General features: G+C 43.3%; 3 protein-coding genes across 5 annotated transcripts; all 3 read left to right on the top strand.

Annotated features, from left to right (window-relative positions):
- The first annotated feature begins 910 nt into the window (after positions 1-910).
- Positions 911-16,379, top strand: lemd3 (LEM domain containing 3). Its single transcript, XM_026146372.1, has 13 exons — positions 911-2,346; positions 2,847-2,881; positions 6,920-6,977; positions 7,363-7,436; positions 7,683-7,762; positions 7,846-7,991; positions 8,754-8,855; positions 8,934-9,036; positions 10,764-10,933; positions 11,098-11,179; positions 12,928-13,033; positions 13,111-13,189; positions 14,838-16,379. The coding sequence occupies exons 1-13, from the start codon at positions 1,017-1,019 to the stop codon at positions 15,005-15,007; spliced, it is 2,535 nt and encodes an 844-aa protein (XP_026002157.1). The 5' UTR covers positions 911-1,016; the 3' UTR covers positions 15,008-16,379.
- A 474-nt stretch (positions 16,380-16,853) lies between these two features.
- msrb3 (methionine sulfoxide reductase B3) lies at positions 16,854-25,894 on the top strand. Of its 3 annotated transcripts, none has more exons than XM_026146375.1 (7): positions 16,978-17,041; positions 21,369-21,518; positions 22,217-22,325; positions 22,712-22,789; positions 23,216-23,244; positions 23,904-24,001; positions 24,585-25,894. In XM_026146375.1, the coding sequence occupies exons 2-7, from the start codon at positions 21,443-21,445 to the stop codon at positions 24,762-24,764; spliced, it is 570 nt and encodes a 189-aa protein (XP_026002160.1). In that variant the 5' UTR covers positions 16,978-17,041; positions 21,369-21,442; the 3' UTR covers positions 24,765-25,894. The 3 variants fall into 3 exon arrangements, with proteins under 3 accessions (XP_026002158.1, XP_026002160.1, XP_026002159.1); XM_026146374.1 differs by lacking the exon at positions 21,369-21,518 and adding an exon at positions 17,992-18,104 and having other exon boundaries at positions 16,990-17,041; XM_026146373.1 differs by lacking the exon at positions 21,369-21,518 and having other exon boundaries at positions 16,854-17,041.
- A 6,246-nt stretch (positions 25,895-32,140) lies between these two features.
- On the top strand, positions 32,141-43,788 carry dera (deoxyribose-phosphate aldolase (putative)). The gene is made up of 9 exons (XM_026147426.1): positions 32,141-32,421; positions 38,268-38,365; positions 38,577-38,724; positions 39,014-39,109; positions 39,202-39,336; positions 39,651-39,779; positions 42,219-42,331; positions 43,287-43,436; positions 43,518-43,788. Exons 1-9 carry the CDS (start codon positions 32,391-32,393, stop codon positions 43,572-43,574), a joined length of 957 nt encoding a protein of 318 aa, XP_026003211.1. The 5' UTR covers positions 32,141-32,390; the 3' UTR covers positions 43,575-43,788.
- Positions 43,789-53,549: the final 9,761 nt, after the last annotated feature.

Below are 53,549 nucleotides of genomic sequence, written 5' to 3'. Positions count from 1 at the left end.
TCAGTCTCCATATGTGGCCACCACATGAGCTTCTGCCCAGGCCCTTCATGCGTCTTTTCCTGGTTGTGACTGATGTAGCTGTTCTAACATGGGCGTCCACCTCGTTCTGCCCCCCACAGCACACACCCACCCTGCACACTCATCTCCTGGTGTCTCTGTCTGTAGGGCTTAAAATCAGAATGCTGTGTAGTTCAACAACCCCAAATAAGCTTTGAGCTCTGTCACTGATTTTGGGGGTAGCGCCCCCTGCACTGCTTTCACTTTAGCCAGCACTGGATGTAAGCTTGTCTTATCCACCCGGTGTCCTAAAAATGTCACTTCTTTCTCTGTGAACTGACATTTAAACTCAGGGCCGCCTCCTCTAATCGCTGCAGGACTTCATCCAGTCTCTGAAGATGTTCTCGTTCATTTTTTGGACCATTTACTCCATTCACTGAGTAGTAAAGTGGAATTTGTAAAAAAAAAAATAACAGCAACAATTGTTTAAAAAACAGAAAACAAACAAACGAGAAAAAAAGTAAATTTATTTGGAAAATATTTTATTCACTGATGCAGATTTTTCAAAGCAAAGCCTGACTGGAATTACTGGAAGAATGACGTAAAGCGGTTCAGTGAGTCTGTGACGTGAAATTACTTTTATTACCTAACAATTTTGATTTAATGTGATTGTTTTCTCTGACTCTTTTTCCTTTTTGTGTGATTTGTATTTATTTATATTTTTCATATTGAAATTGTATGTTTTTCGTTGTTACCGTGCCTTCAGTTGTTAGATGGTTACTTTTGTTTGTTTACACGTTCAATAAAGCTATTTGTTTTGAAAAAACAGTAATTAGATTTTTAATATGCCCACAGAAAAAGTGAAACAAACTATTATTTGAAAACATCCGCGACGTAATAAAGGGGGTGTCTGCGACATATTTTCGCAGCTTGTTGGTGATTTTGAACACAGCCCAGTTGGTTGCCACTTCACCTCTACGTCATTTCCGTCACAGAACCGTCTTCGAGGTCTTTTCAAGATGGCGTCAACACAGTTAACGGATGAGGAGCTTTTTTTGGAATTAAAACGCTTTGGTTTCACTCCAGGGCCCGTTACTGAAAACACTCGTCCGGTGTACCTGAAGAAACTCAAGAAGCTTCGCGAGGAGCAACAGCAGCGAGGACTAAGACCTGGTAAAACCCGTACTATCGGTGCCATTAACAGTACCACTGGCGGCGGTAGCACAGTGGCATCTAGGCCAGTCAGCCATGACGTCACGCACCTGAATACAAGCAGGAGACCGGGCCGGAAGTCCTCCCTCCTCGGCTTCAGCTCCGACGAGTCTGATGCTGAAACCCCACTAAAGAGGAAAGGCCTCGGTCCCAGTGGCAGAGCGAACAGAAGCTCCAGTTCTCAACAGCAGCCTAAGATTAGGCCTGCCTCACCGCCGAGTGTGGCTATCAAGAGTCGGTACGACCACAGTGCGACACCAAGCAGCAATTTTTCCCTGGGTCAGAACGGAGAGAGACGTGTCTCACTGGGCTGGGGAGTCGGTGACAGACCCAGTCCCGATGCGGGACTACGGCGTTACGACGACTCAGGGGACGAGGACAATTATGAGGAGGATATGGAAAAGAAATCTCGCTCTTTAAATGGTCGCGGGGCGTCTCGCCTGAATGCTAGCAAATTAGCTGGAGATTACTCAGACTCGGACGAGGAGGAAGTTAGTGGGCTTGGCGTCGGCGACCCAGAATGCGACAGATTGGAGCCTCGACGAAACCACCCCAGTGTGGCGTTATCTTCCGACGTTACTGATCGAGGGTCTGCGACCGATGGGCAGAACACAGAAGCTACGCCTCGTCGTTTTCTAAGCATGGGGGGGAGTCGAGGTGAGGATGAAGAGGAAGATGATTTAAGGAGAAGGGACTATAGCCGCTTGGGAGACTCGCGGAGTCACACACTTCCAAGGAAACCCATCTACAGGTCACTTACCGAAAACCACAAAGGCAACACCGGTAAAAACAGTCCGGCCACCGGGGAGGACGGAGCATCCAGAAGCAACAGCACCGAGCTGAGACCGCACTTCTCCACCTACAGCGGTCTGTCGCAGACGTACAGGCGCAACCACTCTACTCACACCCCTGCTCCCAACCATTCCTACGGCCACGCAGCGCTCAAGAGAAACGTGTCTGCTCCCGAAGATGAGCTTCTCCAGCAGTTCAAAAGGGAAGAGCTAGCTTCCTCAGGTAGTTTTAGCGCTCACTACCTGTCCATGTTCCTGCTCACAGCGGCGTGTCTCTTCTTTGTGCTGCTGGGCCTCATGTACCTCAGGATGAGGGGTTCAGGAGCCATGGAGGTGGATAACGTCAGTGAGTATCTGGGCGAACTGCCTATTTGGAGTGTTAACGTTTAGGGACTGTAATGCATGCAGTTGTTTTATTGCCTGGTAATGTATTCAAGTGTTTATTCTTTGTGTATTTTGAGTGGATGTTCCTGCTGAACAAACACCAAAGTTGGAGAGATTCCCAAATACAAACAGATCCAAAGATGAGCATTTTTAGACTGGCAGGAATCTGTACAGTCAGTCTGCCCAAATACAGAACAGCAGTCGGACGGGGACGGCGCTCCAAATTCACTTCCACTGATTTCTGAGTTGTTTTTTGTGCCCCTACAGATAAAAGGATTATGTGACTATCAAAAGAATCACGTTACACTTAAAATGATGCACAATGTGCAAAAGCTACGAATGCACACACTAACAGTTTTATATTTAACAGAAAAAGTAATTTATGGATGTTTTTCTCAATCCGTGTACTTTGGAAACTTTTATGAGAATTGTCCTGACTGTCTGTCTCTTCTTCATTTTCAGTTAATAGCCCTCCCCCAGAGTTTGACACACCTAATGTAAGTAAATACTTTCTTCAGGCTCCCCCTACTCTTTAAGTTAAGAGGTTTTCAAATGTACAGCACAGAAAATATGATTAGATTAACAGTGTGTACCATTTCAGTAACTTGCAATGCTGATTTATTTATTTTTTTGGTGTATTTGTCACACGTTTCAGATCATCAACTGAATTGTGACATTAGATATCAGATAATCCAAGTTGGTACAAGATGATAAATGAGGATTTGATCTGAACACAGGTATACAGATCTAATGGGCCATATGTTGAAAAGTAATTGCCTTCTTGTTTAATCATTAATTAACTACAACTTAAAGAAACGTATGAACAGGTAAGAAACAAAGACTCTGAACTCCATCAGTCTGAAGAGGGTTACAAAGCCAGGCTTTGGGAGCAAACTGTGGTGAAGGCTATTATCCACAACTGAAGAAAACTTGAACCAGTGATGAAACTCCCCAGGAGTGGACGGCCTACCGAGAGAAACGGAGAGTTATCAGATAGTCTCACTTGCCTCAGTACAGGACAGTGTTTATGATTCAACAATAATTCAGTTTTATTCGTATGGCACCAGTCACAAGAGCAGTTACTGAAGGTGCTCTGTATTGTAAGGTAGAGACTCTACCGTATACAGAGACAACCCCAACAACCCCCCGTGACCAAGCACACAGTGGAAAGTAAAAACAACATTTAACAGGAAGAACCTCTGGCACAACCAGGGGAGGGTGACAGACTGTGGAAAAGAGCAAACGATGATAGATAAATAATGATTACATACAGAGAGGTGTGTAAGCACAGTGAGCGAACAAGAAACACTCAATGCATCATGGGAAGCCCACAGTAACCTAGGCCTATTGCACTGTAACTAAGGGAGGGTTCAGGGTGACCGGATCCATCCCTGACCAGATGCTTTATCCAAGGGGAAAGTTTGAAGCCTAATCTTAACGGTAGCGAGGATGTCTGTGCCAAACTGGAGGTGGCCCTGAAAGCTGAAGGCGCTGCCTCCCATTCTACTTTTAAATATGAACCATAAGTAAGCCTGCAGTCCGAGAGTGAAGTGCTCTGTTGAGATGATATTGTTATGAGGTCTTAAACCCTGTATGTGAGGAGAAAGATTTTCAGTTAGGTTCTGGAATGAACTTGGAGCCATGAAGCCAGTGTGAGAGATGATCATCAATGCCCTCGTCCCTGACAGCACTCTGGCTGCAGCGTTTTGGATCAACCGAAGGCTTTCAGGGGAGTTTTTAGGGCAGCTGAACAATAATGTATCACAGTAATCCAGTGTGGAGGTAATAAGCGCACGAGCCAGTTTTTAGCATTATTCGGAGATGGGATGTTTCTAATTTTAGAAATATTGCACAAATGCAAGAAAGGAGTCCTGCATATTTGTTTACTTTGCACATTGAATCCTCATCAACAACAACTCCAAGGTTTTACTAGAGTCGGTGTAAAGTATGTGGTTGGACATCATGTTTGTAAGCTTTTCAGGGCCGAGTACAATAACGCCAGTTTTGAATGAATTTAGAAGCAAGAAATTAGAGGCCACCCAGGTCTTTGTCTTTAAGACAACCTGTCGTCGTATTTCATGGATTGATAAAGCTGGGTGTCATCTGAATATGAAAACATAGCTATATGTTTTCATAATATTAATAATACAACCTAGCCAAGGTTGGCGTCCCATTCTGATGGACATGTATGCAGAGGGGATTGTTACTGCTGTTTGAAATATGGGCACTCGGGGAAAGTCTTTGCTTTCAGTTGTGACTTCTTCCCTTCCTATAGCAACACTTATGTCATGATATTGCCTGAGTGCTGCCACCTATTGTTCACAAGAATACTGCAGCGGCTTCTTGCGCCCTAACAGCAGGAAAATCAGCGGCGGTGAGCAATGCGAACGCTACAGTGGGTTTACTGGTGCCCTGAGGGAAGCATCGATAAGACAGAGATGGGGTGAAAATGCCGTCCACGAGAGCTCGAAGCTAAAACCACTGCTTACCAAAAAGATCGAGGCCGTAAAAACAATGAACAGATTTGGTGGCTACATGAAAAACAAGTCTGCAGAAGTCCTGTAGAGTGATAGCAACGACTCATTGGCAGTTATCACACATGCTCGATTGCACTTCTTGCTGCAAATCATGGCGTCACCAATTATTAGGCTTAGTGGGCAGTTTTACATATTACATAGAACCACACTGACAGCCAATCAGAAGACACACCTTCTCATTTAATGTTGTCTTTATTTTTGCTGCTTTCTTCATTGTAGATACAAACTGAAGACATCAAATATATGAAACAAGATGGAATTATGTAGCAAAGAGAAAGTTGATAAATAACTCTAAATGTGTTTTATATTTTAGACTCCTCAAAGTTGCACGCCGTCCACAGTTTGTTAGCGTTGCAGACAACCTCATAAAGCTCATCGGAGAATACCAGCATGTGCAAAGGAAGAATCTCAAGCATGTTTTGAGTTGTTTTACACTTCTTTGTTAGCTACATACATACACATGAAGATAAAGAAAAAGCATTAAATGAGAAGGCGTGTCCAAGCGTGTGACAGTGTAGGTTGGATAGCTTTTTAAAAACATGATGTCATCATCTGAAAATGACATTTTCAGTTTCCTCAGTTTATCTTTGTTCATATAAGATCTGAAACATTTAAGCACAACAAACATGCAAAAATAAACACATCAGTTTGGTGGCCAACATGTTTTCACAGCACTGCGCCAGCAGTGTTCCTAAAGTTCTGACAGATGTTGACTCGCTGTCATTAGCAAAGTGGGGTATCTGCACTTCCCAGCTTAAACAAAACAACACCGTGGAAAAGTGCTACTTCAATGCTTTCTATTTTAGAATATCTCAACCTACGTAGTGTTTTGCCTAAAGCTGACCAAGCTGCAACAAACAGCAGATGAAAAAGCTCATGAAGAGCGATTTCTGTCAGAGGCCTGTGTCCAACTATTAAACTGCAGGTCAGATAACCTGCCTGACACCTGATGACATGGCACCATGACCATGAATCTACTGTTTATTCAGATAATGCTTCAAATAAGAACTACCCACAGTGGATTAAAGATGGCTGCTGAGTGGAGGTAGAAAAACGCATGTAAATTTGGTGCTAATACTTTCTGGCACCAACAAGTACGCTCGTGGCTCAAAACAAGCACCATTTCTGAAGATACACATAGTAAAATAATCCTATTTGTCCTCAGACACATCTAGACGCTGCTTGGGGTCAGTCGGCTCTCTGAAACGATTCCTCTGCCTCCTCAGCTGGGCCTCGTCACGGAGTTTTGACTCAGAAGTATTATGATTCTGATCATTTCTTCTTACTTCTCCATGTTTATATCTGTGTATAAAAACAAAGCTGACACTGTGAGACTTGATCAGAGGTGTGAGCATCACAGCAGAGGCCTTTGTGTCAGAGTAACTGAGGATCAAACAGATTTTGATGGTAAACTGGTCTGTGGGTACACTGAGACGTGCCGTCGGGTGAACGATCCACGCTCTGTGTTTACGTCTTTGTGTCCTGCTCTCGTTTGGTGATTGTTGAAATATTTTTATGAACTTTGACCTGAGATTCTGGCAAATTTTATACTTGAAAATCATTCAGGATTCAATGAATCAATAATGCTTTATTCAAACTAAAATCCATTTGAATTGGGAAACTGATTTAAAAAACAAACCCACGTCTAGTCTCAGCTCCCACTGCCACACTGCCCACCGGAAACATGAACGTGGCCTCCATGAAATTCTTCCTGCTGCCCAGAGTCGTTCTTCCTTTTTATTGTCCAGAAACGTCTCTGCTCATTGGGATGATGTCGACTCTTTTCACAACGTGTTTTTTAAGAACTTAAATCCCCAACATGTTTGTTGTGTTTGTGTTTGACCGAAAGATTCAGAGTGGCGTGCTGCTTTTTGGCCACGCCCTCTGCGTGTAATGGCCTTTTTCTCTGCAGAGATTTTGTCAGTAAAATGAATAAATATGCAGATCAGTGCAGTTTTGTTGGTACTTTCTAATATAATCGGGCGTTTCTTTTTACAGAAGGATGTGATCCAAAAGCTGCTGCTCAGTCTTCATGACCACTTGGCCTTTGTTGCTGGTAATGATTTTAATTTTTATTAACTGTATATGGAAACGGTTATTTCACAGTATCAGATTTATGACAGCACAGTTACCACATCAGCTAATGTGAACACAAGATTTTAACATATTTGCTCCATTTTTACATCGTTTAACTTCCTTTGAAATTTGATTTAATAGTAAATTTTCAGACACACACAGAGTACAGAGAATGATCATTATGGGACATTATGTGGTGATTCTAACAGGCTGTATTATTGTCCTTACAGAAACATATAGCACAAACAGATGTCTGTGACATTTGTGTGGTCTGTCCGCTCATATCAGCTCGTTGTTGTGTGTGTGCTGATCTGGGGAAGTTGGATTAAAGCGAGATTATCATCAGTTTAATCTTGTGATTACAGGCCAGCATGACTGTGGAGACCCAAATCATCCAAACCGGAGTGTGTCCATAGATGAGGCCTCGCTGTATTTACTGGTACATCCACACAACAACACATTCAATAGGAAACGTCAGCAGTTCCATCTTTTATCACACAGTTAAATCAAAGTGTGGCAGCAGTCTGATTGCTGTCCATGTGGAGTAACCAGGTTAATGCAGCTTACTCGTATGTGCTTGCACATGTGAGTCTTCATGTATAAACATCATAGCACCTGGCTCTTTAAGTGAATCAGCAGAAATTGCTTAAAATAAATGAGAATCATGTCTCTTCTTTCTGTGCAGGCTCAAAATAAATCGTTTAAAGGCTTAATTAATGACTCTCTGGACTGGATCATCCAAAAAGGCCAGGAATTTGGCATTAGGTAATGTTCAGCCTCTTTGAAGAGTTCCTCGCTGCCTCCGTGAGAGCGACACGTGCACTCACTTTCTGTGCCGGTGTTTGCAGGCTGGTGGGAGCGGTGCCGGATGAGCCGGTGACTAAGGTGTCTGAGATCGCTCGGCTGGAGTCCACTCATCCCAAGATGTCCTTCACGTGCCGTTTCCGCCGAGCCTTCTTCACCATCATAAACAGAGTCCTCCTCATTGCAGTCGGTGAATAAACCACGTTACACAAACTGTAAACATGGAGTTTATAATGAGGACTGTGCAGGTGGGTGCTGTCCCTCACGAGATGATTCAGAAAGCCTTCCCCTCATGGTAGCGGGGGCAGTTTCTGCATCTGGTTTGTGAATGAGGGGCGAGCACCTGACGTGAGTCATTTTTAGAAGGAATTATCAAACATGTCTTTGCAGTGTGTCGTGATTTAGACACAGCTTCTTTTTTTAATGGGATCTATTTTTTAGTCATTTGTAAAGGAACACACATTTTGTCTTTCGACTGATGTTTGGAAATCAGTCAAACCCCATCCAGGTGTGAGATCCATGTGGTGTTAATGCCATCATTTGATGGTCTGCTGCAGTAGCTGCTGTTGGCAACTAAAGTGTGGTGTGCTACAAAGACACTAAAATGGGGCCAAATTGTTATTAAAGCAAAACCCACCAAGTTTCTGGTCACACAGGTGATGATTGTTTCATGCATTTTTCTCAATAAATGATATAAAAACTTTGACACTAAACAGAAAGATCAAATAGTTTGTAGGTGAGCAGGAGCGACATTCTGTTGTCAGCTGATTGATAAGAAATGGTTCCTTAAAACAAGGATAAACGAATATAATGACTAAATATACCCTGAATACGTTCTTGTCAGCAGCACCAGCTTCAGTGATTCATCCATCAGAGTTTAGATTGATACAGATGTGGAGGCAGTGTTTAGCTGGTCTGTTTGAACCTGTGAATGCTGTGTTTGTCTGCACAGCGGCAGCTTGTGTGTGGAGCGTGGTGTGCTACGTGAAGTATCGCTGGAGGAGAGACGAGGCGGAGACGAGACAAATGTACGACATGGTGGAGAGGATCATCGGTAAGGACCGCACCGTATTCACTTGGATGTCAGATAGGAAGTGTTTGCTTATGAGTTTGGTACCTTCTTCCTATCCAGATGTGATGAAGACTCATGGTGAGGCTTGCCAAGAGAACCAGGACCTACAGCCCTACCTGCCCATCCCGCATGTCAGAGACTCGCTGGTTCAGCCGCAGGACCGGTAAGTCCCATCTTTAGTGTTAGACCTCAAAGCAGTTTCCTCGGGTAATCAGATTACTGATTTATTTATTTAGTTATTTTTTAATTTCTTTGGTTGAGGTGGGTCTGAACTTTTTGTACGTTATAAGATTTAACTTTACATCGTTGGTCTTTGAGGAAATTTCACATTTCTGTCCAGACGTCAGAGCTGGATTGAAACTCAACTCTCCGTTTGTGAAAGGTATCAATAAGTAGAATTACTGTGTAACTAGTATGTAACTCATTTTGCGATATAATTTGAAGCACGTGCGGTAACGATATATAACGATATGTATCGCGATATATTCTTCTGTATAACGTATTTTCCACACTTAAAATCCTTTAATGTTCTCAAAAATCGAGAGTGGGCCTTATGTATGAATTCTGGTTGTGCTTACTGACCTCGGACCGATTTTGGCAGAAATCTGTTAAAAATGTTTTAGTACAGCTTTGATAAGCCGCACAGCTTGATGGATCGTCAGAGCATTACGGCTGCCGTAGGGAGGAGCTTCATGGAGTAATCTGGGTCCAAAACTCCGTCAGCTTCAGGTCCCAAAGTCAATCGAACACTGCAGCATCACTGAGAGTTTAAAAACTGTCTAAATTCTTTCATCTTTAATAAAACGATCAGCGTTGCTGCTTTACCAGGTGTAACAATTAAGTTTAACATCCAGGCATCCATGAAAACAGAAGTTATTAAATTTAACGGAGTTAGAAGTTAACAGGAAGCTAGCTCGCTAGTTTCCACCTAAACATTTCATACCATGTTCTGACTGAGAGATTTCTGAAACTAATTAAATCGTACAGCTCTGCTGCCACTTCCAACATAAATAACCAGTGTGTGAATGTGAGAGTGAATGCATAGTGGCATTGTAAAGCGCTTTGGGTGCCATTATAAATGAAGACAGAAACTAAACAGCAGTGACGTTTGCAGGTTACTGAAGTTGGACTAGCTGGTATATAATGATGTGCTACGTGATTGCTAGCGACACAGCTATGTTAGCATAACAAACACAGTGAAGCTGGAGGATGAACTTTTTTCCACTCGATAAAAGTTAACGTGAGTGATTCTGGTGGTCAGGGACAAATGCAGTCGCATAGCAGGATGCTGTACACGGGCCAAACTCCAGTCAGGAGAACAACTGAGATCATTCATCCACAATACGAGGTTAGTGTTTAATATACTGCAACAACATGGGAACAGAGCAGCTGCAGAGGATTCAGCATTAATGAATCAATGTTACGGAAGAGGAGGAAGTGCAGTTTTTGGCTTTCCCCATATTCCAAAAGTGCTTCATCTCTTTGCTGTGACTGTCGCCCGCCATCATTTGCAGATGATAATGGTTGTAGCTGCTGCGATTCTTTCGACCAAAACAGGCGCAGCTTGATGACATCATCAACATGCGCTATCGCGATAGAGCGGTGTAGTCAAAATCTGTCGCTGGCCAAATGTATATCGTTTATATCGCCCACCCCTATGTGTAACCTTTGGAAGGTATTTTTCTGACGTGCATTATTGTTATTTCTTCATTTAATCTGGGGTGGAATAGGGGGTTATTTGTTGGATTTAATTATAGATTTTAATTGTTTCTAGGTATTTGATACATTTCCATGAGTCTGTATCCCACATCATGGACGGGATATTGTATAAGAGAAATTCTGGGTTGTGCCCAGTTGGGGTACTGATGATTTGGGGATTTTGTTTTGCAGGAGGAAAATGAAAAAGATTTGGGAGCGAGCCGTGAGTTTTCTTTCAGCGAATGAATCAAGGATTCGAACAGAGACTCAGAGGATTGGTGGAGCAGACTTCCTGGTTTGGAGGTGGATCCAGCCTTCTCTTAATTGTGACAAGGGCTCCTCCAAAGTCTGGCAAGGAAAAGGTAACGCACTAAAGAGCGTCTAGTTGATCAGATGGCGTTTCAGGCCACTTGTTTGTCTAAATGCTGATGGACCTAATGGCACGTTAACCAGTCTGTAAACTTTATGGAGATGTTCTTACTGCGATCACCTGCCCGTTAACAGTTTGATCATGTTGCTGTTTCAGCGTTTCCGTTGGACCGGAGGAATTCACCTCCCAACAGCCTGACCCCATGTCTGAAAATCAGGAACATGTTTGATCCAGTCATGTAAGTTCTTTCTTCTGCATGTTTGATGATCTGTTAGGATCACATACATCACTAAAGATGTCCCAGGGTAGAGGACTAGAACGTTTTCAAGACTAAGTACGTTATAAATGGAAAAGATGAACATGTGTTGTTTCTGAAAGTACGGACCGACCCTGTAATCAGCAGCTCAGGCTGGTGGTAGTGACACGGTGTGGGGCTGATGTTATCGCCACATGTTGGGCCTCTTGGTACCAGCTGAGCATCGTTTCAAAGCCATCAGCTGCTTCAGTCTTGTTGCTGACATGGATACGACTCCGTGTCACAGAGCTCATTGTACTCTAATGTTCTGTCACTAGATCAGTCTTATGGAGCACCGTTGGGATGTGATGGAGACTTTTTGGAAAACAATTGTTGATGGATTGTAATATTAGGATATTAATGTTACCATAACCATTTAATGGATGGAGAACGGTGCTCATTCACTGCATTGTCCAGTTTGGTGGAGGTGGGCTGTTTTTAAGCAGTCGGCCTTGCCCCCTTACTTCCAGTCAAAGGAACTCTTTGTGCTTCAGCACACCAAGACATTTTGGACAGGTTCGTGCTCCCAGTTTGGGGATGGGCCCTTCTTGTTCCAACATGACGGCACCCAAGGACACAAAACAAGTCATTAAAAACATGGACGAGTGAGTTTGTTGTGGAAGAACTGGAGTCCTGACCCCAACCCAAGAGAACAGCTTTGGGATGAAGCAGAGGGGGAACTGCACACCATGCTGTAACGCCCCCAGTCCCCAAAGCCGGCACCACAGACACGCAACTCTGCTGTTGGTGTTTGTTTAATTTACCGTTTCTTGACGGAGCAGCTTTTCAGTCGCTCGTCGTTTTCTCCGTGCCCGTCGCTACTCTCTCTCCCAGGCCCCGCCGTCCTACTGGGATTAGATGACTGCTGTCAGCTGGGACAGCCAACCTTCCCCCGGCACCCCACCCTCAACCCTCTGCTTCACAGGCATTCTCATCCAACACCAGTGTCTGACTGCACACATGTTCTTCTGGATGGTCAAATATTCCCATGAGCACACACCTAAACCTTGTGGAAAGCTTTGCCAGAAGAGTTGAAGCAGTTAAAGCTGCAAACAGTGAGTCTGCATATCCAGGCGTCCATATCTACAAACAGGCTGTTGTGAGACTCGACCAGTTCACCAGGCTGTCAGTCTCCCTCCTACAGATGGACTCGTCTGCACCTGAGATGAGCCCGATGATGGGCTGGTGACTAAAGGTGCAGCTGTTGGTGAACAGGGAGGAGAAAGTGTAAATAGTCCTGGGGGAACTGGTGTCGATGCACTGAGAGTGAGGCATGCCTGCCTAGTCTGTCCGACAGGAAGTGATCCAGCTGCAGGTGGAAGCTGGGACGATTTTATAAAAAGCAGAACTAAAGTTCCCAAAAGTTCCCAGACAACTTTCTGCAGAGTCCAGATGTGGGAGGGGAAATGCAGTCCCGTGTTAAGAGCATCGTCTGCTGACCTGTTGGCTCCGTGTTATTTGTTCTTGCTAAAGGTTGAAGCAACAATTTCCTTGCACATTTAGCAAAGTCCTGTCCAGCAGCTCTGCTTTGGGTGGAAAGTTGTTGGAAGCTGGTGTTTTATATCATTTTAAGAACTACACGTTTGTTATCGCCCTTCTGTCCTGATGGAACAGAGGTGACAAACGATTGATGCTTCTGTCCTCAGTGTTTACAGACGTGACTTTCTGCTCTTGTTACCTGATGTTTTCAGGGAGGTGGGGGAGAACTGGGACCTAGCCATTCGTGAGGCCATCTTGGAGAAATGCAGCGATAATGATGGCATTGTCCATATAGCTGTGGACAAGACCTCACGAGAGGTACGTTGTGCCTGCCCACAGTTTGGCTTTAATGCTGTTAGCTGCACGTGTCACTCCCGCCTCCTTTATCTTCACAGGGCTGCGTCTATGTCAAGTGTCTCTCTGCAGAGTACTCAGGGAAAGCCTTCAAGGCGCTTCATGGCTCCTGGTTTGATGGTAAATCACACATGATATGTTATTCACAATAAAACATGAAATATAGCGAATGTCTGAGAAAATATACAGTTTTAAGAAAAAATGATCATATTGAATTTGATGGAAGCAAATAGATACCGTAGGTAAATCTCCCAAAACTCTCCTAATGAAAGTGGACTGTAAGTGCAGCTGGAGCTGCTGCCAGAGTCCACGCCAGTATTGATGCTGCTGAACAGGAGCCAGGATTACAGCTGCTTTTCAAAGTTTTGATCATCTCCATGATGCTACTCCCGTGCTGCAGTTAAAGGAACCACTGAGATGTTTGGATCAAGTTCAGTGACGTGCTGTGAAATACAATCATGTTCAGCTCACATTTGCTCCTCATTGAGTTCACACAGAGTCTAAAGCAGCGTCCAAATAACCTGATTGATTTCCTCTGATAGATGCGAGATTATCTCCCCCTTAGAACAGTTCTGCTCACAGCTCAGGTGCTGCTGTCGAACATGTTCAGTTTAACCAAAAACATGGAAGAATTTTATACGAATGACTGGAAAAAATAGTTTTCTATGTCAAACCCTCACGTAAGGTTTTATAATGCACAGCCATCATTACTCATGTGATACATGAAGAGCACAGAAAGGGAACATGTTTGTCAACCCTGTGATTAACATCAGTTTCTACTGTAAATGAGAGCAAACAGGACATGTTGTGCTTCAACACTGAGGAGCCTCTGATATTCACTCTGGGCTTTAGCAGGATTTCCCTACAAAATGATATAAGCCATGTAAGTAAGGATGGTCTGTAACAAGGGGAACAGCGATCCAAGGATGGAACTCATTCAAGACTTTGAACATTAAACTAAAATATGTGTTGAATATTAAAGGTAGGGCTATGAAACGGAAAAGAGAGAATTTAGTTTGGGGGATTTTTAACATCGATATCAGTAACTGAACTTCAACAAAGACTGGCTACATGTTAGGCTAAAAACAGAAGTTATTAGTGTGAGATGGTTTTGTCACGGAGGCCCAAACACACCAGCATACTATCAATAAAATCGGTCTGGTGTCACGCATAAGAAAGTTAAAGTGTGACTCCAGAGTCGGCCTGTAAGTAAGAATTGAATAAAATAAAATGGCAGCTGCTTGGATGCCTGTCAGAGGGAACTGCGTCTGATCCAAGTCAAGAAGTGTTTTTGTGCCTAAAACCAAAATTTAAAACTGATTCGAGCGCCAGACTGAAAAACCACTGCTGGAGGATCCGTCAGAGGCTCCAAAACATCAAGTCTAATAAATAATCACATTTAAAGCAATAATCTGTACTCTTTGAAACACTGTCTACAAATCACTGTGGTTTATGTCAGCAGTACCAATTTAACAAAAATATCAACAGACATGATTTAGATGCTCGAAGGACAAAAACCCGTCCTTCAGGCGTTTCACGTGATAGTTTCCAGCTTTCTGAGTGACGATGCACGTGGCCGACAGTGAAGTAAATGCAACCTGTAGGTGAACCCTCGTATGCTACGCATCTGCTAGAGGTCCAGTTTGCCACAAACATTGAAAGAATCAGCTTTATGGGAATACATGTCGCTCATATTCATGATTTATGACCCTGTGATGGGTTGGCTCATGTATGGAGGAGCACTGCAGTGATTGCTTCTGTTTCACAGGTAAGCTGGTGACGGTGAAGTATCTACGCTTGGACCGCTATCACCAGCGCTTTCCACAGGCACAGGGCTGCAGCACGCCGCTCAAGGCCTCTGGCCTCGCCACAAGTGTCACGAACACTACAGCCCACCTGCAGCATCACCGCTCAGCCAGCTCCCCGGGCTTCTCGTGAGGGCGGCTCGTGTTTGAACCTCCTACCGTGTGCTCCTCCCACGTCACAGCACCAGTCTGATGTTGCTGCTTTATAACAGGAAAGCCTTCAGTGTGTCACAGCAGAGCGTTTTCATTTGTTTCAGTTTACTTTTCTGAAAACAGGAAATTTGCAAGAGAAGATGTTCAGCAGTGTTTGTTTTTTTCTTAATACTCTTTATATTAGAAACGTCACAGATTTTAGAAGTAAGCAAAGCTCTTGTGGATGTTTAAGGTTTTTGCAGAGACTCCAGTCTTCTATTATTCGTAGTATAAAGTCCTGCTATAATGGAATACGTTTGGCCATGTACGGCTGCATGTGGCAGAGCGTGCCTCGACATAAACTTTCAGTACAACAGTGTATTTAACCTGTTTAGTACCATTTAGTAAAGACAGGCTTCTAGGTTGTGCTGTAAATATGTGAAGCACGAGCTTTACGACATCTTTGTACTCAAAGTAAACCTTCGGCGCACATTTTTCACGCCGCGCTCGGCAGTACAAGGATGCACGAGGTTTAGCTGGAAGAGCGGAGCGTCGGTCGCGTCGTGGTCGCGTCGTGGTCGCTGCGTTTGGTTTTTCAGCCACTCTTTGGGCTCGATTTGGGGGACAGCAGCCCGCGGGGCGCCCCAGTACTCTGCTGTTATAGCAAAGTGTTTAACATTCACCTGGAGCTCTCGTCTCTTGTTATAGTCCTTTATATACCCGAATCTTTTTGTTTCTCTTGTTTGTTTCCCCTCTTACGTGTTGGGTCGTTAATGCGCCAGCGTGTGGTCTTTACATGCGTGGCCTACAGAACTGATCGTGTTTCCTCACCTGTCAGCCTCTTGTACTGATACAACCACTGGTTTGTCTCTAAAGCACTATCACGTTTTTTACAGGTTAGAATACTAATTTCCAAATATTCCAGAGACTGTAAGGAGGCCAAGGATTCCAGGTGGTCTGAACAATGAGCGTTTTCCTTTTTGCAGTGTGAAGTTGAACAGATGGCGCAAACTTAAAATGCTCAACGGCTGCTGCAGCAGTTTGCAGTAGACGACCCAACGGTGCCTTAAACCTTTCCCCTTTCTTTTCATTGTTTTGAACTGGTGATGCATTACTGGATAATGTAACGGGCTTAACAAATGGAGAAACTGTTTAAAGTGTGAGTAACGCCAGTTCTGCGTGACATCTTGAGATTTGGTGTTTTGTAGCAGTTTCTTTTGATATGAAACCAAAAGCTTGTATTTATTTAATTTTTGACAACCGAGCTGATATATTCTTATGTCGCTGGACCGGTTAAATATCTTTTCCTCCATCAGGGATGACCTTATATTGTCAGGACGTGTACAACATAAATAAAGACTTTTCAGAAATCAGCCAGTTGTTAGTGCATCAGTGTAATCTATTTTTGTACGTGTCCGCCACAGTGATTACAGGGGCTGCATGTCAGTGTTTCATGTGATGGCTCCTCTGCTTAAACGCATACACCTGATGTTTTATGTAAACCCTGTGTATTGATATAACTCAAATATGCCATTATATGCAGTTTGATTTCTCTTGTATGGGTGTGGTTCGACTTTGGGATTTGCAAATAATTTCAGACATTTTAATGCGATTTGTAAATTGTACAAACTGCTCATATTAAAGGTTTATTAGTTTTTATATTTGTACACGTGTGTGTGTTTTCTGCCGTTTGTACGCGAGACGGAAAGAGTTTATACATTTTATTTATTTTAATTCAAAGCTGCCGCTTTAACAACTCCGGAAAAACCGGGAATACCGTCCGTGGTTGGAATTATGGAACGGTAGCTCGCGGGACCGTGAAGGGGGAGGGGCTTGGAGTCGCCGAGTGAAGTCGTGGCCATAATTGGACATGTGCAGGTCGTTTTACCCGGACGCATGTTTGGTTGCGCCGATAACCTTCCGCTGTTTGCCTATGACGTCAGCTGGCTTATGCTCCGAAGAGTCGCCGGCACGGGGAGCTCCTTCCGCCGCCAGTCGCTCGTCAGCGTCGCGGTCCTGCTGCTGCTCCTCGCTGGTACGTTACCGCGTTGTTAGTAAACCGGGAATGTCTTCGTCCATCGGGGACTGTACGAATGTAAAACACTCAGATTTTAAAAACGGGGCGAACATTGAAACGATTTAGTTTCCAAATGAAGACCGAATATTAAGATGGGGATATGCTCGGCGGGCAGAGACGGGTGGGAGTGTGGAATGACTTTAACACGCGTGTCCTCGTTTCCTACTGAGTGCATACTTGCTGCAAATATCGGTAAATGTGGTGCGTGTTACATAATCCCACTCGTGACGTAATCCACGGTGCTACACCTAACTGACATCTAGTGGCCGAAGGTGTCGCCATCATGACGTATCTGGTGAAAATCTCACGAATTGTCACAGTTGGAGGGTTTCGTGTAGCTGCGTTCCCGACATGAAGCACCAGCCCCGTGGCTGCTCTCGCACTGCTGGGTGTGCAGTTCCTGGGAGCACCCAGAGCTCTAAGCTGAAACCTGTATTTACAGTTTGAATGGACGTATGTAATGCTGTCCCTTATCCACTCTGAAGCAAAACTCTGTGCTTTCCACACGTGTGTATATAATGTAACCATTTTACATTACAGGCCACTTTCACACAGTACTATAAAAAGTATTTCATTACCTATAACACACATATGTCACACAAACGCACAATTTACAAGATGAATTTCAAAATGTATTAGAAGAGAGAGAGTGTGTGTGTGTGTGTGTGTGTGTGATAGAGAGACATGGATCAGCTCCTGCAGCCACGAAACAGCTGTTTCAACAAGAATTCATAGTAAATAGTTAAATGCAGCCATGCTGGTGTTCAGCAGTATTTACCCACAGAACTTACCTCAAAACAGTTTAACTTATGAATCACAGCCAGTAGATCCCATTCATGCATGTTTTCTGGGGTTAATAAAATAATCCAAATATGATAGTCCTCTTTTCTCTCTCTCTCTGTCTTCAGTGTGACTGTTATGGCTGTCCTCGTCAGACGTGGCCTTTTTGTGGCCCTGCATCATGCCCTCAGGCAGGGTAGCAGCTCAGTCTGCCACCCTGCATTGCCTGCTGCTCTTCTAGGTACCTGCTGCTTGTCTAGAGTAACCTGTTAGTTTAGGTGTAAAATCATCCATATAACCAACGTTGGCTGTGGTTCTTATTTAGTCAAAGAAGGTGTGTGTTTCAATCAATCTAATGTAATCCAGTGCTTAAAAGCATACCGTATACGTACTGTACATTATGACCAAAAATATCAACACACCTTAGTGCTACATAAACCATGCATACAGCTGTGTCAGCTGCAAACACAAGCATTTATAAAGAGATGATAAGTAGGCTACTGAAGTGCTGTGGTTTTAATGTGTCAGGACCCACTGATGGAAACATCGTCACCAGAACTGGGCTTGAAGTATTAAAGTACCGATCGTACAGTAGAGCCGCGACTAGTGTGCTGGATGGGTTTGAGCTAAATAATGACCTGTTCAAGAGCCAGTGGTGCTGGTTTCAGTCTTTATGCAAATGTGCTGTTTTTAAGTAGGGCTGCCACGATTAGTCGACTATTAAAATCGTCGACGACTGATTTAATAGTCGACGCATCGTTTGAAGCTTTGTAAGATCCCAAAAGACGCAGGAATAAGTAGCAGGATTTAAGAGTGTAATAACGGACTGAAACAGAAGATGGCAGCACTGCATGTACAAGGATGCCAGCTGCCGTTAAACCCCGAAGAAGAAGAAGCTGTGTCCCAGAATTCATAGCGCAGCCCAGCTCAGTTTCCAACAATGGCGGCAGCTACTTAGTTGTAATATTACTCTTTCTGGGTCACAAAATACACTTTTAAGATATTTTGAGGCGTGAATGTAGTTGTGTAAACGTCAGATACCTGCTCGGTTTACAAGACATCACATATTTGCAAAAGAGCTCCGACGTTTTTGGAGATCTGACACCCACTAGCTCGAAGCTAACGGGAGGTCGAGACCTACTACAGCCGGGAGGAACACCGCTTTCCCGGCACATCGTGCCTCGACCTCCCGCTCGGCTTCGAGCTGGCGGCCTCCGAAGAATGTGGCTAAAAGTATTGCGAGCGCTCGCAAAAGTCCGTCTTAATTTTTTTTTCCTCCCTAATTTTTTTTTTTCCTCCTTAATTTTTTTTTTTTTCCTCCCTAATTTTTTTTTCTCCCATGTCCCCTGGGGGGCTCCGTACAGGTTAAACATGATACATAAGTCACTTAGATAACTTAAATGTTATTGTTTGGCTTTTTTCAGTATTTTATTTGTTCCTGAGTAAATCGGTTTGGCTGAGATTAAAGTTATAGTTTTTACACAGCTGAATAAACGTCAAGCAGACAGCTGATTATCAGAAGTGTGAGATGCTGGAGAATTTACTCTGGTGTCCTGTTATAGTTTAGATAGCAAGGAGTTTATTAAACTTCACCGAAACAATCTGCAAATTTCATTAAAATTTAATAAACTATCATCTTGTCTTTATTTTTAGTTAGCACAGACCTTAAACACTTAAAGCTGTAAGCTAATGATAGTTATATAAGAGCAGATGCTGCTGGTGCAATAAGCTGTACGTTTTACGTCCAATGGATGATGATCTGATTAGTGACTAATTGCAAAAATAATCGGTGACTAGTCGACTATCAAAATAATCGTTTGTGGCAGCCCTATTTATAAGGTTGGAAACCTGCAGCCAGGTGAGACTGAAGCAGTCACCTGATGATGATGATGCTGAAACGTTTCTCCATTGAAAACATCCAGATGAACAGAATCAACCTTCTGGGATTGACTTGGATGATTGAGTGTGCATCAAGACATGTAAAAGACGGCTTGAACACACCAGGATGTCTTGTAATGTTTTGTAATACAATGATGAGACAATCTACAGAGGTGAGGTGTAGGCACTAAACAGCTGGTGCCAGGACAACAACCGTTTCTCTCAACGTCAGCAAAACAAAGAAGTTGATGTTGGACCAAAGAGAAGAACACCTGCCCACCCACATCAGCGGTGCTTAGGTTCCTCGACGGGAACATTATCAAGGACATCTCCAGGACTCATGGACAGTGTAGTCAGGGAGGTGTGTCAGCGCTTATACTTTCTAAAGGAGGCTTAGGAGGTTTGGCTTGAACGCCAACATCTCCTCAACCTTCCGCAGAAGCACAATCGAGGGCCTACTAACAGGCTGCGCGACAGTTGTCAACAGCTGAATATCACTACAAGGAACGACACGCGCCTCCCTGACATTAAAAACATCTGTGAGCAGTTTTCTACACTTTCAGAAAACTTGTATCTGTTTTCACAGCACTGAGTTCATCTGTAAAAAAAGATCTAATCCAATATTGTGTCTACAGATGACGGACAGCCTGGTAAAGAACCAGTTTTAAGGCATTGATGCACTTTGTATTAGCAGCGTGTCAGAAACGCTGAGGTAAACCATATTACACAAGATCTCTGCTGAAAATCAGCGACAAGCTCTCATTGAGTAACGGTTCATGAAGTCGGCGTCATGGACGAGGAATCTGAATGTGAAATATTTGGTTCAATTGTCATTAGTAATGAGGTATAACAGCCATCTGCAGAACACCGTGGGGGAGGCTGTGTCATTGTTTGGGGCGGTTTGTCCACTTGTGGTGTTTGGCCGTCTTGTCAAAGCTAACAGAATAATGAAGGCAGGAAAGTACTGTCAGATTATAATCCCCATCAAGTATCTTTTGAAAAGCCTCTGACTGGATTCAGTCTGCAGCACGACTGTGATCTCAAACACGATGGAACATTATTGGTCACAAAGGAGTCTGGGACCACGTAATCAAAGGGAGTCAACATCCAGAAAGCCTCGTAATGTCCTTTGATAAGTGTAGAGACGGGTTCCTGAAGACTGCTTCAAGACATTAACTGCCTAAGAGCGTTCAGGATGTGCGGAGAATAAAGGGGGTCGCACTCTGTACACGTCACTTGTGCCGTATATGATGTATTTCATTTATGTTTGCATGTTTCAATAAGTCGTTGCACCGAGTTTTGCACAGTTCTTTACTTAAGTTAACATTTCTGTAATGATAGTGTTTATGAAAGTCTGAATTATAACGTGATAGCCTCGTTGATGTTATCCCGTACTTGAACGAGGCAGACCTGCTCATGTTGTGATAACCTCTCTCAGAGAATTCATATGTACATGAATGTTTAAGGCTGTAAACGACTGTTAAATTGTAGAAGCTGCTGCCTGTAGTCTCGTACTGTAGCAGTCTGACATTCTCTGCTGGGTCATCAGGTCATCTCATCTGAGACTCTGTTCGTTTGTAACTGCTCGTGATGTTGTTTCACCCTCTGTCTGCTACTCTTCATACAGCCCAGTCCTTGGTTGCAACCCTGCTAAGGGGTGTTTGGTTCTAGTGCTGGGTGGAATACGTTTCTCCAACATCCATGTCGGGCTTCAATCTGCTGCATCTAATAACCAAGAGTCAGCCTGTAGCTCTGAGGTCCTGCAGTCTTCCCTCAGGTCCACTGATTGGGTGCTGTGTGCCTGCTCTGCTTTGCCTCACTAAAACTTTAACACTCCTGGTGTGTCAGCCTGACTTTACATTTTTCCAAGATTTTGCACTGATAGATGTTTGACAAACACAGACTTGGTGCCAGTTTGTGTTTTCCAGTAAACTTCATCCTGTAAGAGCTGCTTCATGTGTTGCCAGGTCCTAGATTTGGCTGAAAAATGAGTGCAACCACTGTAACTCGTCTTTAGTCTCTGACCTGCTAGTCTAACAGATAAACGATTCACCGCTTGGCTTTCTTGCAGCTTGCATGCACTGAGTGATTTTGTTTGTGACGTTGCACCACATCCTGCTCGTAGATTCTTGCAGTCTGAAATGGTGCCAGTGTGTTTTTTGTTTTCCTGGACAGCCAGTTTTACCAACATGCACATATGTTCTCTGTCAACCCAGAGGAGCATCTCCGTAAAAGCCTTGCACCTTTCCTTCAGTTCGTACATAAATACAGAGCTTCTCAGGTGGATATGATCCATTTGTAGAAATCCATTTGGAACATTTTGATTGTTGAGGTGTAAACAATCCAGCTTATTCATCTCAACTGTAGCACAATCTGTTTTTTATTGATCCACCTGCTCTTAGATGTATTCATGTTGTTTATATGACGGTGTGCAGTGTAGTTAATACTTGTTGCTCTCTGTGCCTGACCTCTCAGGAGCATGTAGGACTAAAAGGACATGGCCTCTGAGGTTCACACAGGAGGAGCTGAGACAGCGCCTCACACCAATGCAGTACCATGTGACCCAGGAAAGAGGAACTGAGAGGTACAAGTTAGTTTTTCAAAATAAACCACTGAGGTTCATTATGTAAAAACGGTGACCTGGTCGATGTAATCACAGAAGTTACTCTGGAAGCCGTACTTCAACCCGTTCAGTATTTGAAACTAAATCATGAAACTGTCAGCTTATAGTTGCTGCCAGCTGACAGATTATTGCTTACATCATTTATGGTGATGTTTTACTACTTGATCTAAGTTATTACCAGATAAAATCAATCCGCTTGTTGTTCAGTTACATGAACAGGACTGGGATCAGTTTTATTTACACAGTTCCAACAACAGTCGCCTCAGTGCGCTGAAAGGTCCGAACTGAAGTGCATCACAGCTAAATGAAGTCAGTGTCGTGAAGTTTCACTTCGTTCTTTTCCACAGCGCCTTCAGTGGAGAGTTCACGTATCAAACAGATGAAGGGACCTACGCCTGTGTCGTCTGTGGGTCGGCCCTGTTCAGGTAAGACTGCCCTGCTGTTGTTGTGTGACTGTTAGCGCAGTGCTTCAGTGCTGCCGTGTGCATACGTACTCGCCTGCTGCCCCTCAGCCTCTGTACACGGGCACCTGTGGGATAAAGGTGAAATCATAGCATAGTTCTGGTCAAGCTCATCTGAGAGTTTCAGTAGATGTAACTTTGGTATTAATGTGAAAATCCCAGGTGACTTCCTCCTTCAGTTGTCACATTCACAAGAATTTCTGAAAACTTGACCTTGTACTTGAGGTCGCCAGTACGCCATCAGCTTTTGATGGCTGTGGGGTAAAAACGTAAAGGTCAGTAGAACAGCTGACAGTAGGAGACGTAGCACGCCACTACAGTTTAAAATAATATGGCGAATAAGACACAAACCAGTATTTTTCTTCATGGCATTTTTATTTTCTCTCGTAGTTCCAACTCTAAATTTGACTCCGGATCAGGTAAGTTAAACTTCACATTTTAAAAATGTAAAAGATTATTTGAATGTACTGTATGTAAAGCTACGTGTGTGCTAAGAACGAGCTCTTACTGCCTTAAACTGATACTGTACAGCACGCAGGAAACAAGCTGAATGTGGGACACGGTCAACAACAGGCAGACGTGTAGCCGCAGGAGTTTCTGACTTGTTTATCAGTCTTTTGTAAATGTTGGAACAACTTTTATAAACACATCAATAACAATACGGTGTGGTCCAACACTTCTATTATTATAGTTTATTTCCACTAGACAAACAAGATGAATATTTTACAGCTGCTGAACAGAAAGAATGAAACTGTGGATCAACACAATCATACGTGGTTGTAGTGCGTCGTAGTTCATGTCGAAGTGATGGTCATTACACTTGGCTGGATGTCTCTTTTGTTATGCATTGTTGTAAAGTTTTCAGGTCCATGAATATGAAAATAAATATCGTTAAATCTGCTTCTGACTAAAAGCTCTGAGCTGGTTTGATAGAAAACAAAGTTTCACTTCATGTAAACAAACAACCGACTCTGTAAAAGAGATTCACAGTAACTCCGACAGACAAACGTAGCTACAATGTTACAGATGATGATGCAGCGTGTTGTTACTAGACGACGTGATGCTGTCATGGTTACAGGTTGGCCATCCTTCAGCGACCTCATGAAGGAGGAATCCATTACTAAGGCTGATGACTTCTCCTATGGGATGCACAGAGTAGAGGCTACTTGCAGTCAGGTAAACTCGTCATCAACAGCTGTTGTTTACTCTTCTACTACGAGGTCGTCAGTCTGTCACAGGGCTGACACAGACAGACAACCATCCACTGTCACACCTGTGGGCCAGGTGACCTAACCCCACTGCATGTGTTTGGACTGTGGGAGGAAGCCACACAAACACAGGGACACAAGCTGTTAGCCCGAGGTGCTACCCACTGGGCACTAAAGTGGATGAAACTTAGATGTATTCATGCACTGAATCATTTTAGGCTGTGTTACATTTTCAATTAGACAGAAACACATCGTTTCTCTCAGATCAACGTTTGCCAAGATTCAGTATGACTCACAAAAACGTGACTCACAGCACTCATGTTTCTATGTTTCACCAGTCGTTACGTTCACTGTGACCCAGGCTCAACAAAATGTAGCTGAAGGGTTTTTAGAAAGCATAACATTTGCCACCGGATCAGAATCAGACTGCTTTCAAACAGTCTCTGTTCTTGGCGACTGAATTTTCACCAAAATGATGCAAATAAAGTCATGTGGAGAATATCGTTGCCATTTATCAGGATCAGGAGTAAATCTCTTCCTTTCTGCTTCAGTGTGGAGCTCATCTGGGACACCTGTTTGACGACGGTCCGAGACCCACAGGGAAGCGATACTGCATCAATTCTGCCTCACTGGCGTTTCAGCCTAAAGACACCGCGCCCTCTGCCTCCAGGGGTGAAGCTGAGGGTGGAGCTGCCAGTAGCTCTGCGAGCGATGAGAAGACTGAGCTGTAAAGAAAAACAGAGGAAAGAAGAAGAAAGCCCCTGAGATTAGTTCTATTCTGACTTACTGTGTAAGAAACAGGTGATTATGCGGTGATGTTCAGGATTCAGCCACTGACCAAATATTCTCTGTGAACAGTCATGCAAGAAGGAAGTTGTGTATTTCTTTTTGAGATGCAGATAAGGAAAAGATTAGAGGAAAAATAAGCTGTTTTCAATCATTTAATGATGCGCACAGGAACACACTTCATTTAAAGTTCTTGTTACTCTCACTTATTAAAAGTTGGTTAATGGATTGACTTTGGATTTTAAAAACAAACTGCTGTCGTCTCGTTCTGTCACACCAACCCTCTGCATGTCCTCCTCTACATTCATCAATCTTCACTCTGGTCTTCCTCTTTGCCTCCTGCCTGCACCGTCCCTCCTCTGCAAATGTCCTGCCCATGTTATCCTGCCCATCCAGGAAGAAAACCCAGCATTCATTCCTCGTGTCTTTAGCACATACCTCCACCTTTGTGGGGGCTCACCTGCCGGCTCCCTACTCTCAGTACAGATCCCAACTATTGCAGTCATGGAGACTTCTGTCTGACCTCATCTGTCCACCTCCGTCCCCTGCAAACGAGGACGGGCTCACAGCCCTGATATAATCTCACCCCCACCATGAACCTGTCTTACCTGACCCCAGGTGCCTTGCTATCCTCATGCACTTCCTCTCTCGTGCGTTCTCTAGATCTTTCTGACCTTCTTTGTATTTTTTCATCAACACTGTGGCGCTGCTCTGCTGCTCACTGATTGTTCCTGGATTCAAAAACTTGTCCCTACATGTTCATGGTATGGCTGATCAGCTTCATCCACCCAAAACCTTTCATTTCCTGTGTCTGTATTTGGATTGTGTCTGCAGAATTAAACATGATCTGGTTTGTAGGCATGCACACACAAACATGTAGACATTGTTATATCGTCACTTTGAAATGATTAGATTTTATGACCATATATTTTTGAAGACATGGTTGCACACTTATATTTTATTAATGATATATACACTTGCTCCTTCTTTAGCTCTACCTTGAGAAATATTTGCAGTTTTTGGTCACAGTGTGAATTGAAATAGTTAACTGGTGAATAAAAAGTATCCAACACTATGACTTGCTGCTTGTATATTTGAAACTGTAACGTATTTGTGGGTAGTTCCCAAGGGACCACAAGGCAACACGAGACGGTTGTTAAGGGCTGGACCAGTGAGCTGAACGCTGCTTGCTGTGAGTTTTATCTTCTAGTATCACAAAGAGCAACAAAGGCTTCTTCTGGTAAGAGCAGATGTTACGATTAGGCAATGAAAGTGTGAAGCAGGTATAGCAAAACCCAACATGAAACTATTAATTGTTTTTGTGAACATTAAACTTTATACAAAGTGTTCTTTCTTTCTATCAGTACCTGTTATCTTTTTGTAGTCTGATTACTTCAGTTGCCTTGAACACTCACCGTATGTCTGAACCTGCTGAGGTGCACGGTTGGTGGACCAGTCCACTAGTTCGGACAAAAGCTGGACGGTCATGGCCAAGTAGGCTGTTTGTACTCGCTGGCCTTTTGATTAAGAACACCTTGCTAGAACCGGACTAGACCTTCCAGAAGTGCCTTAATTCTTCATGGAATTGCTTCAACATTACTGGAAACACTGGTCAGAGATTGTGGCCCATATTAACGTGGTAACATCACACAGATGCTGTAGATTTGTTAGCCGTACATCACTGATGCAAATGTGTTGGAACCCATTTATAAGGTGTTCTTTTGGGTCAAGACTTTGGAACCCATTTGAGTCCACTGAACCCACTGTCATGTTCAAGAAACCAGTTTGAGCTGAACTTTATCCACACTAATCAGTTGATGTCTACTTCTAGCAGGACAGCATGTCATACAGAGATGAACCCAGTAAGCAACAACACTCAGGGAGGCTGTGGTGTTGAAAATAAGCAGCTGTGACCTCTGAGATCCAATCTTCTTTAAGACAATGGGATGGAAAACTGTTCTGCACCAAACGTTTGTACTGGGTCCCCCCCCCCTCTTTCTGGGTGTCACATCCTCTGAGATGACTTGTAACTTCAACCATTGTCACCATTGTTGACAGACCCTGTCACCGCTCTCTTTATGTCCTTCCTTTAACGTGATTTAAAACATAAACTTTAAAAGCACTAAATTACATATAGATAACAGACTAAATATATTTATGTATATATAAATATTATGTAAACCCTAGTGATTAAATACAGAAAATCTTAAATAGGAATGTGGGGGGGGGGGGCAAATGGGATATTGCACAGTGGCAGGAATGAGCAGCAGCACAGACTGAACAGCACAAAGGTTTTATTGGCAGTTAGTACAGTATTGCACTTTAAAAAAAATACCAATAAAGTGAAGTGAGCAGTGCAGATTATACAGAGTACTTGTGAAGCTGCAGGTAGCTTCTGAGTGCGTCCTGTGTGTGTGTGTAAGTGCTGTGGTTGAGGTGTCGTATGGCTCGATGGTAGAAACTGTTTTTAAGTCTTGTAGTCGCAGCAGACAGACTCCTGTAACGTCTGCCAGAGGAGAACAGCTGATGTGCTGGGTGGCTGTGGTCCTTGATGATGCTCTGTGCTTTACGGAGGCATCGCTGAAGATAAATGTCCTGAATGGCAGGAATTCAACCCTCCTCATCTTTTCCAAGTGTTTTCACACTATTTTTGCATTTGGCTGGGTCAGTGTCACTACTGGTAGCCTGACAGGGTGTGTAGATCACAGAGAGATTCCACAGGTAGTCCAGCTCTTTCAGGATGGCACATCAATACATGCCACTGCCAGACGTGTTGAAGCCAACAGAACCACACTGAGGCCGCCTAAGTGAAGGAATTAATTTTATTTTCCATTGAAATCTGATGTATTTTCAAAGTGTTCCTTTAACTTTTTCAAACAGTCTATTTAAAAATAAAATCAACCTCATTCTGAATCTTTACCTTTGAATTAGTGTTAAACTAGTTACATTCATTGCATTTAACTGACGCTGGGGTGGCTGCAGCAGGTCATCTAATTGAAAGGTCGGTGGTTTGGGGAACATACTGAACCTCACAGCTGATTCACTATATGGTACATCACATATAGTATGGGACATATATACACCTCCCACAGACTAGACACCGAGGTTGCCATTCTCACATCCTGAGGCAAAGCAAGACCTTTGGTGCTGTAGACGGATGAACTTCTGTAATCCAGCAGGAGAGTGAGTCTCTGTTTAGACAGAGCTGGCAGGTCACACATTGCACATTCTGAGTGTGGTCAATGTAGGTATATGTAGCACACGCAACGGACACACAATGGAAACTCCTCTGCTCCTCAGATGCAGAAGGAGAGAAGCAAAAGCTCAGAAGCTCAAATTCCATAAAGCTATAAGCTGCAGGAATAACCCTGGGTAAATATGCAGTGTTCAGGCGCAACAGAAAGTGAGAAGCAATGCAGTCTTATATGTAGGGATGGGTACTGATAAGATTTTCACGATTCCGATTCCATTTTCGATTCTGTTTAACGATTCGATTCTTTATCGATTCTTTATCGATTCTTTTTAAAAAAGGAGAACACTAAGGTCGATTAGCTCAGAACTTTGTTTTATATCTTCTCTTTGAACAAGATAGAAATGTAGGAGTAACATGGCCTTACAAACCCAACAGATCTTAAGAGATCCAGCCCACGGCTCTTTAATGGGGTGTCACAGGGTCCCCAGGAAAAAAAATTGTAAATGTAAAATAATAAAATAAATATTCTTCTGTAGCAATCAGAGATGGGCGTTACTGTAATCAGATTACTTTTTTCAAGTAACGAGTAAAGTAAGGGATTACTATTGCAAAAACGGTAATTAGATTACCGTTACTTACCGTTAATTACCGTTACTTTCAATAACTAATTTTTTCACTTTCAATAACTAATTTTTTAGGCACGCTGCGTTACTGCGTTACTAAAACCGTGATTTTTTGCGAGAATGTCTCATGACAGTGACGTTAGCGAGTGCGAAGTTCGTGACAACAGCTGTGTGCAGATCAACAATGGATCACATATCAGTGCAGAGAGAGTATGAGCGTGCAGCGTTTAAAGCGTGGAAGTACTGACCTTACTTTGAGTTTGATTCCATACAAAGTGACAAAAACATTAGTGTCCGCTGTGCGTGGGAAGAAAACTTCTTTTTACAGAAAAAACCCCTAAACTTCCAACAAGCACCGAGTAGCTACGACGTGATGGGAAACTCACAGAGAAACTCGCGGATTCTTCCACTGACCGCGGCACACCTGCACCAGGGTAAACCTCCGCCTACCCCACTCCTGCTTTACAGGTGAAAATAGAGCAACAGGACCGCTGAGTCTTTGACTTTATTTATTTTCTGCTGTGTTTTACTTGCATCTATTTGAAAGACTGAGTGTAAACACAAAAAATATTTTATTTTATGTGCTGGAATGTGCAGAAAATAGGTTTAAATGTTAAACTAATTTATTCAAGTCAGAGAATGTTGCATATAATTAAATTTTTGCTTGATGCATAAAGTTAAAAGATTAAAACTAATAAAACAAGTTTTAAAAAGAAACTTTTCCATTTGATTACATTTTGTATGATGGATTATGCAGAAAAAGTAGAATTGGGCTGAAAGATCTATTTATCACCTCTTCAGGTTGTAAATCGTGTTTTTAAAAAGTACCTAAGTAATTAATTACTTTTGAAAATAAGTAATCAGTAAAGTAACGGGATTACTTTTTTGGGGAAGTAATCAGTAATTAGTTACTGATTACTTTTTTCAAGTAACTTGACCAACACTGGTAGCAATAACAAAGTATGACAAATTATTCTGTAGCAATTACACAAGAATATCCAGTAATGTCCCTGCCTACAATTAAACACATTCACTTACTGAAAATCATCTGCTGTGGCAAACGGGTGCAAACCTTTGACCACAAACTGAGTCACTGCTCGGTGACGTTCGTCTATCCTGGCCTGAAAGGAGACGCTACCGGCAGACTGCAGCAAGAACTGCCAGCATCTGAGCCAGACTCTGTCTCATCATGGTCACTAAATGCACAGTAATGGCAGGTTTGTAATAAGGCAGATCGCGCTAACATAATATGCACTGTTAGTTGATTATTTACCTGCCGCATTAACGGGAGAGGACGTGCAAACGTTACCGCTGCTGCTGGTTGAGATTCACGAGTCCGGAGTGGAATTAAAAACACGACATTCATTTAAGGTCATCGCGTGTTTGTGAGCAAATGCTTTTGCATGTTCGTAGTGTTTCCTCCCTTAAATGAAATATCTACTTTTCAAGTATTGCAAGTTGCCCTGTTGTCATCCGTTCTCGTAAAGTATAACCAAACTTTTGAGCGTTTGAGCCGCTTAGGCGCCGTGTTTCCTGCCAGGTAAATGACGCTCCGCAATGTGGTGACGTCATTCGGGGAAACTGGAATCGATAAGGGAATCGTTTGTAAAAATGGCAAACGATTCCAAGGAATTGAGACAGTGGGAACCGGTTCTCAACAAGAACCGGGTTTCGATACCCATCCCTACTTATATGAAAGAAATGTCATATCCACAGAATCCATGAGTTCAAAGAGCGAGGGCCACAAAGGGCATCCAGCACAGAAGTCAAGGCCCATGAAGGGACGCTAGCCCCTTTCAAAAAATCTATGGCAAGGACATGTGCAGCTGGTGTCACCTCATCAAAGCCAATATGAGGAGGAGATGTAGCTGCTAAGAGAAGGTCTGGCCTCAGGGTCAGATGGCCTGGAACATGAGCAGCTCTTACAGGCAGAAAACAAACACTGCACCATAACAACAGAGAGTGAGACAGCTTTAAAACAGAGGAAAGGACCGCGTCCCTCCCTACCTGTTTATGTAAAAGACTGCTGTTGAAGACAACACCATGCAAAACAACACCCTCTCAGTCTAAGACCCTGGTGCAGGAGCCTGGACTCCCTCCAGGGACGATCTAGTTACCCTCAGCCTCCCCCTGAGGTGACACGATGCACACAGGCTGTGAGAGAGTGTCCACCACCATCTTTAACAGTCTGAGTGGCACTAAGCAATCGTTGATGCCATTGTGCCCAGTAACCATAACATTGTTTGGAAATGCCATCTGTGTCCCAGCTGAAACTGAGCGAGGCAGTGATAAAACACGGCCCCTCTGTGGTCCGACTAATGTATCCAGTCGCAAATCGAAGAAAGAGATCTGCTGACTTGGAGTTCGTGAGCTCTTTTTAAAGTTCACTAAGAAACCCAGTGCCCGAATGTGGAACAGAACCAGCGAATGCAGGAATGCAAACCTGAGAAACTGCCTGTGGCTCAGGTGTCTAGCCATGTTAGATTGTCCTGTGGACCAAACGGGATTCAAAAGCTGTCTGACTGTTAGAACTGGAACGTTTGTAGATATTTGTTCAAGACTTGCAGGGCCCATATAACCTTCAGGATTGACTGTTTGTGGGCCAAAATCACACCTGCATGCCTCTAGAGTTTCCATACAAGAGGCAACTTGAAACTGTCATCACCAGCAAAAGCTTTTCTACGAAGTATTAAATCAATTTCAGTATATTTCTCATTATTACCCTTAATTTATGGACATCTGTAGTTTGATTTCTTTGCATCCGTGGATTGGATGGGTTGTTACCAACCAACTCTGGTGAGAATTTAATATTAATAGCACCTTTAGAAATGTATTTACTTATAAAACTGGTGATGCATTCAAAACTTATTGGGGAACAACAATGAAATATAATGGGAACACTTGACATGGTCACCTGAACATTTAACACAGCCCAATTCCACCCATTCTCACAGCTAGGAGGACTGAGGCTTCTTCGTCCTGGGCGTTGGATCCTGCCAGAGGCCTGAAGGTGGGCCTTTGCTCTAAGCCGACTGGCATAGAACTCGACCAGGAGGCTGCGTTCTCACTGGTGGCACACCCACAGCGGTGGCAGTGGGCGCCACTCTCTTATAAAATTAATTTGATACATAGAAAAAAAACTGAACAAGTGAAGCATTGTGAATACCTGAATGCACCGTACTATATAAATATTCAGACCCTAGGAATCATATTTCCAGCTGAATTCAGAATTTGCTTTGGGGGTTTTGAATTAATTTAGTGGTTTGATTGCAGTACATCAGTTTCATGTCTTGCACTTGAACTATGTTAAACTGCACTGTCCCTTTTAAATAAAATAAATTCAAGTTGATTTGAATATATGTGACAAAATTAGGATTTATTTTGTGTATCCATTCTGCAATTGAAACGTCATTAAAAGCCTGCGCTACACTGACATCTGGTGGAGGGTCAGGCAAACAGGAAAGGTAAATGAAAACTAGTTCATGTCAGTGCTGCTTTTATTTTGAAAGTGTGACTTTTATTTGTGTAGACGTGCAGGTGAATCCTCATGTCGGATGCAAAGAGAAAGATTAATACCACATGCCGCTGCGCTCTGAAATATCTTCCGTTTCTTTTGTCACACACAAACTTCTACCCTCGTTGGCGTTTGACTTTCCTACGAAGAACACATCCGGGCATTTTGAGCGCACTTCATACGTATTTTGGCTGCGACTGATGACGAAGTTCACAAACGACAGCGTTCTCTGTGGCGAAACATGTCACCCAGAAATCCGGGTACGACGCTCGGTAAGTAAACGCATGTACGGGCAGAACGTCCGCAGTAATCGTGCTCCCACGTTACCGTGACCCAATAGCACGATGATTTTGTTACCAAGGAATATTCACGTCGTCATTTTGCTTTGCGCAGGATTTCACGCTGAAACTTTGAGTGTACGATGCTAAGTTAGGACAGGTGAAGTCAGTGAAGCAGTTAGAGGTGACTGACCCTGAGAGCACGGATGTTACTGCACACTAACAAATAGAACCGGAACAAGCAAAGGAAGCGTTTTAATCCTGCTTTCCGACGTGTAGCTAGTTTTTACTGAGCAATCATGTGACAGCTGGCTCTACTGTGTGATTGAATACTCATGAGGTCTGATTAAGACCTAACACAGCACTGCGGTCTGCTGACAGTTTGTTTCGGACTAGAAAGAAGAGCACGTGGGTTTACCTCGTGACACTACAAAAGTTTAAAGAATGACAAAGTTGATTTATATTCTATATTTCCACAAATGTCCTGCTGTTATTATTCTTCCCACTCACTCCTTCTGTGATTTGACGATGGCCACCTCAACATCTACACAGTACACTTTAAGTAACCTGCGCTCAGAGTGGATGTTTGTCAGTCCAACCAGAGTCACCTGTCAGGCACCTGCACCTGTACTCTAGTGTATTTGTAAGGGATGAGCACAGAGGTCGTATCTGATGTATGAACATGAGATCAGGTCAGAATGAATCCAGACGTGTCACAGGTTAACCTGGCGGTCACATTAACAGTTTGTGTTTTCTGACATTTGTTGAGCTGATGGAAAAGTTGCATCTGAAATTATGTGACATAAAAAAAACACGTTACTCTTTATGCCCGCTGCTCTTCTGCAGTGCTACATGCTAAAGTAACATGAGCACAGCTTATAGACACCTGACTATGGTGCTATACATTATGCATACATTTCATTGTCTTGTGTCTTTCATCTCTTTGTATTTGATAGGCCCTTGTGACTGACAGACCATTTACTCAAGTAAAGTACAGATACCTGAAAATTCTACTTAAGTATAGTAACTAAGTACTTCCCACCTCTACAAATATGTTTAAAACAACGACTGATGAAAAACTCAGCATTTTCATTCTTTCAGACTGTTGGTGTGCCACAGAAAACAATCCGACACTACCATAAGGGAAAACACTTAAGCCCTTTTCCCATTAGTACCTACTCAGATTGACTGGTTTCCATTACCTAATGTGTGTGGTTGTTGTTATAGCAACGTGACCATTGTCCCATGACGTAATTGGTACACAAACACTACAAGAAAGGAGGTCGTCGACGTGAGGATACACCTGCTGCTCGGTGTGTCTTTTTGTCACACTCGGGGACCGTGGCGTTGTTTTTGTAGCCTTTCCTTCGTTGCCTGGGTTCAACAATGGTGCTTTTGATTTTCATGAACAAGACGCTCTCATGACTCACCGAGTGATGCCACTGACTAGCCAATCAGTGGCATGCAGTCTGATGACATCACATTTTAGTACCTGCTTGCATCACTTTGTAACCCCAGGTGAGCAGGTAATATATTAGTACCTCATACCAGGTACTATGACCAACTGCAAAACCCTGAAAATCGCAGCGAATCATGGCGAGTCGATCTTAGTAGGTACTAATTAGGCCGCCACAAACGATTATTTTGATAGTCGACTAGTCACCGATTATTTTTGCGATTAGTCGACTAATCAGATCATCATCCATTGGACGTAAAACTACAGCTTATTGCACCAGCAGCATCTGCTCTTATATAACTATCATTAGCTTACAGCTTTAAGTGTTTAACAACAACAACAACAATCTTTATTTATAGAGCACATTTAAAAGCATTGGGCATACCAAAGTGCTTTACATAAAACAATAAAAGGTTCAAACATTGATAACGGATAAAAAAAATAAAAAATAACGAGTTAAGGTCTGTGCTAACTAAAAATAAAGACAAGATGATAGTTTATTAAATTTTAATGAAATTTGCAGATTGTTTCGGTGAAGTTTAATAAACTTCTTGCTTTCTAAACTATAACAGGACACCGGAGTATATTCTCCAGCGTCTCACACTTCTGATAATCAGCTGTCTGCTTGATGTTTATTCAGCTGTGTAAAAACTATAACTTTAATCTCAGCCAAACCGATTTACTCAGGAACAAATAAAATACTGAAAAAAGCCAAACAATAACATTTTTAAGTTATCTAAGTGACTCATATATCATGTTTAACCTGAGTAGACAAAGACAGGCTTTCTAACACGTGTGGGGTCCGGTGTTATCCCCGGCTCTAGTGAGCCTAGCCCCCGGCTAGCTATCAAGCTGGTGGGTAACAGACGTCTCCGAAAACGTCGGAGCGCTTTTGAAAATATGCGGTGTCTTGATAAACCGAGCAGATATTTGAGGTTTGCACAGCTACATTCTCGCCTGAAAATATCTTAAGTCCTGCCATCTTCTGTTTCAGTGCGTTATTACACTCTTGAATCCTACTACTTATTTCTTACAAAGCTTCAAACGACGCGTCGACTATTAAATTACTCGTCGACGAATTTGATAGTCGACTAATCGTGGCAGCCCTAGTTCTAATGGAAGGGTACAGGCAGGGTGTTGGTGTTGATTGCCCGGATCTTGTTCTTTCCAAGAGCGAGCATTCCCAAGATCTTGGGTATTTGGTGGTTTCGGCTCCTCTTCATGGTTCCCATTCACCTGCAAGATTCTAAGGTACTTGTAGCCGTCCTCAGTCTGCAGTGTCACCTACTGGTAGTACAATCCCCTCATTTCTGACCATTTTTTTGTCTCTTTGTTGCTCCAACTGCACGTCTCCAATATGAAAGAAATTCTCATGTCGTTTCTGTAGAGCCTCATTCACTCCCAGCATACAGCTTGAAGCCATCCATGTTAGGGCTGCAGCTATTGATTATTTGAGTAAATAAGTTTGATTATTCCATCGATTATTTTGATAACAAATACTTTGGTCTTATTAATGAGCAATAATAAATATTCAAACGATGAAAAACGGAGGTCTTTCAGAATAAACTATTCATTGTATGGTTTACCTCAACTTACTCTAAGACTTACCGTATTTTTTGGACCATAAGGCACTTTAAGCAAAACAAAACAGTCAGATAAGTCAAATTTTACTCAGCTCATTCTTCTTGCTTCCTCCACTTCTGTACCATTGATTCATTAATGTTGAATTCTCTGCAGCTGCTCTATTCCATGTTGTTGCAGTATATTAATGACTAACCTCATATTGTGGATGGATTATCTCAGTTGTTCTCCTGACTGAAGTTTGGTCCGTTTACAGCATCCTGCCATGCGATTGCATTTGTCTCTAACTAGGGCTGCTCAATTATGGCAAAAATGATAATCACGATTATTTTCACTGACATTGAGATCTCGATTATTTGATGATATTTATTTAACAATAACAATGTGTTGAATAATGACTTTAAAGATTGTCAAAAAATAATATAAAATAGTGCAAATACTGATAACAGTGGAAATGTTTGCAATATAAAAAATAATTGAAAAATGTAAACATTAATGTTTAGTGAACTTTGCAGTGTTGCTCTGTGGTGCAGCTACGACACTGTAGCAAAGTTTACACACTGTGTCTAATTGATCCACGTCTGACTGAACCCATAATGTTTCCACACCACTGGAGCTTTTTTTTACCTCTTTTCAACCAACTGCAGTCACTCTCCTCTCCAAATAACTTCTGCTTAGCTTTCCGAGCTTCCCTCTGGTCCTCTTAATCAGCGGTCCCCAACCCTCGGACCGGTACCGGTCCGTGAGTCGTTTGGTACCGGGCCGCGAGAGTTGAGGCTCAGGTGTGAAATGTATGGTTTTCAGGGTTTTTATTGGTTTTCAGCGTTATTTTGTTATCGTCTTTATCGTTGACTCGGTTTTCCTCGGTCTTTTCACGTGTGTTATGAATAAATTTCATTTTTTTCGGTACCGGTACTAGTTTTATTTTGTTGTATTTATCCGCGACACCTTAAAGGCCGGTCCATGAAAATATTGTCGGGCATAAACCGGTCCGTGGCACAAAAAAGGTTGGAGACCGCTGCTCTTAATTGTTGTGACGCGTGTTCGAAATGCAGAGAGGTGCGTTCGATTTGCCACACGGAGCAGTGTGAGAGTAAAGCACGAGGGAGGGGCTAATAATCGGCTCAGTCACTTTTAATGATCGTTGAAAGCCCAGATCGTAATCGAGATTAAAATTCGATTAATTGAGCAGCCCTATCTCTAACCATCGGGAACCCTCACGTTAACTTTTATCGAGTGGAAAAAAAGTTAGCATTCAACCTCCAGCTTCACTGTGTTTATGCTATGCTAACATAGCTGTGTTGCTAGCCACACGTAGCACATCATTATATAGCAGCTAGCCCAACTTCAGTAACCCTACAAACGTCACTGCTGTTTAGTTTCCTGTCTTCATTTATGTTGGAAGTGACAGCAGAGCTGTACGTTTGGATTTTTCAGAAATCTCTCAGTCAGAACATGCTATATCATGTTTAGGTGGAAGCTAGCGAGCTAACTTCCTGCTAACTTCTAACTCTGTTAAATGTCATAAATTCTGTTTTCATGGATGCCTGGATGTTAAACTTAATTGTTACACCTGGTAAAGCAGCAAAGCTGATCGTTTTATTAAAGATGAAAGACTTTAGACAGTTTTAACTCTCAGTGATGCTGCAGTGTTCGTTTGACTAATGGCGTCAGACTTAAACACCAGATTGTTCCAGTATTACTGAGTCTCCAGCCTTTGGCGGCTGTTCTCATGTTGTTCCCCTGATGCTGAGTTTCTACCTTGTATGGCTCAAAGCTGACTTACTCTCCTGGTTTCTCTCTGGTGTTCCTCTTTGGGGCAGATAGCTGTGAGTCTTTGTAAGATTCAAGCTTCTTTGTCACGTGCATAGTTATACAGATATAACACGCAGTGAAACGCTCCTCAACTGTGCAAAAAAGAGAGACAGAACTTTATATACAGTGAATGAGTATTTACAAAGAGGACATTATGTGCAGCAAGTGGGTGGCATTATACAAATAAAGATAAGAGGCCTCACATACAACAGTTTGTTGTGCTTAGACACCTCATGCTCACGTCCCTCTGTGCTGCTTTGATCTCTGCCTCTGGTATCGAGAGGACATCTGATTGAAATACTGTTGAAATCTCCCAATTCTTTGAATCTTTGGGCTGAAGGAAGGACAATACTCGGTGTATTTATGCTCAATCAACAATCATTTATTTCCATACAATTCAATACTTAAGAGCATAAGGACCATCATGATGGGGAGACATGCCTGAAGAGGGTCACAGCAAGTCTCAAAATGGTGACGGGTTGCTCAGCTTTTTATAGTCTCTAGTGGCCCCCATCTAGTCGTAAAAGCCAAAACATCACATTCTTTCTCTGTTACAGCGCCGAAGTTATGACCTCGGCAGTTGTTTCTCTGCTTTCTTTAAGGTGGGGGTGTGGAATGTGGTCTGTCTATCTCCCCTGTCTTAGACACAGAGTCTCCTTCTCTTCATGATTCAACAATAGAACATGTCAAGAAAACAGTGTAACACATTCACAGCCGATCAAGGATACAGAGTGATGCACATTTATCTAATGAACTAATATGTAAATATGTTCTGTTAACTCAAAAGTATAATGAGAACTAAACTACATACAGCTCACACACTCTATATTAAAGGGTATAATATGATCTACAGCAGTATTCTAATTCAACTACTTTGATTACATATATAAGGTAACATATGATAACAGAATAATATCACAATACTCTCTGTGTGTTTCAGCCACTTTAATAAAGTGAGTTTGTTTCTGTTCTTCTGTGTTCATAACAGACCTGGAAAGGATATCCAAAGTGAGAGTGAACACACAGGCTGTGTTGAAGAGGGCTCAGTTTATCCAAAGACAGAAGATCCCCAAGAAACAGTGGCAGGTGAGCTGTGCTGTAAGCTGTGGTGCACGATGACAACAAGCCCACGCTGTCTTAACTTGTAACACCAAAATGCATTTATGTGTACGTACATGTAAGCACACCTCTGTGGTCATAGACAGTATTAACTATAAGGCGGGTTTCAGGGCTACATTTTTAACATGTCTCACGGTGTATCCTTCTCTGAGCGCTGTTTCCTTGTGTGTCCTTGCAGGCTGCGTGGCTGCTGAAGGCCGCGACCCTGATCGACCTGACCACTCTGGCCGGAGACGATACGGCCTCCAACGTGCACAGGCTCTGTTTGAAAGCTATCCAGCCAGTTCGATACGACCTGCTCAAGAAGCTTGATATGCACGACAAAGGTCCGCCCTCACGTCTGTCAGGAAAACTGACTGTCGCTCATTTATTCACAGACAAAGTCAAACACAGGAGGCTTTGAACCATTAACATCTCACAACCGCATGAATTCAAATGTTTTATTTACCTTTTTCTGCTACCATGATCTCATTGATCAGTTTTATCATCCTATTTGTCATCGTTACCTGATGAGTAAGCATGCCAGACTGCTCAGACACTAGTCCGCCTGCAGAGGGAGCCACAGGCCAGTTTATCACCACGTTTCTTCTTCTTTGCTCTGATCCCTGATGTCAGGCGTGACAACAGCAGCGGTGTGTGTGTATCCATCTCGTGTGACTGATGCTGTCGGAGCACTTAAAGCAGCCGACTCCAGCCTTCCTGTCGCCTCAGGTAAGTCGTAGCTATGGCAACCCTGTGTGTGTAATATAGAAAATGAAAGGCTTGTGCTGCCTGGGCTCCACTGTGTTATCTGTTTCTCCCAGTGGCCACTGGCTTCCCAGCTGGCCAGACTCCACTGGAGACCCGCCTGCAGGAAGTGCGCATAGCAGTGAGTGACGGCGCGACGGAGATCGACATCGTCATCAACAGGATGCTGGCCATTACAGGACAGTGGGAAGGTATGCTGCAGCCTCACTGTCGTTACTGTGGTTGTATGGAAGGATCTGTGTGTTTAATACTGATGTCTGAGCCTGTAGTAAGAGTTTCATACGTGATGAAATGCCAGTTACAAAACAAACCATCGGCTAATCCAGTAATCCGCCCGTTTCCTGTCACTTCTGTCTGCGTCATGAGGGCAGCAGAGAAGGTGAGGCCTCCCTCAGTGTCGTCCCCCCCCCCCCCCCCCCCCCCACACACACACACACACACACACACACACATGGGCGTGCACTGAACACGTCAAGTGATTTCAGTTTCGTGTCTCCCTCTGCAGCCATGTACGACGAGATCCGTCAGTTTCGGGAGGCTTGTGGCCCCGCCCACATGAAGACCATCCTGGCTGTCGGAGAGCTCGGCTCGTTCACCAACGTCTACAGAGCCAGCATGGTCGCCATGATGGCTGGTCAGTCTCACAGCTGTGTGTGTGTGTGTGTGTGTGTGTGTGTGTGTGTGTGTGTGTGTGTGTGTGTGTGTGTGTGTGTGTGTGTTCATCTGATAGTTTAATTACACTTTCTAGTGAAGCTGATCATAAAATAAAAACTGCATGGTTCCAGCTTTATATTTGTTTTCTGTTAGTAATTTCAGTTTAAAGACGAGCAGGTTGGGCTGTGGATGTAATAACAAAGCACTGCATGTATGAAGCTTCTTTACTCCATGGAGGCCTTTTACAGATGCAACTCAGTCTGTGAAGCTCGATTTAAGGTTTTACGACATGTTTAGCGGCGTCTACAGAGTGTGAGGTCACTGGGCTGTAGTTTATATTTGCTAACTGCTGAGAGAACCAGTAACCCACTGTGTGTGGGGTCATTTACTGCCTCTGGCTGCAACAGCATCCCATCCACTTTCACTTCCTGTTGCTCGAGCTGTTCGTCGTTCTTTGTCTCGCTGCACTAAAATGTGAAAGTCTGTCTGTAGCTGTGATGTTCAGGTTTGTATAAATGAGTGAGGGGGGGGGGAGTCTAACAGAGATTTCTGAGAGTTTGCTGATGTTGGGATTCCCAGTCGTGCTTTGGTAAGAAATGTTGTGTTTGTAGTGTGATGCACATGTAGCAGCTGCTTATGATGTTTGGGGGGAAAGACAGTTTTATTCCATTAAATGATTGCATGTTGCAGACGTCTGCTCTCTGCTCTGCCAACAGAGAGATGGAGGGAACTATTAGCAGCTACGAGCCGACCCGGTGATGTCGTGTCCTGCACAAGACTAAACTTTAAACACGTATCACACAGTTACGTCTATGACCGTTGTTGAGAACAGGGCTCCATGATGTAAATGAGCCTTTATACATGCAGGCTTCATGTCCACGTAACGCTGGGTTCATGGTTTTGATCAAAGGTGTGAAATCATAAAGATTTTTCGGCAGAGTCTCAGATGCCCTTTGGGCTCGCAGCAGGAAAGGCCTCCAGTGTAAACTCGCTCTCCAGGCTCTTCACTCTGACAGCTGTTAAATGACTGAGACTAGCTTACAGAATAAGTTGATACACAGGATCTCAGACCCGTGTTTTCATTGGTCATCTGTTCTGTCGTGTCAAATGAAGCACGTGGTCACACAGGCTGTATGACAGTAGCATGTTGATCTGCTCCTAACTCTGCTTTAATAACAGCTGATCTGCACTCACTGCCTGCATACCTGCAGCGTATGTAGAAACATTTACGCCATGTAACAAAAATTGCTGACACGCACGCACACGGGCGCATGTGCACGCACGCACGCACGCATGCACACAGGCACACGTGCACGCACACAGGCACACGTGCACGCACGCGAGCGTGCTTAACCAGCCGTCACACAGGCGCACGTACACACACACACACACGTACACACACACACACACGTGCACACACGCACACGTGCACACAGGCACACGTGCACACACACACACACGTGCACACACACACACACGCGCACACACACACACAGGCACACGTACACACACACACACACGTGCACACACACACACAGGCACACGTACACACACACACACACGTACACACACACAGGCACACGTGCACACACACACACAGGCACACGTGCACGCACACAGGCACACACGTGCACACACACAGTAAGCCGATTACGGACCTAAATTGTCAGGCGCTCTGATAGAGATCGTCATTAAAATACATTGCTTTTGTCACCACACTTGCTCCTTAATCTCCTCTTGTTCCTATGAATTGCATATGAGATTCCTGAAATTGAATGATAATTTTACCTATTAATCTCTGATATAGCCTTTTTTACCCCGCCGTTCCCCGCCAGTATCTCCCTGCCCACGCAAATGAATAGAGCTTCATTACCGCCACCCACATTTAATAACCGTTATCCATTATCTGGTAATTAAGACTCCGTATAACGAATCTTAAGGATTACGCCAGTTTGAGAAAGAGGGGAGAGAAACTGAAAAAATACATATAACATGTCTTTAATGAACTGTAAAATTTCCATCTTGTTCTGTTCGGTAATGAACGGTCATTATAACTCAGGGAGGCAGGAGGGCGGCGCCTCTTTTTTCTGCCCCTGCAGTTTGTGGGTAATCTGTTAAACTGCGTCATTTCATCTTCTATTTTTATCAGTCTAGCTGATAAAATATAATTGGCTGTGAAGGAAGGCGAGGAAAGAAATAATGATTTTTATTGATGAGCATTAAGCTGTCGTTTGTTGCAGCAGCTTACGCTTTTCTCCGGCCGCGCTGTCGGTGCAGTCGACCTGCATGGGAACGCCGGCCTCGAGCCGTTTGTCGTCCCGTCGGACAAATTTGAAGTCGAAACCCGACAGCTGAGCGATGCAACATAACCTCAGTACGTGCTTTTGTTGAAGACATCTCATCTGTTCCAACACGGCAGGTTCAGACTTCATCAAGACGTCTACAGGGAAGGAGGCTGTCAATGCTACTTACCCTGTTGCCATAGTGATGGTGAGAGCCATCCGTGACTACTTCATGAGTACGGGCCACAAGGTACAGTGGGCGTGAACACTCACTGACTGTAGAACAGTTACTACATTTATTATGTTCATGAAACCAGCATCACGTTCACTGTGACTGATGGACGGAAAGTCTTTGACATGGAAAGAAGTACTTGCATGAATGTGGAGTCATGTGTTGAATGAGCAGCTCGAGTACTCGAGTAGATGAGAAGCATTTTATCAAACAGCAGGAACTTAATTCTGCTCAGTTTCATTAAGATGCAGCAAAAATCTTAATGTAAACATTTACATGGCAGCGCTGCAAGACAGGTTGAGTCACCATGACGTGCGTCTACATCAATAACCGATCGTAGGCCAGTCGAGGCTCGCCACAGTGTGCTCTCTGTATTTAGTGTCAAAACAGACGGTTTTGATTTTAGTGCTGTGGAACCAGGTTCAAGCAAAGTTCCTCAGATTAAAACACTCTTTATTAGTTACACCGTGTTAGTTCTGACCTGCTTTTGCCTTCAGAACTTTATTGTCAGTGTTGCGACAAACAACTACTACTGAAAAAGTACCAGGTACTGTGACCTAATGGAAAACCCCGCAAACCGTGGCGATCTGAGCTGAGTAGGTACTGATGGACCAGTAGAGCCCCTGGTCCATCAGTAACCCTGTCCCCCTGCCATGTGAAAGCCGGCAGGGGGACAGGGTTGTACTGATGGACCAGGGGCTCTACTGTGTGAAAGCTGGCAGGGTTGAAGTCACCAAAGATGGAACCTCGGGTGCTGAGTCTGTAGCCGGGCTCTGGCAGAGTGGATAATGTCGCAGCAGAGGGAGGAACGTAAACAGCCACAGAGGTCACATGGGTCCAACTGCTGGTTGACGCATGTGCACGTAACATTTTTTAGGCGTGTGTATTTCCAAGTACCACCTTTGTAGATGTGTCATCGTGCTCCAAGTGTGTTGTGTGTTTTATTGACACACGTGTGCATGCCTTCTTTTAGGTGGGCTTTAAGCCAGCAGGGGGCATCCGAACAGCTGAAGAGTCTTTGGTTTGGCTGACTCTTATCAAAGAAGAGCTGGGTGATGATTGGCTCTGTCCCGGCCTGTTTCGCCTGGGAGCCAGCAGCCTATTGGCTGACATTGAGAGGCAGGTGGGTACGCAGTAAACACGCAGTAGATGTGACATGTCTTGTTTTACACAAGGTTTTTACAGATGGTTTTTGCTTGGACAGATTTATCATCAGGTGACTGGACAGTATGCAGCGTATCATGAGCTTCCCATGGCTTGAATTCACCTGCTTCACGTTTTAAAGAGAAGCTCAGAAGATCCACACGAGCCTCATTCGTAAATCTGCTGCTCCTTCAAGGTGCTTTCAGTGTCCTGATGAATAACCCAGCTGGTAATTTAAAGCTTGAAGCGAAGAATGTGATGAAGATCAAAGTTTTTTACTTGTTATAATTTAACAATCGCACTTCATAAAATAAACACGGAGTGGAAAAACAGTTTGTTTCCTGTTTATTCTTATAAATGGGGGCGATCGTGGCTCAAGAGTTGGGTGTTCGTCTTGTAACCGGAAGGATGCTGGTTGGAGCCCCGGCTCGGACAGTCTCGGTCGTTGTGTCCGTGGGCAAGACACTTCACCTACCACCTACTGGTGTTGGCCAGAGGGGTCGATGGCGCGATATGGCAGCCTCGCTTCTGTCAGTCTGCCCCAGGGCAGCTGTGGCTACGACCGTAGCTGCCTCCACCAGTGTGTGACTGTGAGAGTGAATGAATAGTGGCATTGTAAAGCGCTTTGGGTGCCTAGAAAAGCGCTATATAAATGCAATCCATTATTATTATTATAATAAAAGTTGGTAAACTGTAAAAGATGCAGCAGAGTGTAAAGTTGAGTTTAGTTTAAAGTTATGTTGGCTGTAGGTGTGTCAGCTGTCCCATCACAGCCTCATTAAACATTTATACTGAAGCTCCAGAGAGTAAAATGCAGCACATTAGTGTTGGTGGAGAAAGACAGGAAGCAAAACGGTCTCAGTCCGTGTTTTTTAAAGTTTCTCCTGAAAGCATGAAGAATGTTTAAGGAAAAAAACATTACTGATCATTTTGGGAATAAAGTCAAAATTTCAATATTAAAGTCGAGATTTTGAACTCTAAACTCTGGTAAAGACGAGATGTGCTGAGCAAAAACACACAAAGGCCCAGCTGGACTTTTGCTGTCAGGTGACCGTGCAGCACCATGCTGTGTGCAAGAGATGCACCATCAGCTGAAACCAGAGTGTGGCTTTTGCAGCAGTTTTACGTCACTCGTGGCAGAACCACCAGTCGTGTCGGCAGTGATGGCAAATATAAATGAGCCATCAGAGCAACAGATCTGCGATAGGAAGCGTGCGGCTTATGCTGCCAACCATAAGTGATCCTGACCTGTCCACTGATCTGTGCTGAACGTCTTCCTGAGGATTAGACGCAGGGCTTGAACAGCATACAAATACATTTGAGGTTCATCTCAAGGCAGAAAACTTTTTCTTTTATACTTGAAGACGTTACAGACGCTGACCTTGGACGAATGAGTCGGTGCCTTGTGGAGTGATGGGCACGAGCTTTTTCATTCACCTTCCTCCGAGGGGTTGCCTCAGCTGATCCTCTGCTGTCACACGATCCCTGCACACTCACTGCATCGATGAATGTTCTCTGTTGTCTTCCTGTTTTCCTTCTGCCTGTCAGCTCCATCTTCAACATCACCTGCCCACTATAGCCACTATCCCTACCAAGTAAGTGGGCTAATCTAAAGACAAGGTTGGTGAGTAACTAAAATAATAAAAGAAAAACAAGTTGTTTTTTCTAGTTTGAGAAATGGCATCATGTCTTTGAGCCACAGGGAGTTTGGGGGGTTAGGTGACTTCCAGAGGAGTAAGGATACACCGTGTTGTCACCAGGATGTAAAAGCAAGAAACTTTGTTTTGCAGGGAAGATGCATTTTTTGATTCAGTGTGTTTGCCAGTTCAGTGACCCCATGCTGCCTGGCTGGAGGGCAGGAGTGTGGTTTGGAGTCGGACCCACGGCCCTTTACTGCTCGTCTTCCCCCACGTCTCTTTCTCCCTCCCTGCTTTCTCGTCTCTCTTTGCAGCTTGGATTTTGGGTTCTGTTCTGGTGAACTGAAAAAGAAATTATCTGCAGACATAGATAAGCTTTGAGAGATTCCCATAAACTGAATTGTTATTATTAATAGATAAAAATTCACCAGTTGCTGATGCAATGAAGTCATTAAATGTATCATCTGAAAGCAGAAGTGAATAGAAACCCCGTGGGAAGGAGAAATGGGATTGGTCTAGAGTCCACAGTAAGGGGGGCACAGCTGGATGACAGTCAGAGGGAATCACTTTAAACTGTCAGTGAAAAAAATCAATACAGGAATAAGATTAAAAAAATGAATATGTCCTTGTTTGTGGATTAAGAAGTCTCCAAGAGTCAACACAGCCATCATGTAGTTAAAATAAGATGTAGATCTAATTGTGGGGGATTAGGCGCAGGTGTGACCACGAGCGGTCCGTTTGAATGAGTGGCAGATTTCCCAAGGACATTTCAGGGTAAAGTGGTCTCTATCTTGTAAATGTGTGTCTGTAGAAAAGTTCAGCTTTGAGGTGAGAGAATCACTTAGATCACTTAACAGGATGTTTCACATCTTTAAAATTCAGTTTAGTAATCTGAATAATCGACTACATCAAGATTCTGGAGGATATCAAACATACTGAGAGTCATTTAAATAAAAAGGAAAAAAACACTGAGTCACAGCGTCATAACTAAGAAACAACCATTTCTTGGAAGCAACAGTTCCTCCCAGTGTTGGAACATTTGCTGTCAATGTGGATTTCAAAGTTTCCATCCTATGCTTGGTTAGAATGGGGGGGGCATCTATTTTGGAGTGTCCTGTATGTGTTAGACAGTAATTTTGGGGCTTTTGAGATCAGGTGTTTGTATTGGAGATTACGCGTCGGAATTTCAGGAGCGGGACCACGCCTCCAAACACGCTCCCTCCGGTTCCCTCAGTTCTGCAAGCTGATCATTCTCGTCTACGTGCCCCTCCCTCCTTGTTCTCAATTCTTTAACTTCTTCACTTCTATTTAGTGCATGAGGATCTGCCAGGGAGGCGTCACCAGTCGCCTTCGAGGTCTTCCCCAAACTGCAGCTCAAGTGTGGGCCAGCGAGTGAAATTGGACTTGATTAGTGTGAGATAGCGATAAGACGACAGCATCAGCAGACTGCTCAAGTTTCTTCTTGGTGTATTTTATTTTCTGTCATCTTAAAAAACCCCGGTTGTCCAAACCTCACTGGTTTCATACAGATTTGTACACACCTGAACCTCATCAGTCTCTCATTAACAAACAGGTTAGCCAAAAAACAAAACACTTCATCTATCTTACAAACTCATTTACTCTCAAATGGTTTCAAAAGTAAAACACTTTATGCAGTACAACTCAAAAAGCTTAGTTTGTACCCAGTGATGCAGTCAGTGACATCATGAGCCTTCATAAACAGGAAGTGCTGAGCCGGCCCCGCCCACACACCTGCTCTGGATGTGAGATCTGAACAAAGGGACAAACAATGGTAAGTGTAACCAAAGCAACGTCAACAAGTATAATTCAACAAAAATGTTCCTTTAACAGAAAAAGGACCTGATGGTTCAATAGTGTTAACTTTAAAAACATATACATGGATGTAAACTAACATAATGCAACCACAAACTAACCCGGGATAGTAAGTAGAGCAAAGCTAGAACAGCACACTAAAGCATTGTGGGTTTAGTTTAGACGTAGACTGCTTTATCTTTGCTCCTTTGCAGTGTTTCGAAGCTGACACGCGGGGGTTTAGAAATACACAATCCAGAGATCTGAACCAGTCTGGAGCTCGGGATCATTGAAAATAAATGATTGATTCTTGCTAAGAGCATCATTTTTATTGAACGGACCCTTCACATGAGCGATGTGGGTAGAGATTTCCATCTAGACACATCGTCTTCTACGTTCTTTCTTTAAACAGTTATGGACACTGTGGAGTATGTCAAAGCTTGCAGCACCTCCATCCTCTTAAAATTTATGAATTATTATAAATTTTTATTGTTACCAATTATTGAAACATTTTTCTCTGTGTTATTTAATTGTTGAAGCAATGAGAAAATGTTTTAATACAGTCAGATATTTGAATTCTGACAGCTGTTTACAAATATCTGTCATTTCTACTCTTTACCAAACAGGCTTGTTACTTGAAAGTGAAATGCATTTGAGGTATTTTTTACATCATTGCATGGCTTCATGAATCAAAACCATTTCAGCCTAAACAGGAACAGATCCAGTCCAGTAGCTCCCACCCACCCCATGAGGTGCCGTCACGGGAGGCTGTTCAGCTGGAAGGACTCCTGCCTGCGGCTCTCTCTGTACAGCTTTTATAAGCACTCATACGTGCGACAATAGTATCTGCACCTCAATTTCAGCTTCATTTATATTTCAATTTTGTGTCATATATCAGAATATTTATATATTAGAGCTATTCTGTAATATACTCTAGTATTTTATATTGGTCCTTTAACGTGTTCTGCTGCTCTTTTACTGTCTCGGAGCAGCTGTGACTTCCTCTGGGAATAATAACGGATTCTGATTCTGATGGGCGTAATCTTCTGAGCTGCAGAGTCACCAAGAAAAATAGCGTCCTGTGATTTGCCCGAGAGAGCGGTAACGCAGAAAGCCACATTGATTCCTTGCCAGGTAATTAGGATGCTGGTTGTGATATGCAGCCATTGATTTCTTATGGTAGCCAGTTTATACTCTCGGTTTAAGACAACGGTGACTAAATTCCAGCGTAGCCAATAATCTTAATGCCACGAGCCAGGCACAGATATTGATTTAATTACAGAATGCCTCCCAGGTTCTGGACACGTACAGTTTTTTATTGATCAGCAGCAGCCTCCACATCAGCACCATCACACGACAATCAGTGACAACAGGATGGAGTTGCATAATAGGGTGAATAAACTGACACGTTTAATCAGAGTTTGGAGGGTGACCTCAGCTGATCAGTGAAAGCATTTTTACTGCAAACTGTGGCAGAATATTCAGATATAGTGTGGTGAACGTATCCAACCGGATTTCTTCTCTCTGGTTAGCGTACAACAAGAACACAGTGAATCACAGCCAGGTGGGACAAACTGTTCAGTAAGACTGGGGATGATTAGCAATAATTTATTTAGCCAAAATGAAACGTATGGACAGATAGTAAAAATACTGTTTAAGCAGTGAGACTGGTAATCAGTTCATGTTTATTACAGTGAACCTGAAACGTTTAAAACAGGAGCTAAAGGTCATACAGCAGGAATGGAAGTAAAACACAAATAGATTATTATAGGAAAAAAATCCAAACACAAGATTCATAAGGGAAATTCACAATTTCATAACAAAGAACAACTAAAGCTGTTTGTGGCTGTGTCAGAGTGAGGACTTGGCTCCTCCCCCCACTGCGCTGTTATAGGAGCTGCCATGTTGCTACTCTGTGCAGCTCCAGCTCGCACACCTGCTGGACACGATCACGCTGTCCTGCACTTTCTAAGACGCCCGGCTGCTCCAGCCTTAACTGCTAATGGTTTTACTGCAACTGACAGATTTAGAATTAAGTTAAATATATTTATATTTATTTAAAAAGACACACATCTTAACATCTTAACATACTTACATTATTCTTCTCTACTTGTCAGCCTGTTAGCGGCTTGTTGTTGGCTCATTAGCCGTGCTACACCCATGTGTTGGTCTCACAGTCAATGTTTGAATGATTCGTCCACAGATCCAGCCTCTTCTCATTATAAATGAAGAAAGGGTGGAGTCTGGTTGCACTTCCTTTGTGCCTTGGGGAGGGCCAACCTGGCCCAGAAGCTGCTGCTGGTCTTCTAGTGCTCCTCAGTGGAGAACGTGTTCTCTTACCACCTGTGAGTTTAGTACGCTGGCACCACCACTGAGAACAAAAGGCCACGCAGAAGGTAATTACAGTTTTCCTTGATTGCCTAAAGAAACTGGGATCCCCTCAGTTTTCATCGTCTCTGAGCAGAGCAGGAGACGCCTCTTCCAAATGTGTCAACCCTTTCTTAACACAGCTGTCATTCAAACAGCCCAAACCTCACTGTTTTAGCTAATGCAACCAAACAGCTCCTAAATATTAGAAACCATCTAGATCCGTATGAAATCACCAAAGCACCTGTTTGACACGCCTTCACTCAAATCTTCAATTAGCACTCAGTCTGCAGGCCTTCAGAGGGGGTCTGTGCTGTTTCTCATCAGCGTGGATGGAGGAGTTCTAAGAGGAAGAGGAGTCTGTGTGGGGTAGAGGTGTAGCTGGAAGGTCTCAGATGAAACCCGGGGAACTGTTATTGATCACGTTATCGATCACGGCCTGAACAACCTGTTCTCAATGTCTCAGTCTTCCAAGTCCCGTGTTTTCTATGAAGAGTTATAGTTTCTGAATTTTGCAACTGATCCGTTTCCAGTTTTACTTGGTGGATGAGTTCATGCATTCAAAGCTTTGTTTCAGTGACATCAAGTGGCAAAACAGGAGACAGCAAAACAAAAGGTGTGTCCTAAGTCTGCATCCTTCCCAGGACCAGGGCTTCACAGTCAGGCTGGGCCTTCAGAAGATCGTGAAGGTCAGAAGTGTCGTTTGATTGTCGGGTTTTTTCTGTGTCCAACAGTAATTTTAAGATTAGCTAGCAACACTTAGCTAATGTTGTTCATGAGTAGAGTCAGCTCACTTTGGTAATGTAAATATAATATGGCCAAAATGTAATTTATTGTATTAATAAATAAAATGATTGAATAAAAAATGTACAGCTGTAAAATTGAACCGTTTCAAACACTGAGATCATCTTCTCAAAGACGAGTATTTTTTGCAGTGTGTATAAAAGAGAAATATTGTTCTTTTAATATTGCATGCTATGATGAACTGTGTGTTTTTGATAAAATGAGGAACAGACTGATTAAATGTTAAAGAAATATTTTACAGTTATGGCATAAATCATGCAGGATAGAGATCAGAGCTGAAACAGGCTGAAACTGGGCAGAGATGATACAAACACATCCTTTAAATTATGATGTAACACTGTAGATGCAACAAAGTGAAAGAAATATTTATAAAATATTTGTTTCAAATATTATAAAAATGATTAATTATAAAATATTCATTTTCAGGCACATTCTGCTGTCTCGGTGTTCTCCGCTCCCTCTTTGAGGGACCCAAACAGTTTGCTGAAATCTCATTATTGAGTGAAATCTGTTGTTTCACAAACAGAGGGGTAATCTTTTGTTTGGGGTTTCCATGACAACCGGTGAGTTTTCAATTTCCGGTATCTGAGTTGGTCGTCCCAGAAACTGTGAGAATAACCGTCATCCTGCCATCGCCTCACTCACGACCCCCTCCCATCCTGTACACACACTATTCCCACAGAGCAAAGCTGCTATGGCCCACACCAGACACAGTGGTGGTCCTGTGCTGTGTAGACCACTCAAAGTGCTCTATAAAACACATTCACCCACTCAGAGACTTTTTCTAACTACCAGGGATCGAACCACTAACCTTCTGATCAGCAGACAACCTGCGCTACCTCCTGAGCTACAGCCACCCAGTGGTAAACACGAGTAAACCCTCACTAGGTTTGAGATAAAGTGTACACTCACAAACCTGCAAACCTGCATTTGAAACGTTGGCTACCATAGCAGTATAGTATTGCAACATGGCATTTGGGTCTTCTAACTAAAATAGGAACATAAATGGTGCCTCATTGCCAGACCTGACCCACATCTGGATGACATACACCCTGCCAGTCAGTCAGAAGTGCCAGCTTGATGCCCCATCCAGGCCAGACCTGTTTTCTATGTGGGTTAAATCATGTACTAACAGAGACGTACAAGAGAGACGTAATGTTTAATAATCCACATTTCCCTGTTTCCCTGGAGCGGATAGACTAGGAAACCTCTCATCCGAGGACCAATCATGTTAACATTCAGTTTTTACCAGATGCAATAAAAGTTTTTACTGCTCTGGTGCAGCAGCCAGAGAGATGGAGGTCCATGCAAAACTCATTTGAGATCAACCGTTCACTCACCTTTTGATAATAAATTTATAATCTGAGCATAAACCCAACAGTATGCTGGAGGGATGACTCAGAGGCTATACCTAGAGGGTAGTAACGGTCATCAATGATAATGTCCCATGGTTCATTAGTGCAAAGTGTTTTCTTTTTAACTCCGCCCCCTAGTTTGTGCCCCCTGTGCTGCTTTTATTTTGAAAGTGTGACTTTTATTTGTGTAGGGATGCACGTGCAGCTGAATCCTCATGTCAGACACGTCAGCTCATGTAATAAAAAAGAGATTAATACCAACTGCTGTGTTTCTAACAAGGTCTGGACTGTAAAATGTTTATTTACAGAAGTCAAAGAAAAAGCTGTGAGCTTATTCTGCAGTTCACAGGTCGCTGTGTTCAAGGACTACAAGCTAAATCACTCTGTGACCAAACATGCAGAAAAATACAAGAACTCGTCTGAAGGGTCAAAGAGTCGATGCTTTGTTAGCTACAAAACTACACATCCAGGCATGCAGTGATGTCATATCCCCCAAAATCATTCAAAGATGCAACAAGCTGCTTTCTGATGGTGGACTCTGCAGGGCTGTGTCCATATAAATCAGTGCACATGTCGAAGCCCAAAACAGACTTTTCAATTCAATTATTTATTTTTAACAAGACAGGACAAGAAAATCCCAAACAAGGCAAAGAAGAACAAATCCCGGTCGGCCTGTTTGTCCTGCAGAAAACATTCAGTTCACAGGACGACGTCATTGTCAGAGTGGGCTTCAAACAACAAAACCAAACTTCAGGATGAAGTCAAATGAGACCCAATTCCACCTTAAAAGTAGAGCAGTCTCAGTAATAATCAATACTGTTTAACAGTAGAAATCAGGCTAATCCTAACGCTGGTATTTCATAACCAAGTTTCTCTCACAAAAACAAACAGTTGTGTTTCAGTGCAGAGCAGAAAGCCCACACCAAGTCCTCCAACGAGCCTCGCACAGTAGAAAGGCTGACTTTAACAAAGCACTTACTCTGCTGCACAGACCACGTCCTGACGTTCCTGCTTCTCCTCTAAGCTCCCACAAAGGGATATAAATCTCCCCTGGGCAGGATAATTACCGAGATAATTTTATCCATAATGATACTTGTCAGTCAGGAGTGCTGATGAAATTAAAGAACTTCTTCTTTGTGAAATTTCTCCTCCAGATTTATCCCGAGATTTATGTGTCAGAGGAAGAAGAAGAGAGGAAAAGAAAGTCGGAGAAACTTTTCCGTCTATAGTAGGCTCCATAAATCCCTGCCGTGTGAGCGGTGCGTACGTTTGTTACGTGGCCTCAAGCTAAAAATCAAAGTCACATCAAGCTAGAATAAAGGTTACAGGCACGCAGATCCCTGTTGTTATATTTTATGTAAATATTTCAGAGTGGCAGAACATAATGTTCTCCATGTATTTATTCTTCATCACTCAGCTCGACTCTTCATTGACTGTATCTCTATCTGAGGACGGATTTGTCCTGATTGATTTGACCTGCAGCAAAACTGTCAACTCTTTAATCCTCAATCTGAACTCTGAACTCTTCGGACTGGACCTGCATCCTGTCATTAAGGCTCGGTGACAAAGGTAAAGGCCTCCTGTGGATGAGAGCAGACAAAAAAGGAGGAAGAAAAGCCGTCACTGCCTGAACGCAGCGAGAGACGCGGAAGCAGCACCAAACATTCCTACGAGGATCACCACGTCAGGGTTTTGTTTTTAAATTAACGTGGAAGAATTGGGGCCGCGTTGTATCGTTGAACAAAGGCAACTGAACGAGTGCTTATGTTAAAGTGTGACAATGACAGAATTAGAGCAGGTTTCCTCAGCTTCGTGCTCCCCACAGGGAGCTTTGCACACAAAAGAAGTACACTTTCATTGTCACTGGAAATTTCCTTCATTAGCATTTTCTAGAAAATGGGGCCACATGAAAAATAAAAATGCCACCAAGAGACGCCCGACGAGATCCAAACCCTGGAGACTTTCAATAGAATCGGCTGTTTGGTGATTATGCAGAGTTTCAAATATCTGAGAAACATCCTAAGGTGGATTGTAAAATTCAGTTTGCTTTCTTTAATGACACGAGGAAGACGTGTCAGTGTCGTTTCACCTGCAGCGTCTGTCTAAGCATTAAAATCG

Source organism: Astatotilapia calliptera, chromosome 17 (genome assembly GCF_900246225.1).
Source record: "Astatotilapia calliptera chromosome 17, fAstCal1.2, whole genome shotgun sequence".
NCBI classification, from domain to species: domain Eukaryota; kingdom Metazoa; phylum Chordata; class Actinopteri; order Cichliformes; family Cichlidae; genus Astatotilapia; species Astatotilapia calliptera.
This window is presented reverse-complemented; position numbering and strand designations above follow the sequence as displayed.

What these genes read in the sequence shown, in the direction of transcription:
- dera (XM_026147426.1), top strand. Translation starts at nt 32,391, where the DNA reads ATGTCACCCAGAAATCCGGGTACGACGCTCG. An exon ending in CATTACAGGACAGTGGGAAG is followed by an intron (nt 39,337 to 39,650) that starts GTATGCTGCAGC and finishes CTCCCTCTGCAG; the next exon opens with CCATGTACGACGAGATCCGT. An exon ending in TCATGAGTACGGGCCACAAG is followed by an intron (nt 42,332 to 43,286) that starts GTACAGTGGGCG and finishes GCCTTCTTTTAG; the next exon opens with GTGGGCTTTAAGCCAGCAGG.
- msrb3 (XM_026146373.1), top strand. Translation starts at nt 16,903, where the DNA reads ATGTTTGGTTGCGCCGATAACCTTCCGCTGTTTGCCTATGACGTCAGC. An exon ending in CCTGCTGCTGCTCCTCGCTG is followed by an intron (nt 17,042 to 22,216) that starts GTACGTTACCGC and finishes CTGACCTCTCAG; the next exon opens with GAGCATGTAGGACTAAAAGG. An exon ending in TAGAGGCTACTTGCAGTCAG is followed by an intron (nt 24,002 to 24,584) that starts GTAAACTCGTCA and finishes TTTCTGCTTCAG; the next exon opens with TGTGGAGCTCATCTGGGACA.
- lemd3 (XM_026146372.1), top strand. Translation starts at nt 1,017, where the DNA reads ATGGCGTCAACACAGTTAACGGATGAGGAGCTTTTTTTGGAATTAAAA. An exon ending in CAGAGTTTGACACACCTAAT is followed by an intron (nt 2,882 to 6,919) that starts GTAAGTAAATAC and finishes TTCTTTTTACAG; the next exon opens with AAGGATGTGATCCAAAAGCT. An exon ending in CATGGTGGAGAGGATCATCG is followed by an intron (nt 8,856 to 8,933) that starts GTAAGGACCGCA and finishes CTTCCTATCCAG; the next exon opens with ATGTGATGAAGACTCATGGT.